Below are 72,089 nucleotides of genomic sequence, written 5' to 3'. Positions count from 1 at the left end.
ATTGTTGTTAATAACAAAGAAAAAACCATTTATGACTCTAATCACACCAAGACAACTGGGGCTGATAGAAAAAAGTGCTTAAATGGGGACGTGCTTTATATCCAATCGAGAAAAATGATGCAGAAATAGCTCTTGTCTTCAACCAAGTTCTTTGTCTAAAAACCACCAAGAAACAGCTCACAGATTTTTCTCTCACATTGTTTCAGTGTGCCTTTTGTCTCTTATTTCTAAGAATTAAAGCCTGCTCTTTCCTCTAGGTCAATACTGGCGAATAAGATATGTATCTAGATACCTCAGCTATTTCTAAAGCTATTAACAAGAGGCATTCAACACTGCAAACATCGAAATTCGTCTCTCTCATCTCATAGAAAGAGCTTGTGATCTAACTGTTATCAATTCTAGGAAGCAGAGAAGAAAACCTTATGTTTACATTGTGGTGTTTGTGCATTCATTTGCAGAAAGTGCATCACGTTACCATGAAGATATCTCTAAGAGCTTTAAAAACAAGACACGGTAGTGTATTTTAAATGGATTGTTTGGGAGGAATATCTCTCTGCCATGAGAATGCCTTAAATGAGGCAGGAGAGGTGAATCTCATATACATTCTGTATATGAACCATCAATGTCAAGTATTGTTCTACAGACAGTATTCACTGCAGGGCTGGAAGACTCTATTGCATACAAGCCTCTTGTATTTGGTGCTTGTCGTGGTTTTTGGACTGAGGGTCGAGACCAGAACCGAAAGGGAGCACCCACCAACCATGGTCCCGGGCAAAACATGACTCAGGCTTTCTTCATAAAACAAAACAATTTATTAACAGTTACTTAACAGGAGACATAAGGGAACGAAACCGGTTACTTGAGAGGGGAAAAGAGAAAACAAGGCCAGACCTTAAAACAACACCTCCCCACCCCGTTTCCTTTCGTTCCTGGCTCAACCTCCCCCCCCGGCGGCGCAGGGGGACAGGGAATGGGGAGTGCAGGTCAGTTCATCCATGTTGTTAACTGCCGCGCCTTTCTTAAAGGAGGAGGAGTCTTTACACCATTTTTTCCCTTGCTTCGGTGGATTCCCTACTCATGAAGAAAAAAAGTCCCCAAACTTTTCCAACGTGAGTCCTGCCCACAGGATTGCAATCCTTCCCCATGGATTGTACCAGTTTGGGCTTTACCAGTCTCGGCCTCTCAGGGAGCTGCTGCCACTCACGTCGGCGTGGGTCGTCCCACGGACTCCAGATGCCTCCACGACCTCGTTGTGCATCCCATGCCCATTATTAACAGTACCTGGTCGCGCATCCCCTGCTCCACGACCTCTCCTGGGCTCAGGCATCTCTTCCCCAACGTGGGTTTCTCCACGGGCCACGAGTGGGTCTCTGCTCCACCGAGTACACCCGGGCTGCAGGGGGGCCGCCTGCCATCTTCACACCGATTGCAAGGGAAACCTCAGCTCCAGCACACCTCCTCCTGCTCCATCTTGACTGACCTGGTCGTTGTGGTTGTTTTCTCTTAGATCTTAATCCCCTCTAGAGGAGCTCGGCCCGGCAGGCACCCCGGGAGCGAGGTGCTTTCCGAGCCCCCCATGAGGCTCCCCCGGCGCCATCTTGAGCACATGGCGCCGGCCCGGGCAGTCACCCGGCCGGGAGCCGGGAGCGAGGGCAGCGCCCTCCTGCTCTCTACTCGCTCCTGAGCAAAAAGCCCCTTTCCCGCCCCTTTGTCCCAACTTAAATAGGGCAATTCGCAGAGGCGCCAATTTGGCTCAACCTCCCCCGGGGGGGATGGGACTCAGATCTGGTGGCACAGGGAGCAAATCCCCTCCCCTGCCACCAGAACACCTCCCCCCCACATCAAACTATCACAGTGCTTGAACTGAAGAGCAACCATCAACCAGAGTTGCTCTAACCATGCCATTGCAGACTGGGCTAACAGAAAGACAGCACCAACAAAAAGTACTTAAACAGACTCACAGTGAGGAACAGGACTAGGCAGAGCATTTCTTCCGCTGTTACCCCGGACGACCAACAAGGAGATGTCTGCATTGACAGTGATCAGCTTGCTGGCCAAGTGCAGTTCATATTTACGCCAGATTTATGCCAGCCAAAGAGGATAATATGGCTCATATTTCCAAGCAATAATCACAGCCCCCAAGTTGGAACAGGTTCACATCCACTCTTGATGGAAACTCTATCTGTGTACTCATACCGATGTAACCAATTATAAAATTAGACTTCCAATCCAAGGTTTCATTGAACAATTTTGGAGTGCTTAGTTGACAGACTGTGGTACCCCTAGTAGCTCTGTGTATTCGAACAGATCATAAAATCATGGAATGGTTTGGGTTGGAAGGGACCTTAAAGATCATCTATTTCCGGACCTTAAAGATCATCTAGTTCCAACCCCTTGCCGTGGGCAGGGACACCTTCCACTAGATCAGGTTGCTCAAAGCCTCATCCAATCTGGCCTTGAACACTTCCAGGGATGGAGTATCCATAGCTTCTCCATGCAACCTGTTCCAGTGCTTCACCACCCTCAGAGTGAAGAACATCTTCCTTAGATCTAACCTAAATCTGCCCTTTTTCAGTTTAAAGCCTATTGCCCCTTCTCCAATTACTACACACCCTTGTCAAAAGTCCCTCTCCAGCTTTCTTGTAGGCCCTCTTTAGGTGCCAGAAGGCTGTTCTGAGGTCTTCACGGAGCCTTTTCTTCTCCAGATAAAAGAAATAAAGAAATAAAAAGGATATCACAGTAAGTCTCATAATAAAGAGATTACTGAAATCCTATTTCAGCAAATAGAAAAAGAGTGTCCCTTCATACAGGTATCTTGTGTTCTTCTAATCTAGAAGATTAGTGAGCAAATCAAATTAACGTAGAGTGAGTCTTCAGATGAACAAGTAAGAATTTAATTTCATTATGTTCCCATTAAATCTCTGGATCTCCAGATCTCTGGAAAAAGTCTTAACAATTTGGCTCTAGGTGAGTCACATATCTTTGATTAAAAATTTAATCTGGCTTCTTGTATGCAGAAGCAGAATTCATTTTAGATTTTTTTCAGCTGTCTCCAAGGAAAGGACAACATAGGATCATGATTTTTTTTCAGATTGCCTGCAATAAGGATGTTTTAGTTGTGGCCAGTCTCAGCAGAAACAGCTTATTGTTGAGGCTACAATGTCTTCTATCAGACCTCACAGCAGCCTCTCTTTCCACACCTGTAGAAATGCACATCCCATTAGAGACAGAGAGCTCTCCAGCTACAGTTCCACACTCCTGCAGGTCCCTCTGGTCTTCCCACTGATTTGCAGGACCAAGGTCCTAGGTTTTGCTTAGGTCCAAGGTACCAGTGGTACCAAAGTAGCTCCCTTATTGAATGATACAAGAGACATAACATCAGCTATTGGACTTAGGGAGCTAAGAAGAAATTAGCTGCTTAACAAAATTCATGTTTGAGAAGACACCATGTTTAGACCAGGATTGACCTGGAGATCTTCACTACATCCTCCATTCTGCACTACAAAGTTTGGAATCTAAGGTGCCTCAGACTACCAGCAGTGAGGATCGCTTATGAACATGTCAGTCAAGCATTAATTTAACAACAATGCTGCTTGCCCTTTCGTAACATTGTGTAGGACAAGGCAGTATCATATCACTCTACCAAAGTACTGCACTGCAGATAAATTTTGTCCCAGCTTGACATCCTGCTAACACTTTGATCTTCCAAAAACATAACTTTCTGAATTCCTGAACTATGAAATTTCACAATCAAGAGATTAACAATTTGTGACTGTATTTCCAGAAATAATAAAATTAATGAAAACAAAACGATGCATCTCATTTCTGGTTTTTTTTTGAGTTTGGGTATTTTTTAAACAACGTGCAGAGCAAAAACTTCAGTTAGACAGAAAACAGCCACAGAAATTTCTAGATTATCTGAAAGTTGGAATCTAAACAACAGCAAATAAACTCATTTATTTCCAATCATTTTCTTTCAACAGCTAGTAGTAGACTGATTTAATGACAAAAGCAGTTATTTTTCCCCACAGCCTGATACAAAATAAATTAGTTACCTCTGCAATAGAATTTAATATAATGCTACTGAGGCAGAGGGCACCTGCAAATGAACCAGATGTTGTTACCTCATGAAGATGACTGAGCAATACACTTTTGCGCAGTTCTCATTTAACTGTTAGCAGTTGGACAGAACATCTGGTGCTGGGAATTCATCAGCTCTTCTTCATCAACACGCTTTCTAACAGTCTGGTCTAGGGGTGACTATGAATGCTGATCGGTTTTCCCTAGATTCCAGGGAAATCACAACATGTATGAGGAATATAAAAAAGGTTGAGAAATAAGGCAGGGCCATGAACAACGTAAAAAGAAAATAAACAAAAAAGGGATTGTTGGAGGAGGGAAGAGCCAGGTAACAGAAATCATTCTCCTGTGTTTTAACATCAGAAACCCTACTGATATTAGAATATTCAAACTCACTTATTAGCTGCTTTTAGCAAATTAAAGCTCCACAAGCAGTAGGATAGAAGCATCTACATTATAGAAGACTTGGGATATGCATGTATATTTACCTCTGCAAAACTTTTAGTACTGCAGTCTATTCTGGCAGCCTTGCAATCAGTATCTTAGCAAAAAGGCCAGCACCACTTGCACCTCTGCAAAATATGCATAAAAAGCAAGAGACAACTCTCATGCTGAGTGTGCTTATATTCTTGAGCAAGGAATTCATAGAATCATAGAGTCATAGAAGGGTTAGAGTTGGAAGGGACCTCAAAGATCATCTAGTTCCAACCCTCCTGCCATGGGCAGGGACACCCTCCACTATACCAGGTTGCTCAAAGCCTCATCCAACCTGGCCTTGAACACTTCCAGGGATGGGGCATCCACAACTTCTTTGGGCAACCTGTTCCAGTGCCTCACCACCCTCAATGTAAAAGATTTCTTCCTTATATCCTTTCTTTTCTACTTAAGCCTTAAAGAAGACATCGGAGTTACCACACTTTTGTCTACCCCCACTTTTCACTGGAAGAGCAGCATTACAGTTTCTTCAACCATTTGGCAAATCACCCTGCAAAATTCTAAAGATTTGCTACAGGGCTTCCACTCACAAGGCTCTTCCCACACAACTGGTGATTGAAAAGTTCATTTCTAATCGTTCATCATCTCTAGGAATTCATCAGCCTGGTTCAGTGCTCCCTCTTACAGAAATTTAGACTTTTAATGTTGCAAGTCATTTCTTTGTTTAATAATTTATATTCCTGCATCAAGACTTCCCCCCAAATTAACAGCATTTGTACTGCCTAACATGAAAAGGTTTTTTAAATACAGCTAGCCCAGAACAAAAACAACAAAATCACATACCCCAAACCTGAAAATGCTACATAACATCAGGTCAGTTACTGCATAGATTTGCTCAGTCCATGCAGTACTGTAGTAATAACAACAAAACTGCCAAAAATAAAAAAGCCTTCAAAAGTCCAAACTTTAATAGGAGAGCTATAAAATTCTGATGTTGTAAGCTTATGGAGGGCTGTGCTCCATGCAACCTTAAATTTCTTTGCTAGCAAAAGTATCTTCCTTCCTCCTGACTCTGGACCCAATTTTTTTTTGGATTCTAGTTCACATTGTTGGCTTTCAACTCCACACACTGCCAATCTACAAATACACCAACTTTTATCCCAAAGTTTTATACTGTTCTAGGATTAAACATCTTGGGGAAACAGGACATGTGGATTAACCCTTCCATTTTTAGCAGTGAAGTACTGTCTTTAGTGATCTGTGGTGTGTTGAGTCAAAGGGCACTCCACTGATTTCTGAAAGGCTTGCAGTAAAATTATGCACACACAGGAGATCAGATAAGTCAGATCTTTTCAGGCCTATCAATGTTAGTAGATCTGGAAGAGGCCAACAGCCCACCAGAGTATGACTACGAAGCCTCAGATCAGACAGGTGTACGGCCCCAAACTCATCTCTAAGTTATCTGCTATGAAAACAATTGTTGTCCAATATCTTTGAGATCTTCTTACACTTCCTGATGCTGTATTTTAACATTGTGTGTCAGACATCAGGATGACCTGCTATATCGTCCACGGTATCATCTATTTTAGAGTCAAGAAGTGTTTAAATTCTGTGCAGAGTCTGGTACTCCTGTCCTTTTTCTTAACCGGAACTATGGACTAAAACCTCATCAAAATCTTCATGGTATTTTCTTAAGTGAATTACAATTCCTCATTCCTACCAATAAAATCACTGAGTCTGTTTAATGAGTTGAGATATCCAGTATCAATTTTATGTTGGACCAGAGGTATTGACACAGACCCTTGAGACAAAACTATAATTCCCAAACAGAAATTCTGATGGCTTTGCTGCCCTTCATTTAGTCATATGGCTTTGCACAAAAATCAAATTCCCTGCAGACCTTTAGACCTTTATCTTCTTCCTCTTCTCCTTCCTATATTCCTCTCTTCTGATGTTCAGCAGATGTATAGATGTTTCCAAAATCTGTATCCTATAAACAGATTTTTTTCCTATCTGTTGTTTCTCAAACATTCAGCCAGAGAACTATGACTTCACACTATTTCATCACTTCTACATCTTTGACTCCTTTTTTTCTTTTACTGAAGAAAACTTACAGAATGTAGTGGTTCTCATAATGACTTTCCCCTAAGTAGATTAGCTCCTGAAAGTCAACTGCCCACAAACCATTGCTTCAACCTGTGCCAGATTTTCAACAAACAACTTCAGCAGACCAAATTTGCAGATACTTGCCATAGGACTGACTCTCAAGTTATTAGCCATGCTAAACGCAGGTCAGTTTTTCCATGACTCAGACTTCTTTCTTGGATTTTAGAGCAGTCATATCCCATTTTTGGATGACTGCATGTTCCCAGATCACAAACTTGATTTACAGCAGTTCTGCTTTGAACACGCCCCTTCCCACATTTTACTGTTATTCAACTGCAGACCTAATGAATTCCTTGCACTCCCAGATCTGTCCACTTAGTTAGGTGGTGTTTCAATCCAGGAAAGAGATTTTCTATGGAGATGTGTGATGCTCTCTGCTAACCAGTCTTGCACCTATAACAGTGCTTTTATAAACAGGTGTTTTTACACTGCCAGCACATAATGGAACTGCTTCCCTCAATTTTTGCATTAATGCCAATTTCCTTTGTGTTCAATAATTGTATGACCCAGGATAGAATCTTCTTTTCCCTGGACATGGAGCTGTACTTACGATCAGCTTTCACTTTCTGTCATTCTCATGTTTAGCACCATAGCAAATCTCTTTCTTTCTGTGTATCACAGAATCACAGAAACACAGAATCACACAATGGTAGAGGTTGGAAGGGACCTCTGGAGGTCATCTGGTCCAACATCCCTGCTCAAGCAGGGCCAACTAGACATGGTTGCCCAGAACCAAGTCCAAACAATTTCTGAATATCTCAAGGATGGAGACCTCATAACGTCCCTGGGCAACCTGTGCCAGTGGTCAGTCACCCTCACAGTAAAAATGCGTTTCCTGATGTTCAGAGGGAACCTCCTGTGTTTCAGTTTGTACCTATCACCCCTTGTCCAGTCACTGAGCACCACTGAAAAAAGCCTGGCTCCATTTTCTTTGTACCCTCCCTTCAGGTATTTATAGACATTGATAAGATCTCCCTGAGTCTTCTCTTCTCTAGGCTGAAAAGTCCCATCTCTCTCAGCCTTTCCTGATAGGAGAGATCCTCCAGTCCCTTCACCATCTTCGTGGTCCTTCACTGGACTTTCTCCAGTATGCCTGTGTCTTTCTTGTACTAAGAACAGGACACAATACTCCAGGTGTGGCCTCACCAGTGCTGCATAAAGGGGAAGGATCACGTCCCTTGACCTGCTGGCAATACTTTGTCTAATGCAGCCCAGGATACCATTAGCTGCCTTTGCCGCAGGGCATGTTGCTGGCTCATGTCCTTGGCATTCTTTAGATTTTAAGTCCAGCTGAACGTTCATAAACTATTTTATTGTCAGTTTAGCTTTACAGCCCTTGGTATGCCTGCAGCACAGATCTCCACAAGTCCTCCATCAGCTCATAGACAGCTGATTCTTTCCTCAATATTTATCTTTTGGCATGCTTTAGCATGCCATGACTTTCTACTGTAGGTCCAGGACCTACATCATTTCTAGACCAATCTGTTTTCTGAGAGCAAATTCTCTCAAAGTTTTATTTGACTTGGGTGACTTAGCTCGGCCATTAAGACATGCCTTCACACCTAGTCATTTATTTGTGCTACAATGCTGAACTAAGAAAATAAGCTATCCTTGTATATTTGTATGTCAGCTGCAACATCCTGACCTCTGGCCAAATGATCCTCTGTCTAAGCTTTCTTACCATCACAGAAGAGACTTTTGTAACTGTGTGTTTCAGCCTGACTAGACATTTTGCATTTCTTGTTCTAACAAAAGTATTCAACTAAATGCCTTTTTCTCCTGCTTTTTATGGTAATAAAAATATAATAGTCTTTGGATTGCATGAAGTTCTTCCACTATTTGTTCCACATTTTTACAGGTGGGTACTAGCTCGCAGCATATTTTCTTGATTATTTAGGTTACCTTCCTGACCAGAAATAAAAGCTAAATTGGCTTCTTTTAAACCAGGTAGAATAGGAAACTGTGAACAGGCTAGGTGACAGCATATGTTTGATGTGACTGGTGGTTTATAAGTGTCTGAACTCTCCTGAACACAAGGGGCAAGGACAAACAAAGGCAGTTGACTAGCTTAACAGCAAGCATCTTCCCAGCAGTCTTCTAACCCATTCTCCATGTTTCTAAATTTAGATTGATTCTTTCTTTCAATGTCAGTTCCAACCTCTCCTTCCTCCATCTTCGTCTGCATCATACACACCAAATATCCTTCACAGAGGTTCTGCTAACTACTGTGTGCCATTACACTTTCTTCTCTTTTGGGCAAAATATGTGTTTAACTGTCTTCTATAGGTATTTCACATTAAAAGCAATGATTTAGTAAAGTTTGCTGCAGCCATTTAATCTTATGTACTTCATTGTTTATATAGCAAAAGACTCTAATATAGAAAAGTTAATAGACACAGTTCTAACTCCTCTGTCTTGTCAAATTAACATGATTTTTTGACTGAATGATATTCCTCAAGCACAACATCATATTATCCTTTTTTTTCTGCAAACTTACAAGCAAACGCCAGATGTTTCTAGGAGGTTTCAGGTAAAGCTTTTACTTTCCAGCAGAACCCTATGCTGTAGAACTCAAAGTAAGTGTTGTGTTTTCTGCAAAATATCAGATGTGAGGGAACCAAAGAATGCAAGTACCCAATGATAAAATTGGTATATCACCAACCACTCCACCTGGGTTATCTGGCAGTTAGAATGGGTACTTCAGTCAAGTGCACCAAAGCACAGTAATCCAGCCGATTGATGCAAACAGCCTGTTCGAAAGAAACGACAGCTACTTTGTCCTTCATACCTTCTAAAGCACAGAAGTCTCAGCTTCACAAGGGTGTGGTGCAGCAAAACCTGACTCCAGATATATTGAATTCATAATGCAATTGCTATATCATCTGGGAATGTCTGACAACCTTATCTGGGGCATTGGATTTTGATGAAGTTCAATGACAGTTGGTTTGACTGATTAAGCACAGCTTCGTCTGTGCCTGTATTTCAGTTTTCCGTGTGCATGAATCTGGGAGCATTCCATTCTGGCAGACTAAAGACTATCGTCTACCATCTGCATGGCTTCCAGGATACCTCTTTACATGTCTGGTACGTAAAGTCACTTAATTTTCCACATGACAATCCAGAAAGGATCTGAATCAACTGGAGAACAGGGGAACTGTCCAGGGAACAGGGCTAGTAAAAAGACAACCAACATTTACTAGAAGAAAAATTTGAGCTGTTTTCTTTAGAAAGGGACACTAGGGAGATGTGCATTGACTTTTCAAATATCTAAGGTAGCCATAAAAAGATAAACAGAATAAACTTCTTTCTATGTCTACTATGAGTAAAACCAGTACTAGTGTTTTAAATTACAACAGTCAAGATTCTGTTCAACATTGCAGAAGAAAAGCTGGCTAGTAATGAGGACAACAAAGCACAGGAATAAGTTGTCAATCAAAGTTGATGGAACCTCCACCATAGAAGATTTTAAGGATTTGTTGGATAGGCACCTTTCAGAGATTCAATCCATTTCATGTACACCTGCTTCATGCATACCTTTATGTATACTGTCCTTTTTTTCATCTGTGCTCCTTTGCAACTGTATTTTCTATGATCAAGTCCTCCCTTTAAGTCAGGTTCAGAGAGGTTGTTCAGGCAGCCCTATCCACTTCAGAAGGCATTTAGACATCTGTCTATGACTTTTGATGTACTTCCAACTTTAGTATTTTCAGATAACACAAAGAAGCATTCAGTTGAAGATTCATTGTTTGATCTTTAAGTCAAGGATTTTTCTGTGGCTCTGAAATGCAATTGCAGTCTCTCCAATGCACAGCATTTTTTCTCTCTAGACATTTCCATTGATTGGGTAGAAAAAGATAGCTATGGAGTTGCAGATAATGACTCTATTTTGCTACATAGATACCAAATCTAGGAGGGCTTGTGTGGTAAGTGGATTTTAGCACTCTTTATTAGTGTCAAGCCACAGAATTTTGATTATGACCATTTTACTTATCTTGCTTGCCAGATTTTTTGCTGCACAAGATTCAAATATATCGCTGCTGAAAGTCTTATGAGAGACAATACTGATAGAAAATTAAATAACTGTTTATGGATTTTTCTGATATGAAAATCCCAAGCTGCCAAGATTCACCTGAACCAGTTCTGTGAAAAAAGCAAGGCTGCAATAATATTATATTTTTCTAGTTCAGTTGGAGATTTATTTAATTAACATAACGATTTGCTTTAGATCCTCGAATGATGAGTGTAAAGTACAGCCAGCCATCAGCTCTGTCAACGTAAGTCAAACTGCATTTCTGCTGAAGGGCAGAAGAATACTGCATTACAGAAGAGAAAGTATTCTGCAATACCTTACTTAGCCTATGAAAATGATTCAGTCCATATACAGTTTAAAAATTGATCTAATGCTCAGCTTCTCTCTTCACCACTGGAAGCCATCCGCAATTGCCTGCTCCTCATGGTATGGTGGAGGTACAGTGCAAGTTTACCTACTTAAGCTCTGTTTTCTTCCCATCTCTGAGAAGATCTGAGAAACTTAGAAGATCTAATGTCACTAAAGATCTAAAAAAAGGGTGTTAGTACAATTTTTTGACACTAAACAGTGAACTGAGGAAAAATACTTAAGCATCCTCTATAAAAAACATCACAAGAGACCCAGACGAAAAGTCCAGAATGCAAAATGCAAGTCATTTAAGACTTATTGTAGATTCTGCTTCTACAAAATGCACCAATTAGTCAGGAATTGATTTTCCAGGGCAAGCAGATCTACAGGAGATGTTTCCTGAATGATCAATATATTATTGCTTATTCAGTGAGTGGTGAAGCTTGCCTGCCTGAAAGAGCGTTATGGGCTCGCCTGGAAACACATCTTCCCTGTTCTCTAATATGGAGAAGGGCCATGAGCAGTGGACGTCTGTGACACAAATGCAATCCACAATGGCATTCCTATTATCACAATATTTCTGGTGTCTGGATTATTCATATATGTCACTAGCACAAATGACTGGAAAAAAAACAAACTTCAGTTTATGCTCTTTTCTATTAGCACAAACTTCCCTTTTCCTGGCATGTTTCCCTGACTTTTGACATTGTAATCATGAAGTACAATTGAAGGATAGAGCCCATCTCTCTGCTTAGTCATTCCCTCTCCCCTCAAAAGTCACATAAATTTATGTCATCTGCCCTTAAAAGTCTCCAAAAAAGATTATGCCCCTACTGTGGGTAGTCTTTTCCTATTTTTCATTCATGAGGGAATTAATTAGACTGCCTAAGAACAACTACACCAGGTCAACTAAAGGGTTCTTGTAGTCCAGAATTTTAATTCCAACAGCTATAAACAGAAGAGTGTAAGAACAGGACAAACACATAGTGGCACTTCTTCAGACTACACTCACTTGCTGTACTGAATTCTGGTTTAAGAAATCACTGAGCTAGAGTCGCTCAATGATTTTTCATAATACAAAACCTAAAACTCACTTGCAAAGGGTAGATTGTATGTGGCATAAGGAAAGCCTTGAAGAAGAATTATACAGCCTCAGACTTAATTCAAGATTCAGTGTTGTAATTTGTATTGTAGCGAATATCACTTGAAATGCTTCAAAGGTATTCAATTAAGTTTCAGATTTCTTATCTCATTTCACCTGTCTCCACCACTATCAACTGCTGCCACAGCTCTTAATAGACTTCAGTGTGCTCTGAATTGGGCTTAGGAAAACATTCAAGTCCTAAATGTTGGAAATTGCTCCCTAGAGTAAACCAAGACTCAATTAAAAGTTTTTACAATAGGATTCCTTTCTCTCCTCTGCTTGAAAAAGATTCTATTCCTCTTCATTTTTTCCCAAATGGTTATTTAAAACTAGTGACTTTGTTTCAAGAATATTTTTATTTTCAAATAGGCAAAAAGGATTTTGTAAAAAAAAAATAATTGGAAAATGATGATTTCAATAAAGAAAGTCTGCAAAAAAATGTGTCTTTTTTCTAATCTTTTGAAAGAAAAGCATTTTTCTTTTTTTTTAGGAATTTTCCTCTTCCTGTCCACTTTCTTTCATACATTGTTTTCTGCTTCCAACAATATACAAAGGAAAAAAGCCAACAGTGTTTGACATGTGTAGGATGACAAGCATTGTTAATGAAAGAAATTTACATAAATATAACAAGTGTTAAAGATAAGAAAAAACATGCTGCATTTATTAAAATTATTGCTTATATGCCTTTTAAAAATTATTATCTAATTAACATTGATCCAAAATCCTCATTTTGTAGATGCACCTCATCATACTTGTGATTTTCCTCTTTATTTTGATTTGCCTGATTAATCTCTGCCTCTTGTGAAGATTAATCGCTTTAGATGGCTATATTCTGCAGCAAATGCGAAGCCAGAAATATCTCAGATAGGTTAGATGATGTAGCAGTCTGATACTCCCTCTAACTTCAATATAAAGATTCTTGCATGCTAAGAAGGATTCTCAGACTTTGGAGCATCTCTGCAGCATACTCTGAATGTATTAAATTGGTATCACAGAGTTTTGCTTGTCAGCTAATGGACAGCCAGCTGAAGCAACTAAGGAGGTAGTAACATGGAATGATGTCTATTTAGTACAACTGGCCTGTTGTTAATCTACCAGGCACATTTCCTTGACAGGAAAATTGTTAGATACAATGGAGACAATATAGATATTCATTCGTTATCAGATGTGGGTTTATGATGTCTGAAGACCTTTGAGCAGTGACGTACTTCAGATAGGCAGCTGCATAAATTACCGGTTCACTTAGACTGCCAAAAGACAAAATTGATAAAACCCTCAAGTTCCCCACTTTGTAAAATACCCAATTGAATGAAACACCAGCATAAATTTTGGAATGCTCTGGGCTGAGAGCTGATAACCAAGCCAAGTTACTAGAGGTGATTTCAGCAAAGTTATTTGGAGGTTTTCTGTTTCTTACTCTTCTAGCATTCCTCCCCTTGGATCGCTTCAGTTAACAAACTGAGATTTTAGATTTTAAGGAAAAAATGAGAAAAGGGAAAATAATAAGAAAATTTTAGTTTTGTTGCTTAAGAAAGTCCTTGCAAGTATTTGAAGAAAAGGAATACTGGGAGGTAACTTAATTCCTTAGGACTCCTTTGCTTAGATGTAGATGTATAGCTCTGAACAACCAACTTAGGAGGTTTCTTTTTATTGCTGTTTCATTAATTAAGAACATGGAAAAATAGGTTATCTTTTCGTATTGGATACACAAGCGTAGAACATACATAAGATAGGTAAATATCATCATAATTTACATTATTTATAAAAAATAAATAGAAATTGTGAAAAAGCCTTTGAATTACACAGGAACCTATGCCAAATTAAAAACCTGACTGAAAGTCTTCCCTGAAATCAGTGTTCTTAAAGGGTGAAGACAAAAATACTATGTTTAACTAGAGCTACAGAGAACAGCTTTAGAATATGAACCTGCTCAGCTTTCTCGTCCTGGAATATCCAAGGACTTCATTAGCTCTAAGGTGGCATATCCAGAGAAAAAAAAGCTTACATTTTTAGGGCTCCAGAGAGGAAATAAAGGGCACATGCCTTTGCAAAGATTCAGTAATGCTATTTGATTAGAGGAAGGTTTCTTTCTATGGAAGCTATTAACTACAGGAGTTTGAAAATGCTATTTTAGGATACAGGAGTAAAGCAGTTGCACTTCAGTGAGCGCTGGCAAACGATTTCTGGCTGCTTTTAAAGGGGTGCACAGAGATTAATTGGCTTTCTGCAAAAATGCAGAAGGATATGCTGACAGACACAAGCATTATTTTGAAGACAAGATAAAGAAATACGCAGGCACACAGAGTTTGAGGAAGTACTGTCAGAAAAACTGACAAGCATTGCAAGTTGTACATTCACAAGGTGTCTAAAATACTGTAAAAACACCATACAAACCTCAGAGGAGGAAAAGACAGCCTGATGACGGTGGCTTGCTCATTTTATGGGTACATTGAAGGGAGAACTGGGATCTTGCTCCAAAGAAAGCTTGGAAGAGTGCGAAAGGTTTCTTCTGACCAACTCCAAGAGCAATGTAAAGAGAAAAATGATGACTTCATGCACTTTTACAGGTTTGCCATTTTGCAGCAAATACTGGGATGGGGGCTTCTGAGCTCCAGTGACTATTGAGCTTTTTCAGTCAGCCTGGATGCTTTGGCATACAAGATTTAGTAAGTCTGTCAGTGCTATTTCAGTCATGGATCATGACAGTCATAGACCCATCATGTGAAAGGGCCCCAGCACAAAATAGCCCTAACAGCAGCTGTGTAAGACCTACCAAGTGGACAGTGGATACGCAGCAAGTCTGGTGTCTTCCTGTGCACACAAGATTTCTGCATCAGGCTCTAAAAGCCTCGCTGATAGTGTTGGCTACACCAACAGGGTTTTTTTTGCAGAGGGAGATTCACCCAGATATACACACACTAAGGGTATGACGCCTGCTCCTTTTGCCACATTGAGAGGAAAAAAGGACAATGTCAATGATGGATTATCTTTCCCACAAGAACAGACAGACCAAGACAGCATCCTTGGCATTCCAGTAACAGAAAGAGCACACAGCGTATCACATGCTGATACTCCAATCCAATAAAAATCTCTTTCTTGGGTTTATCTAAGTTCATTGTCAGTTCTGCTCTCTGCACTTCTGTAAGCTCACCACTTTCATACTGGCACCGTTTTTATATCCACTGAATCTGATGTCACCAGTCAAACATGCAGCAGAGACTCCTTTTGTTTTGAAGTCTTTCCCTTACACCCATTTTAAGCCCAGGAAGAGATGGCCAAGCCTCAGGATTCCTGCTTCAAATTATACAGCTTACTTTAAATAAGCTGGCAGTAAAGTCCTGGACAAGCCCTTCAGCGACAGACATTGCTTGCTGCAGAAAGAACTGTGTCCATTCCAAACTGTGAGTGAAAACAGATCTCAGGTACTTGGCCTCTCATGAACAAAATCATCATCACTTATTGTCTCCTGGCACTGTCGAGTCAATGCGCATAGCTGAACATTAGAGATTCATGAGGCCAGATAACGGCATTGATGAGGGTTACAGAAATGTGACCCAACCATCTGATGCCAAGGTGGGCTTAAGAGATTTGTAAACAAAAAAATAATACATTTAGTTAGACTGCTGAGAGAAAAATGCTACAGAATGAAGATGCTGGTTGAAATGGCCTAAGATTCAAGCACTGAGTCAACCCTCAATTTCTACTTAGTTTTCATAGAAATTGTGTGGAATAGTGAACAGAAACTACTTTAAAAGAGGCATAAAAAAGCAGTAGTTTAGTGTGACACCCAAGGCAGAAAAAAAGAAAATAACAGAAGAAAGCAGCAGTACAAACAGGTAAATACAGAGTGTGACTCTCTTAGGTAAGGCGTTTGATATTTTTCATCTGTTTTGGCAGGAAAAAGGTCTTTTCAGTATACATGGCAACACTGGCACTTTACTTTCCCTAAATTCTTACCAGTCAGTGTGCCACACCACTCAGAGAAGAAAAAACACTAATTAAAAAACAAACTCAGTCCAGTAAGAATTTCTTTCCACTCTTGTTGCCCTTTCTAAAAAGAGGGAATTACCACCACGTCTTTGCAAAGTTCACAAAGGACTGATATCACTGCTGCTATTCATTTCAGACAGCTACTGTAATGACATGTATAAATGTCCTGCAAGAAAAGGATGTTGGCAGCATGATATATTATATCCAAAAATATTTTTGAGATTGACCTGGCTTTCAGTTAGTGACAGCTTTAATCATAATGGAGACTTTGTGACAGGGTCTTCAAACTTTAACTACTCATGAGACACACACATTAATCCTGGAGAGTAAAGGCCATTAGTCCTGCTTTTCAAAAAAGCTATCAAATCTGATTAAACTCTGATTTAACTAAGAAAAAGAAAATCTTAGTAAACCCTAATAATGGGAAGGATAACCTCACGCAGACTCCAATTTACAGGAAAACATGTGAATTTCCTAATGTAGAGCTCTAATCCCACAAGAAATCCCATCTTCTGAGTTTGTCAAGAGCAAACTGATTTCACTCCAATTTTGGAATTCTACATTTGAAGCAGTATTGCTGTTACAAATGTGTTGCTCATTTGTTCCTGAGTAGTTTCATTTTCTGGCTCTCATCCTAACACAGAACTGCAATTTGCAGGCTACAAACACTGCACAGGGAAGTTTCATTCTAAACGCAACAAACTGTTTCACTATTAATATTTAAAAACACCCAAGAAAATGTATGCGAGTGATATATAACAAAATTTAAAACCTGAATTTATACTCTGGCATCAGACCACACCAGCTTAAGATTTCTTCACATCATCTGTGGGCTTTGGCAGCTATCCTAAAAATAAGTCCTAAACAAAGAGGTGTAGCTTTACTTTCATTACAGTTTGAGATTTGTCACTGACTTTAATAAAAGCAGGGCTCAAACCTATAAACACTGTTCAAACAGGATGCAAGAAGACAGACATCTAACTATGTAACTGACTCATCTCAAATAAATGGTACATGATTTAGAAACTAAGCATCATCTGTTTTCACACCCTTCCTTGAAAATATTGCAATTCCAAGGGTTTTTATCCAAATATCACTGCTCTGGAAATCATCATGAAAAGTCTTCTGAAAGCATGACATCAGAATATGTGTCCAATGGTCAACAGAAATTTTCTATGGAAGATACACCAAGCAGCAGGTTTGAGGACAGGTTTATCATTTCATAGTTGCATAGTTAAATGTAAAGGACCAGATCCAGAAAAGAATGCTGGCAAAAAAAAAAAAAAAGTAAAAATGGTTTTAATGCAACAATGCTCCAATAGTACTAGACATTACCAAGGCAGTTTGTGAAGAAAGACTAAATTCAGGAATACTATTGCTGCCCTAATGGTCCAGTGGATAGGATACACAATTGTAAATTCCTCCAAGGAGAAAAACAGGGAGTCTCACAGACGTCAGGCTTTAGTTTTATTTTTAACTAAAAGGAGTTCAGACACTGTGGGGACAAGAATAGCACATGAATAAACACAAAACGAAAAGTCAAATCTTGAGTTATTTTGCCTGAATCGTTTGAAAAATGAATAAGACTATTCAAAGCTCTTATAAATATTATGGCACAAATTTTGGCCAGGAAGGGAGTGAATTCTCATCCTCCTGATGTAAAGTTTTATGACAGTTAACTTTTACAGGAGCAATGAGCAACTGGAAAGCAATCACCACAGCCCAGGTAGATTTGCTGACCTAAAATAGAGTAGAATCTCGTTTATAAAATAGAGAGACGTCTGAGTACCTGTCAACAATGTGCAGAAACAACTAAGTCACATTGATGTATATTGCTGAATGATGGGTAAAAAGAAAAAAAAAGAGTGAAGGTAGAGGGAGCTTCATTGTCTGAGTGAGATGGTGGTGGAGATGGGACAGGGTGGGCTGTGTAGTAGAAGGAAAGGATGCCATGTCACAGAATAGTGGGCAATAATCTGGTTTGAGACTCCTTCACCTTCTGCTGAATTCTCTTGTCTTTCATGCACAGAGGAGTCTATGGGTCATAGTACCCTAGGGCATGTCAGAAACCAAACACACACATTAGTTAGAAAACAGGGATACGCAACATTACAACATTCCTTGACCTAATGTGATCACAGTGCTCATCTCTGACCTCACAGCACCATTCACATCCTCCAGACCATTGGCCTGGAACATTGCAATGCTTTATTTATAGTATCACATACAGAGAACACTTCAGTCCTTCCACAAAACTACCCTCCAAATTATTTTGGGGTGAAATTCAAGGCAGTGAATCTGATGAGCCAATCTGTTGTAGATCTAGGCTATTCAACAGGCCCTGTCAGCTATGCCCATCTCATTTTCTGCCTCCTTCCTTTGTTCCAATGTATACTTCAGTTATTCAGTTAGAATTTTGTAGGTACAATTGCTATGCTATGGCTATGATTGCAGAAGCAGTCTTTCCTTTCTAGCTTAATCACTTTCTCCTTTTGCTTTACCGTCCTCTACACAGTTGTAAGAGTACAAATGAATAAAAAAACAAGACTGTTTTACTGTTTCACTGTAATGACTTTCATTTGAGGACTGCTTTATATGTTTATGTGAATGAAACTGAAAATTGAATGAAATTGAGTGTGTTTTGTTCTATAGAAGAATGAGTCTCCAGAATAACACAGGATGTCATTTTCCAATTGACATAGCAAGTCAGAACCAGAGCAAAGACAGATCTCAGGTGCAAACCGTCACACAACTCAGAGAGACTGATCTTCCAAAAGCAGATTCTCACACCTGTCTGCAAAATCAAATAAACAACAGCAACAAAAAGGTAAGGTCTTTTGCTTTCTCTCAAATTGAATTCTTGCAAAAACTAGCCATTTTTGGAAGTCTTAACACAGGTTTCTATTGCAGTTGTTAGGTAATGCTTCCCAGCAACACGCATTCCAGTGTGGCATATGAGAAGCAGGTAAAGATATAAGAGCCTATATTGTAAAGGACACATTTGATGGGGATGTAAAGGCAGAGGCTTTTTCATGTCATCTCAGGAGCAGTACCAACATTGCTCACTGGAATATAAACAGATAACTTCTGTAATAATAATAAAAGTTCAAGATGTTTCTATTCCCAAAAAACAAATATGCAAGATGGAATTTCCTCATGTATAACATCTGGTAAAAATAACCACTGAGCTCTGCTGTTGCTGTGCAGCACAGAAGACAACAAAAAGGTCCAAGAGAACAGTCCTTGCACAACCAGTTCCTGAAGCAGTAGGATCAAGGCAAGGACCAACAGTCAAACTGAGCTCCACAAACATTTCTCCTGTTAAAAGCAGTTGGCTGGTTAAGCACCATAGCATCATCCTTACTAATGACTCCACTCACAAAATGATGGATTATCTCAACAGCCCAGCAAAATACTAGACGAAGAAATTTGAAAGAGTACTCTATCTAACATAAAAAAAATATCTCCCACCACCAACCAAAGCACTTACCAACCTCAAGGATCTTTCATGATGTAAATATTCCATAGACAGTATCATTGCAAATTCATTCTTAAAGAATAATATCACTCTGGTTTTGCAGCAAAGAGAACTCTGGCAAGTAATTTATAGTTCCTGCAGTGCTCCATAGTCCATGTCCCTCTTAAGTAACAGCGATATAACATGTTTGTTCTTTCCTGTGTACCTGTCTACTGAAAGTGAAGAAGTCTGTAATATAGCAGCTATTAGAGATCTATAAATAATACAACATATATTCTAGGAGGTCAGGTTTTACTGCTGCTCAAGTGCAATACTAAGTTGAATAAAATCAATTTTTTTATTGAATCATGGTATTGTTTCACAGCAGTGAGGGTCAGTTTTATGCTCTCAGCATGTGAAATTGCTTTTTTTTGTTGGTTTTGTAGGGTTTTTTAAAGACACGAGGAAGTCTCAAGAGCTGTAATAGAAATGAACAGTAGCTTAGCTATCCAAGACTGACCACCTGATCTTCAAGGCTGGAAACAGAAAGGCACCAACAGCTCTGTGTATCCATGTTGGACTCAAAACATCCTGAAGATATAAGGATGTAGCATCTTTTATTTTAATGAAGGACTGGCAGTTAACAGTCAAAGAAAAAGCTCCAATAGGCATGTTCATTCACATTACCTAAACTGAAGGCAAATGATGACCTTGCTTTAGGACATGAGTAACATTCTATTTTTTCTAACAAGAAAACAAAAACAGCATTGCCAGCTTTTCTTTCCAGAAGAGAATGAGCAGCAACTGCTGAAATCCTTCCTGATCTACACATGTGAAATAAAGTAGGTCAGGAAGCAGTCAATGGTAAAGCCTTTCAGAAAAGCTACCAGCAAATGAAATATGTGGGAAGGAAAGAAGTGGGTCTGTGATTTCTCATCTGTGCAGCATTCCAAATGTGTAGGCTGCTGTTTAAGGTAGAACGGAGATGAGCAGCTACTTAGGAATCATCTTCACAGCCACGTCACTTTTGAAGACCAGTCCTCAGATCAAAACCAAGGATAAGAAAACAGAAATAGCTGCTCATAGAACCAAGACCTCACTCTGCTTCAGCCTCTTGTGCCCTCCTTCAGCTAAAGTGTAAGAGAGATGGCATAAGTATGAGGAACCCATGCAAGTGGCTCTCACTTTGTGCTCCCTTCCAGGTACGTTAATGTACCTCATCACAGCTTCCTTTCTGCTGACTGATTTAATATGTTGACTGCAACTAGCTGACCTGAGCTGCATCCCACCACCATGCTGCACCTTTCCATCAGGTAATCAGAGCAAGAGAAGAGCCTGTTGCACTGCACTTCAGCTACAGATACACAATCCAACAGGATCCTGTTAAAGGGCACACTGTCCTACTACAAGATTCTGTGATCCCAGTAGTCTAATAGTTTTCTATTTGAGCTGGTACATGACTGATTTCCATCATCTCGGAGTAACCTCAGAGTGGCACTAGGGTCTGCTGAGCCAGGAGCTCGCTGATGGCCAGGATGTTGTGCTGGAGAGTGATCAGACTCATCTGCAGCAAGGAGGAAACCCTCCCTTCAGTGACTGAAGAAAATAAAGTTATGTTGCTTGGCTTGTCACTTCCTCAGCCTACACAAGTGCAAGAGTCCCCAGTCATTACCACATCCTAAATCCCCAACTGTGCAAAAAGAGTTTGTTTTGTTTTGTTTTGTTTTGTTTTGTTTTGTTTTGTTTTGTTTTGTTTTGTTTTCCCATAGAGAAAAGACACAAACACACACACATCCCCTACCCTGCACCATCCTATGTTACAAAGCAGTTCTGGGGAAGTTCTAGCATCCTTTCTTGTCATCTACTCATCTATGCAAGTTTTTCTTTTGGATTTAAACTTCCTTTGAAGTCTGTTTTTTTCTTCTTTTAAGGAAAAAAGGTATTAAAGAACAAAATAAAAATCTCACAGTCCTTTTAGATCGATACTCTCAAGGCTGGCCAAGGTCTAATTAGATTTAGAGAGCCGTTTGCTGCCCTTCTTTGCATCCAGGAAAAACAGAGAAACTCCACTAATATCAAGAGGTTTCTTCTGGAAATAAACAAATGTCATTTAGCCACTGGGCCTCATTTTGTTTCATGCACGTCTTTGTTATGTATGGCCCCTCCCAGGCTGCCTGACCAAATTATCCGTTGGAGCAGCAAAAGTATTAAAATGCTGGCATTTTGTATGTTCCTCAAATCCTGTTAGCTCAGAAAAACTCGCTGCACACAGGCAAAATAAAAGCCAGATACAAAGCACATATCTGGCAGCTCACAAGAAAACCCAGCTTCTTGTGTTGCTATTCCTGTGTCCTCCTTGGACAGTAATTTCTAAATCAAGTAAACTCTACACTGAAATTAAAACCAGTTCTAAGTGCTCAGGAAAACAATAGGCTTAAGTGATATTGTTTGTTCAGCAAACACCGCAGTGTTAGTAGCCTGGAATAGCTGGGATCTCTCTTGGTTCTGTCTTGATAAACCCCGTGATCTTGGATGTGTCCCTAATCATTGTGGTGATAACTCCTCCAAACTATTTAGACTGTAAGTCCTTCTCTAAGAAGGTCTCATCCCATGACAAAGTTGGACAGGGTCCAGTCTAGCAGAACTCCATCTCTGCAAAATGCTGACATCATCTCTCTGACCAAAGAATACAAAAATCTGCTTTCAGGGTACGTAAGTCAGGCTTCAAGTTTCATGCTACTGATGGTGTCAGAGTGGAAGAACAGAGGTATTTTTTTAACATTAGTATACACAAGTGGAAGGCTGGGCTGAAAGAAGCAGATGAAATCCTAGCAGGCTCCCCATAGGAGGTATACCCCAAGTAAGTTATAGTACTGCTGTATTTCCCACTCAGTAGGCGTGATGGAGGATGAAAGAAGGCATAAGAAGGCAGGAAAGAATGAATGGGGGTAAAGAAAGTTGAACAGAGTCTCTCATGTTGAACGGATGAGATTTAACCAGTGTCAGCGTAGTTGGTAGGTTGCATGACACCGGACGCTATAAAACCAGAACTACTGTTTTCAGTGGCTTAGGCCAGTATAACTCAGTTGAACGTGTATCACAAGCTGAGGACCTGACCTGACCTTCCCTAACCAGAGCAGAAAAAGAGCTGTGAGAAGAATGTAAATCTCAGTGTTGAGAATGAATTTATTTGATGGATTTGAATGCGTGACACAGGCACATCTTTGCACATAGACAAACTCAGCAGGCTGATTCCTCTCTTTCCCAAATTGTAAATGCTGTAGCTGCACTTACATAAGGCAGGTACAAGTGGAAATCAGAAGAACCAAACCCGTGATGCTCATTTTACAGCTGTATCTCTTTTTGCTGACTTCCTTGAAAGCAAAGCGGCTCTGTCGGACTATGGTCTCGGGTCATAGAAGTTAAATAGGAGGTGAAGAGGCGCAGGTCGGTGGGCAGTCTGTGGTTGCCATCTGGTGGCTAAAAGTAAACAGTACAGGAAAATGAGGAAATGTTCCCATCTCTGGATTATGCTTTCTTAACAGCATTTTTAAAGAACGTGCTTTATCGCTGTTTTCTTTTGTTTCAGGGTTAGTATAAGATATTCCAAGATTCATTACTTATATAAGCAAGTTCTCAGAAATTTAATTCTTCTCTTTTACTTTTTGCTTCCAGAAATCTTCAATTATTGCATTTGCCTTCACTCTCCCTCATGTAACTTACTCTCTGCAGAATAGCGCTAAAAAGACTTCAGGTAACCGCCTGTAGAAGAGCAAGAGGTTCTCATGTGGTCCTCATCCTTTGTCTAGTAGAACACCAACCCTACAGACACTGCCACCCTCACTGAGCCTGTAAAATCTAGACAATATTGTTACACAATAACAGATGGTGTTGATTGACTGTGATGTCCAGGAAGCTGATATTGACGTGGCCAAGAGCATCAGAAGAAGGACTGATGCAATTTAAGGATGTTTCATTTATATTTTCAAAATACCAATACACAAGCTTTCCATTCCTTCTCCCCAGCTTCCCTATTTCCATGCCGTCCTTTCAAATACCTTTGGCTTGTTCCAACAGAAGAACAAGTTGCCATTGGCAACAGTTCTTTTTTAAACCCCCCTCTGCAGGACTGTCTAAAAGATTCACCCTGTGGGTTCAGAATGTAGAGCACAATTTCTCCAAGGACTAAATGAAATGCTATAGTAAGTCAGACTGTCTTTATTTAAGCTCTTTAGGTGAGGCAGAACGGATGACATCTTTTGATAAAATACTCACATAAAATCTTCAGTCAGGTATGTGTGGTTACAGTGCCATATTTCATCCCTACGTACACACAGCACCAGTCCCATCTGAGGCTGTAACACAGATTAATAGTATAGCATATGAAATGTCACATCCATGCTACAGAAAACAAATGTAATTTTATTCAGATGATCACATTTACAGCTTTGGATGTAGAATACAGCCAACCTTTGCAGCTCCTTCTTAGCTGAAAGATCCTGTAAGTTCTCATCAATGGGTTTGTTTTAGTAGCCTTTTAGCAACAAAGCCTAAGTCTACATCAATTCCACCGACCATCAGCAGCCACTGAAGGGCAAGAACCTGCAAGTTAAATGCTGTAACACTAAATACTTTGATGGAGCTGAATTCTGTGTCACCAAGTAAGATTCAGGCAGAACATACTCAACTGATCTCCATAGGAACCTGCTGCCATACAGCTTTTCCCTTCAGTTTTCTGCAACGGAGGTGCAGGAAGTGTGTTTGGTTTGCACTTCTCGCACAGTGACTGAAGCACGTGTGAGGAGATCTTTTTTTGTCATAATGATATTCAGTAACAAAAACAGACTAAGCCATGAATGGGACCTGCCCTCTCGTGCCTGCCATTCACATACAGAGAAAGAAAAAGAAAGGCATAGCAGGTCTCCTCAGAGTCCCTAATTTCATTGACCTTATTATACTTGAAGGTTGAGAGGCAGATGGTAATTTTAACTGAACCACAGAGGTGTTGCAATTATTGAGGTATCTCTTAACAAGAGAAGAAGGAAAGGTGTTTACAACTACAGTAATTAATCCTGTAGCGACTGAGGGAAGAAGTGGATCCCACAGATCCAATGTTATTCACCTTGCAGTCTGCCAGACTCTCATTTCCATCAGTTTAGTTTAGTGCTTGTTTCAAACTCTGCTGGAACGATGCGTTTTCAACACAAAAAGCCTCAGCAGAAGAAGGCTTTCCTTACACTGCCGGGTAGGACAGCCAACGTGACTGAATTCTTGAAGTGAATTTCTTTCTACAAGCAATATCAAATTCACTGACTGAACACGGGGAAACAGATGTTAGCACTTCCTTTTCACACAGAGTTTCAGAGCACTGACGACTTCTCTTTAGAGGTCAGGGCAGGAGAAAGCATTTTTCCCCTTACACTGCAGGACTTTCACAAGAGTTATTTTAAAGAGTTGTTTATTTCTTGCTTTGCCTATCTTCAGCTTCTGTCTTTAATCTGAACTCTGTCCTTTGCTCATATTTTTTTCTACAGCTGCATATGCTTTAATTGCTCTCAATTGCCTTTTTTTTTTTTTTTTATCAGGAGATTGAGTGTACTTCTATTTGTCCTTCGCAGGGTGATCACACAAAGTTCAGGAGTCTGATTTACTTGTATATCATTCCAGTTTCACACCGGTGCAGTTTCTTTTTAAAGAGACTAGAGAGTAAGGCTGCTGTGATTCAGGATAACACTGCAGACTTGTATGCAGTACTGAAAATCAGTGAAACATTTAGGTGTCTGTTTAGGGGACAGTTCATTTGAGCCACTGGGATTTTTTCAAGGAAAGATAATGCATGAAATACTCAGACAAATAAGGGGGAAAAAAACTCTCCCCACTTTTTACTGACAGAAGAAATTATGATACAGTAAGTGGAACTTTCCCTGGCAGCATTTTTTTCTACATGGACACAGTGCACAACTATTTTTGTCAAAACAACTTGCCTTTGCAGGAACAGCAGTTGCAAAGACCAACGACTAGTTAGCTCATCATCTGAAAGTCAAATGTTTCTTAAGGAATAGTACAGGCTTTGGGTTCAGGGAAGTTATTGTAGTCTTGTGGTCAGGACACAGGGCTGGGAAATCAGAGACCTTCCTGTCTACTACAGTGACCTCAGACAAATCAGAAAGACTCTGCACTTCAGACTGAGGATTAAAAGAAGCACCCTGCATAAAGTTCTTCAAAGTACTCAGGAGAAATGGTGCTAGCTAAGTTCAAGTATTTTAATTTCTCCATATAATAAAAGAAATATAAAGAAATAAAAGAGCATGAAATCTCCAACCACAGAATTATCCTGAATAGGATAAAAATTAAAAGAAACATTGTAAACTTCTGGAGAAAATATTTATTTCTTACATCTGACCACAAAAAATCCCACTGAGAATTATTAGCCTCTCATTTATGAGAAAATGAAATTCACAACAGGAAACTATTAAAAAAATAAGCTTCATACTTTGCATTATGATGCAATCACACAACAAACACAAATGTCCATAACAATGATGCCTATTTTTAACTTGTTTTTTAAATTTAAAGCTGCTATGTCTTGTTCACCAGAAGAATTGAAATAGATCCCTGCTTCTGACTGCATATATTAAATCTCTTCCAGCTGCAACAGAAGATCCTAAAGAATAAACAGCTAGGAGCAGACAAAATTGCCAAAACACGTATGACAATGATAAGCACAGCAACACCACAATTCTGTAATATTCAAAGAATACATGTTGGCTGTGACTAACCCTCCGTAAAGAGGTATTTAACAGGCAATGCAACTTATGTCTGTGTAGGTAAGTGTGGTGATGTGCTCCCCCTGCCCCCTTCTTGAGTGATAACCATCAGTGTCTGGTGGTGGTGGCTGCATCTGGCTCAAGGTGGATGCGGGGGAGACAGGTAACACCACAATGGCCAAGGGCTAATTCGTGGTAACACGCCCACCCCACCACAGCGATGGTCGATGGTCAGTGTCCAGCTTGAGTCAAATTTGGAAGAAACTGGCATCCACATTCAGTATGGAAATACGACTATATGTCAATCAGCTTGCTCCATAAACGGTGAGCAGCCCAAGAGTCCTTGGAGCTTGACAGTGGGCTGCACGCCAGGATCCCCCCTTGAGTAGGGACAGCTCTCAAGGTTACTCCTCAAGGTGCAGAGATTCCTTGCCACGACAGACTCTTGGTAAGTGACTAATAGCTGGCTAAACTTGAAGCTTCACTAAGATTATATTTTAGATGGATTGTGCACATATAATCCTCTAGACATAAACTGTTGACCAAATCTGGGACCAGGACTGGATCCAGCCGCACCTAGACTCCTCTCTGAGAAGGAGATCAGAAAGCAACGGGGTCGTCTCTGAACCTCGTGACTCAACAAGAGGGTCCCCCTGACATTTTTGTCTGACCCTGTCCTCCATGCAGTAAACAATCCAGTGTACCTTGCCACCGAGTCTTGTTAAACCGCTGTCACATTTACCATTGAACCTTGTTAGCTCACTGTCTTATATCAATAAAACACATCTCTGCGTCTCTCTTGTGAGTGAAGTGCATCGCTCCATCCGCGGCAGTAAGCACAGAGAAAACTCACCCTCTTATCCTTTGCTCCTGTAGCATTCAAAAACTAGGATATTAGCAGGCTTCAGAGCACTCCAGTGCAGCTATGAGGAAAGCAAAAATGTCAGGATGCTCATCTGAAGGCAGTTGCAACATGACTAAATTGCACTTTATTGATTTCTCAGAGCAGAAGGGCACATATTTTTATATCAGCTATGCCTTAATACCTGAGAGGATTTTCATGTGTATATTATTAATTCTGCTCCATTCTCCTTGTTTTCCACATTAGTATCCCAGTCTTGCTAGAAGAACCACCAGAAGAATCTGTATTTGCCATACGTGAAAGATCAATGCCCTGGGAAGGCAAAAGCTGAAAATAAGCACAGAAGATAATGCTTTTCTGCAAAAATTTGTTCTCAATCCATAGAAAGATTCAAGGCAGTTCAGCCACGGCTGAGTTAATTCTCCAGTAATAACAGGCCATTTATTGTGACATTAACACAGGGCAGTTTGAGCTGATTTAACATTCTGCTCCCACAAAAGGGGCAGATAGTAGCTGGATCACCTTTTGCCACGTCTGCGGCTTGTCTGACTCCTCCACGGGCCAATTCAAGACCACAATCCAGAAGCAAACTGAAGTAGAGGGAAGTAAATACTCTTCTGTTCTACACTGATGAAGCGTAATGAACCAGTTCATGAGCTGTCCAGTGAGCACCACAACTGGGAGAGAACTAACTTGTGAAGTCAGGGGCAGGAGTAACAACAAAAGCTCCCTCATTCAGTATGGCAAGCTGTTAAATCAGTGCAGGCACTTATACTTAGCTTTATCCTCCTGCATCTTGCAACACTGGGGCCAAGTGTCACAACTGTTACAAATCAGAATCACCTCAGGTCTTTCCAGGTGTTGCACAGATCCTTAGGGGATCCTTCACACGAGTTCACAGTACCTTCCTCTTCCCTCTTTTCCAATGTACTTCCCCAAAATGCTGTACCATTTGAATAACCAGACTCCCTTCTGCAAATAGATAGATATTCTCTTCTACGACTTCTGTAGAAGCTAAAGTTTTCTGGTATTTCCTCAGCAAGCCCCAGAAGATGCGAGCACAATTATTTCTGACAAAGTCCCTAATGTCACCATTCAAGACAGAAGGGAGTTGATGGAAGAGCACACCTGAGCAGGTAGTTACCATGGCCAATTCATTACCACTTTCACTAGGGCACTAGAATGGTTTCCCTTGCAGAGTTTTAGGAGCTGGGAGAGGAGGAAAGAGGATACAAAAGGAACTCAGAGGAGAGAAGGAGGACAAGATGAGTGAGCCATTACAGTAGGAAAGCAGCCCTGCCCCTGCTGCTTGATGTGATAGTCGCCAGAGCCTCAGAAAGAATGTTATCACAGCAATGTAAATACTTCACAGATCTCGAAGCACACATCAAAGGGACAGGGCACAAACGCAACAAGGAAAGCTAATAAACTCGACCACCAAAAATTAAAACTGGGGAGGTGTTGTCTACATTTACTTTTGTCATTGCTCAGTGCTTCCTGTAGGCACAGAGGCAGCATTTGGACTTCTTTATCCACAGACCTACAGGGAGAAAGATATTAAGGAAGCTCAAGTTTTGTTTCCAGTATACAGGCATATGTGGCACCTTGTAGGATGGGATGTTTCAGAAGCACTGCAGTGACTCATGAGAATCAAAAGCAGCACAGTTTCTAGGCACCTGAGAAAGTTTTATCCATGCAATTTCTACTGCAAATACAAGGAATATATAGAAGGGAAAAGGAAAACACAAGTTATGAACCTACTTATTATTTGCATGCCTTATATTATATGAGTGAGAAGTGTGAAGCTGGTATTTTGAATAGTTTGAAAAAATGAAGCTAGAAAAAAGGGTAAGAAAAGTTTTCTAGGTGAAAAGTCTTCTAAGTTTCATTTCCTGCTCTTCTATTGACATTTTACAACAATACATCTAATTTAATTCACTCATGAAGCATGTAACAATCACTCCTATCAGAAACACTTCAGATTTAATTAGTGAGTGGTTCTATAGCATAATAGAGAATTGGAACTCATGAATTTCTTTACTTTCTTTCAAAATAAATGATTTAATCCTACAGAACCCTTGGGAACTAGGCAAGTCTTTTCAGTTTACTATCTGTATTGCAAATTTGTAACATGGAAACGCAGACTTTAATAAGCAGACCGCATATTAATCCACAAGCAGCTCTCCCTTAAAATCACAGAATCACAGAAAAATGTTGGAAGGGACGCCAGGAGGTCCATTCAGACCAACTCCTGTTTGAAACAGCAAACGTGCGAGTTAGATCATGTTGCACAGGGCTTTGTTCAGGTGTTTTGAAAAGCTCCGAGAATTTATATGACGCAGCTTTAGGCAGCCTGTTCTAGTGCTTGCCCGATCCTATTCTGAAGGACCTGTAATCATGAGACTTCTTCTAGTTGTTTAAAGAAGGCTTCTTCCTTTTTCTCATTTTGAGAGAGCAGCCAGTAACAGATGACCCACATGATGTCCCCTGGCTGGTCTCCCCTTAAACCCTGACACATAAGCTCTCAGCCAGCCCGTCACCAATTCCACAGCAGAGCTCCATGCATTTGAGCATCTCCTTCCCATCCGCTTCTCACAGTTAAAACTGTAACAAAGACTGGCAGCTATGAACAAATACACCTTTATCTGACAAGCTATAAAAGCTGTCCTTCAGACACTACAGTAGTGTTACCTCCACATTAAACTGGCTGTTCCTCCAGTGGTTTTTTAGTGACATAACTGGTTTCACCTTCTTCACCGTATGCTCTAACCAAAAGAGTTTGGAAGCTTCTGTCCCAATCACCCATCAACCTAGCTTTGTGACTCAGAGGAATGAAAGGCTACTGCAAAAACTGCCACTGAGACAACTTTTCCCTGCCCTTCCCCAAATCTCAAACCTAAGTAAACTCACAGCATGCATTTAGTAGGTACGTCAAGAACCCTCCCCATAAATATTTGTAACTCTTATTTGCAGTAAATTAATGTGACAACATTTTCCCATGCTGAAGAGCCAGCAAAGAATAAAGTAGTAATCCTGCAGGTATAGCAAAAGAAAGTAGTACAGAAGCTGAATTATTGTATCTGTGTTTGAACAGCACCTTAGCATACAACCAGGGTCCTCAACACCTTGCAAGTACAGGTGCTACCTAACGTAGTCACGTGAGATTGGTTTCAACTGGATCTAAGGAAAACTGTGTCACGATAAATTATATGCAAAAGGATAATACCAACCAAAACATTGCCTGAGCTCTGCATCTCAAAAAACAATAAGCTTGTTTCTTCAGGTGGATAAATTTAAAAAAAAAATAATTCATACATTCCTCATAGCTCTGAGATAAGAAAAATAACTTCTTTGAGTAGAAGATTTTCCACTAAAGCATAGAGAGAGCAGAACCATTTACTTTTCCTACTTTTGGTTTACTGAACATTTTTGGTTTAGTGAAATGGCTTTGCCTGCAAAGTGGCCTGTATGATTCTGTATAGGAACAAGCATAACATTTTATACATTGATCGTAACTGTAATTTGTTCTTGAATAAAGCTTTCCTATGCCCTTCGGCTGCTCCTATTGTGTATTTAAGCGTCATAATGTCCTGCCCAAGACGCAGGCACACTGAAAGACTATATATAAGATGTCTCAAAGCAGTAAGGAAGGACTTCAAGAAGGACAAGGAACTGCTTGAGAGAGTCCAGCACAGGGCCACAAAGATGATGAAGGGAGTGGAGCATCTCCCTTATGAGGAAAGGCTGAGGGAGCTGGGTCTCTTTAGCTTGGAGAAGAGGAGACTGAGGGGGGACCTCATTAATGTTTATAAATACGTAAAGGGTGACTGCCATGAGGATGGAGCCAGGCTCTTCTCACTGGCATCTAATGATAGGACAAGGGGAAATGGATGTAAGCTGGAACATAGGAGGTTCCATTTAAACATGAGGAAGAACTTCTTCACAGTAAGGGTAACAGAACACTGGAACAGGCTGCCCAGAAAGGTTGTGGAGTCTCCTTCTCTGGAAATGTTCAAAACCCTCCTGGACGCGTTCTTGTGTGATCTGATCTATGTGGTCCTGCTCCGGCAGCGGGATTGGACTAAATGATCCTTTAAGGTCCCTTCCAGTCCCTAACATTTTGTGATTCTGTGTAATTCAGAGCTTCTGAGTGGTGTGGGCAGGTCAATTAGTTTCAGAGTACTGAACAGTACCAAACTTTTGACAATATTCCCATCTCAGTTTCCTCAAGGTTCCTTTCCATCTTATTTTACTTGAATAAATGCAGCCATAAGCCATTGGGATTGATTAAATCCCACCGGAATATTAATTGAGAGATAAGATATGATTTTGCTCAGCATCTAATCCAATGGTGCTTCATTAACTTAACTTCCAAGTCCTTCAAACATAAATTAGCTGATCCAGGAGCTCTTCCAAGTTCCTATGCCTAAAGGTGCCCTGGCCATATTAATTATTTTAGGAATACCAGAAGATGTGTCCATTGTTCAGCCCACTTAAACACCACATTGATTTCAGCTTCCATCAATGAGCAGTGGTGGAGTAGTGAACACGGGCACATTATGTCCCTCCAGGTACAGAATGGGAAAGGAAAAAAGACTACTGGGTAGGGATACAACCTTCCACCGTGCTCATTTCCAAACTTAGGTTCCCTGTATAGTATAGGAAAGAGCTGGGCATTCCAGAATGGTATCTAGAACAGCCTGAGCATGCTGAGGGCAACTTGGCAGGCATCTGGGTCGACTTAGCAATGTGGCAGAGTACCCTGCTCAGAGTATCATTAAAAGCAGGGCTTTTGCACAACAGGGCCAGACTGCATAGCATAGTATAAAGCAGGAGACAGGACTAATATCACAAATACTGGCATTATTTTTAGTATCTATTTGGTCATTTGCTGGTTTTGTCTCTTACAAAATTTCAAAGTATGCCACTGCTGTGTCATTGGTGTATCGCTCTTTGCAACCAACAACTTTGCTTTTCACAGGTCCATCTAGTCGTCTTGTACTAAGATTTCCTAAGTGCAATGGGCTCTGCAGATGCGGTCAAAGTCCAGTGTTTGGAATTCATCCTAGGCTTAAGTTTTTTTTGCCTCAGCAAGTAGTGTGATGCAATAGGAGCAGTCCTGTAGACCACTTGCACCTGCTATTGAGAACAGGCTGTCCATACTATATGTGGACATGGGCACAACATAATCATAGTATCATAGAATCATGGAATGTTTCAGGTTGGAAGGGACCTTAAAAATCATCTCGTTCCAACCCCCCTGCCATGGGCAGGGACACCTTCCACTAGGTCAGGTTGTTCAAAGCCTCATTGAACCTGACCTTGAACACTTCCAGGCATAGGGCATAACCACAGGCTTTGTGTCTTAAACATCAGCAGTCTCTCTAGCTGGCACCTGAGCAAGGGTTCTGAGGATGAAAATCCGTGCAGAGCCCAGGAAGTCTCCTCTGCATCCAAAGTTCCTCTCTCTTCACGGAACAAAAGGTACAGCCTCATCCCAAACGCAATGACCGTACTGAATGGAGAGGTTTTTCCAAAACCATACAGTGGAGATTTCAAGAGGTGTAAAAAAAGACTCCAGCAAAGTCAAGTGTGTACAAAGTTTCAGGCTTGTCCTCAAACAGGGGGTGCACCCACACTCTCTGGGGCTGCACCTCCATAAACTGGAAAGCAGCACAGAGATGGGTGGTAGCCAACCCACCTTCGCACGGGGCACATGTCTCTGAAGAGTCTCTATAGCTTCGGAGAGAGTGGTGGGTATTGGGGTACAATATTTCTGAAAACAGATGACTTAAAATAATGGCTTTTACCTTTTTTTTTCCCCTCACGTTTGCACTGCCGGTGTTGCCCACCCTGGCATGTGCCCTGCGGGGGACAGGACAGCCCTTTGTGGAAGGGCCACGGTGAAACAGGAATCAAAACCTTCGCTTTATCTTCTCGCAGCACTTTGCAGCTAGTTAAAAGGAATCCGGCGTGGCAGGATACCCAGGGCATGCCAGGGGAGGGGGGAAGGCAGAGCGGAGGGGGACACGTCTGGACCGACTGACAGACTGCAGCGAGAGCGCCGCGACCGCCCGGGCAGCGGCTCCGGCACCCGCGATGGGCTCCAGCACCTCCAGCCTCGCCCGGGCGTGATGGCGGGAGAGCCTTATTCCCGCGTGGTGCGGAGGGAGCGCAGCCTTCCCGGGCGGCGAGTGAGGCGGCCGGGGTGCGGGAGGAGCCGCGCAGGGAGCCCGACGGGCGGTGCCCGCCCTCCCGCTGCCGCCCCCGGGGCGGGCCGGGCCGGGCCGCGGCGGGACCGGGGCTGGCGAGGGCAGCGCTGCCGGGAGCGGCGCGGGGAGGCCGGGAGCGGGATGTGGACGTCGCTCGGCGCCGTAGCGGAGCCGGCCGGCCCCAGAGCAGCCAGCGGCCGCTTCTGGGCTGTCGTCCTGGGAGGAGCGGCGGGGCTCTGCCTCCTCGGGTTCCTCATCGGTACAGTGCAGATTAACCCCGCTTCGGATCCAGGTGCTCTCCCGGCCACCTCCGGCCCTTCCGGCCGCGGGGGGTGGCTCGGAGCCGGGCCGAGGAAGGGCCGGGTGGGGGGAAGGAGCGGGCGGGCTCCCGGCGCCCGGGACTTTGTGCCGGCGGTGCCCGGAGGGAGCCCGTGCTCGGCCCGTCCGACACCGCCCGGCCGCAGCGGTCACCGGGCGCTCCTGGGATTTCTAGCTCCTCCGCAGGAGAAGGGTTTTTTTGCTGAGAGCATCTCTTCGACTTGTTTTTCGATTTCCTTTTAAATAAAGTAGTCATGCCATGGGCAAGAGAAGAGGCGCCGGGTTTGTGAGGAGAGGACAGGAGAGGCGCCGCGGGGTTGGAACCGCACCAGCCCCAACCAGGAAGGCGGGAGGATAAACACGAGGCTGGAGGAGCGCTGGCTGGAGAGGTGGGATGGTCTTTAACCGAGTGTCCCACCTGCCCCTCGGCACAGGCAGGCGGGCCTGTGGGTCGCTGCCATGAGATTTCCCCTCCCTGCCACGCCTTTGGTTCACAGATGGATCAGAATCAGTTTGGGGGAGGAAGGAAAAACAAAAGAGCCACTTGTGTTTTGAAATGCCTTTTGGTACGCGCTTGAGGTTTGTGCCATTGGGAAGCGCTGACTGAATGACTCTCGTGTTGTGTGGAGAGCCTTTAGCTGTGCCAGTGACCAGTGCCTCGCCAGTGCCGCCTTGTTACCGGCTCCCTGCTGCCTACCCGTGCTCTCCTTTGCACTGCCCGTGTAACTGCTGCTGCATTTGCACTGAGCGTGTCCAGTCGCCAACTTAAAAATAAAAGCAGGTGTCAGAAACCCTTTCTAGCCAGGCGTTCCTCTCATCACTTACTCTGGTAACGCGGGCACAGCAAGGGAAGGACTCCAGAATAAGAGCCAGACAGACCAGAGAGTGAGAAAGGAGTTACAAGACATCTGTTCCTTACAAAGGGTGTCTGTGTTTCTGTGCATTTTTGTAAAGCTGCTGCCTTGTTACTGAGGTGACTGATACGACTGACATGACTGACAGCATGATGTTCTAGTGCTAAAGGAAGATAGATGAGTCTCCTTAGCATCTACAGTAAAATAAATGTCATGAATAAATATAATATAGTATTTTATTCCCCTCACTATCAACCTAGGTAAGTAAGTTCTCCTACTGTGTGTGGGACTGCCACTGCCATCACTGTGCAGCCTGCACAGACAGCCTGCATTAGGTCGTGGCTGCTTGTCTGTGCTAAGAACAGTTGTAAAATATACAGTGAAAATTTTGTGGTGATACCAAAGAGAAATGGTGTATGTCATGGGAATATTGCTCTAGTGTTTTCACTGTTGTATTTTGCTGTGTTGTACAGGCTGGTTTGCAAAACCTACAGAAAAGAAGACATCTGTGAGTCCTCATGAGGACATGAAGGCGGCATTTATGACTGAAATGAAAGCTGAAAACATCAAGCGGTTTCTTTAGTAAGCAATGTTAATAAGCAATTTCGGACTAAGCGGTCAGAAAAAGAAAAAAAAAATGCGGGAACCAGCCCAAGGATGCCACTGGACAGAGGATAGTGTGCAGGTTCTTGGCCATAGGTTTTGTTTAGTGTGACCCAGTGAGCTGTGGTTGACAAAACAGCTCCTTTCAGCTCCTCTCGTTCTTGTTTGTGCTAGAAACAGTTGAGAAGTTGTCAGTAATCTCAGTACTTAAATTAATTAAATATTGGCCAAGATCTTGCTCAGCCTTGGGTGAACGCTTGTACAATGATGTAGAGGTTTGGCCTTTCTCTATGTGTCCTTCTTTAGTATACAACAATGTTTATCTTACATTGTTTTTTATGGAAAAACCATTCACCTCAAATTAGGCTGTGTGAATGAACTGAAATCAGGAGACATTAAATGGAAAATAAGTACATCAATTTAAAAGAGAAGAAAATCATACCAGTGTTCAAATCTTTAGTTCTTCCTACAGCTTAGGCCTTAATACCTTATTGTTGCTCTCCCTTCACACTTTGTCATGCTGTGACCAAATTTATGTGTTCATCTGTCACCATTCCAACCTGTACTCACTTTCATTAAGAAAGATGTTTCCAAACTCTCCTCCTCTGCATAGTGAATAGCTAGAACAGACAGTAGATACCAGCTAGTCAGCTGATGGTACAGAACACTGCTTATAACACATCTAATAGTCTTAAAGCTTTAGAGTGCTTTTTAAGACCACGTTTTTTTTTCCCCAATAATTTTTTTCATCTCATCTAGACTTTAGCACTTAAATTAATTGATTTTAAGTGTACTCTTATTTCTTTTATTAAATCCTAAAAGCAAAGCTGCTAACATTTTCCCCTGAAAATTCTAACAATGGAAGATGACAAAATAGATTTTTTTTATCTATAACAGTTTAATAACTGTAATTAATTTCTTAATTTCTGTAACAGCATATTTAACTACAAGAAAGCTGCTGCACTATTATTTGTTTATTTTAGAGATTTTGTAAACAGATTATTTTTCTCTTAGGAGAGTGTAGTATTTGTTAAAACTGTATTTATTCCAGTCAGTAATAGACCAGAAGTCATAATTTATTGATAGAAATTTATCTTCTGTGTAAATAAAGTGTTAGAGTATCATTTATTTTAGGTGTAATCAACAAATTCAGGTTTGCCTTAAGCTCCCAGCCTGATTAAATAGCACAGACTTGTGTCTTGCTACAAAACTAAATTACTAAAACAAACATTTTTGGTTTATAAGATTGTAGCAATCCTGCTCATTTAAGTGCGTTTCCCACAAACTATTGCAAATAAATTAGCCGGAAAGTATGTTCTCTTTGCTACATAACATATCCTGGACTATACAAACGTTGAAAACTGAAGACTGAGGATTTTTCACATTCTTAACCTGTGATTTGGCTCCTACAAAGTCAGCTGTTGTTAAACAGCTCTGTGAAAGGACTGCTTTCTGCCCTCTAAAATCCCTGTCTCTGTGCCACCAGGAAACATTCTACCTCATTTACTGGCATGCAGCCAGTTCTGTGGTGAAACATGGCAGATACTTAGTCACTACTCAGGACTACCAGTACAGGAAGTCAACAGATTAGAAGAGGAAATGAAGAAAAACACAACACTCAGTTAAATGGGAATATAATATGGGAGAATGTTATTGCGTAAGGCAAATTTTAATGAAAACATGGGACTGAAGCGTTCCTAACTTAACAGAAAACAGCTGTTGGCTCTAATAATAGCACATAACTGTCCTCTTGGTTCCGTATGTCATCCAGAAAATGGTACTGTCACTGTAACAGGGACTTTTTGTACAGTGTTGGTGCTAGGTGATGACATTATCAGAGGAACATGGTTTTATCTAGCAGCATTTGGCTGCTAAGGACTTTGGGTTTGTCTAGTTTGGAGAAAAGGAGGCTGAGGGGTGACCTCATTGCTATCTACACCTTCCTGAGGAGGGGGAGTGGAGAGGGGGTGCTGATCTCCTCTCCTTGGTATCCAGTGACAGGACTTGTGGAAATGGTTCAAAGCTGTGCCAGGGGAGGTTCAAACTGGACATCAGGAAGCATTTCTTTATCAAGAGGGTGGTCAAACGTTGGAAAAGGCTTCCTAGAGTTGGTCGATGCCCCAAGCCTGTCAGTGTCTAAGAGGCATTTGGACAATGCCCTTAACAACATGCTTTAACTTTTGGTCAGCCCGGAACTGGTCAGGCAGTTGGGATAGGTGATCCTTGTAGGTCCCTTCCAACTGAAATATTCTAGTCTAGACTAGTCTAGTCTAAGTGTATAGTTCTTTCACAGTTCTTTGATGGCTTTGTTCTCACTCAAACTCAAGAATTAAAATTTTTCTCAATCTTATACCCCTTCCTTGTTGAAGATCCAGTCTCCTTCATTAACACCAGCTGGTGCGACTCATGCTTCTGTGGCATGTTGATGGCACGGTCATATGACAGAATGAGGACATCATTATAACAACCTCATTCAGCTGGGAGTTTCTTCAGCTCACTTCACCAGTGGGCGTTCTCAGTGGTCTGGACAATTGTTTTTTCAAATAACAGGTTGCTCGCTATTTATGGTGTCTTTCACTGTTTGTTGCTCACAGTGCGTGACTTTTCAAGTTACAAGCTGTTGAGTTTTTCTGTTCCTTGTTTGTAAGCTACTGTGAACTCACTCTCTTATTTGCCAACAAAACAGACTCAGAGCGAAATTTTAGCTAAATCAGTGTTTGTGCCAAAATTAATTAAAATAGTGAGATCCAAGGAGAATATCCAGTTAATTAAAAGTAGAGATCAGAGTAGTTATGCACATTTCTAGATTGAATCCACAAAGATAATTATAGTCAATTCTTTTATCACTTCACAAGGGAAGTGTCACGTTAAGAGGTCAGAAAGACCAGTCTATCAGTGTCCCAAGTCAGGCAAGACCCTTGTGTCCAACTACCCCTGCCTTTCCTTGGCAGCCCATGAAATTGGAGAGTGTTCATCTAACTTATCTAGGGACCAACACCAGTAGTACTATGGGCCAAATTCCTTATATTAATTCAGAAGTTTCTGGAAACTTATATATATAATTTTATTTCATGTGTTCGTGACAGAATACAGATTTGAAGATAGCCAGTGATGGTGACTGACTACGAAAACAACTTTGATTTAGGGGACATAGTAGTAGGGGTCTGCTACAGACAACCTGACCAGGAGGACCGGGTGGATGAGGCCCTCTACAGACAGATAGGAGCTGCCTCATGTTCATCAGCCCTGGTCCTCATGGGGGACTTCAACCACCCCGATATCTGTTGGAAGGACAACACAGCAGGGTATAGGCAATCCAGGAGGTTCCTGGAATGCATGGACGATAACTTCCTTCTCCAAGTGGTAGAGGAACCAACAAGGAGAGGTGCTTTGCTGGACCTTGTTCTTACCAACAAAGAAGGGCTGGTGGGGAATGTGACGCTTAAGGACAGCCTTGGTTGGCTGCAGTGATCATGAAATGGTGGAATTCAAGATTCTTAGGGAAGCAAGGAGGGTGCACAGCAGGCTCACTACCCTAGATTTCAGGAGAGCAGACTTTGGCCTCTTCAGGGATCTCCTCGGTAGAGTACAATGGGATGAAGCTCTGGAGGGAAAGAGGGGCCCAAGAAAGCTGGTTAATATTCAAGGATCATCTCCTCCAAGCTCAGGAGCGGTGCATCCCAACAAAGAGAAAGTCAGGTAGGAACACCAGGAGGCCTGCATGAATGAACAAGGAGCTCCTGGACCAATTCGAACACAAAAAGAAGGCCTACAGAGGGTGGAAACAAGGACAGGTAGCCTGGGAAGAATACAGAGCAATTGTCCGAGCAACCAGAGATCAGGTTAGGAAAGCTAAAGCCCTGATAGAGTTAAATCTGGCCAGGGATATCAAGGGCAACAAGAAAAACTTCTATAGATGTGTCAGTGATAAAAAGAGATCTAGGGAAAATGTAGGCCCTCTCCGGAAGGAAACAGGGGACCTGGCTACCTGGGATATGGAGAAGGCTGAGGTTGTTAATGACTTCTTTGCCTCAGTCTTCACTGGCAAGAGCTCCAGCTGCACAGCCCAAGTCACAGAAGGCAAAGGCAGGGACTGGGAGAATGAAGAACCGCCCACTGTTGGAGAAGATCAGGTTCGAGACCATCTAAAGAACCTGGAGGTAGACAAGTCCATGGGACCAGACGAGGTGCATCCGCGGGTCCTGAGGGAACTGGCAGATGAAGTTGCTAAGCCACTATCCATCATATTTCAGAAGTCGTGGCAACCTGGTGAAGTTCCCAATGACTGGAAAAGGGGAAACATAGCCCCCATTTTTAAAAAGGGAAAAAAAGTAGACCCAGGGAACTACAGGCCAGTCAGTCTCACCTCTGTGCCTGGCAAGATCATGGAGCAGATCCTCCTGGTGACTATGCTAAGGCACATAGAAAATAAGGAGGTGATTGGTGACAGTCAACGTGGCTTCACTAAGGGCAAATCCTGCCTGACTAATTTGGTGGCCTTCTATGATGAGGTTACAGAATTGATGGATAGGGGAAGAGCAACTGACATCATCTAGCTGGACTTATCTGAAGCATTTGATACTGTCCCACACTACATCCTTGTCTCTAAACTGGAAAGACATGGTTTTGATGGATAGCCCACTCGGTGGATAAGGAATTGGCTGGATGGTCGCTCTCAAAGAGTTGTGGTCAAGGGTTCAATGTCCACGTGGAGGCCAGTGACGAGTGGTGTTCCTCAGGGGTCAGTACTGGGACCAGTGCTGTTTAACATCTTTGTTGGTGACATGGACAGTGGGATCAAGTGCACCCTCAGCAAGTTTGCAGATGACACCAAGTTGTGGGGTGCTGTGGACACGCTGGCGGGAAGGGATGCCATCCAGAGGGACCTTGACAGGCTGGAGAGATGGGCCTGTGAGAACCTCATGAAGTTCAACAAGGCCAAGTGCAAGGTCCTGCACATGGGTCGGGACAATCCCAAGCACAAGTACAGGCTGGGCGGAGAATGGATTGAGAGCAGCCCTGAGGAAAAGGACTTGGGAGTGCTGGTGGATGAGAAGCTCAACATGAGCCGGCAATGTGTGCTGGCAGCCCAGAAAGCCAACTGTATTCTGGGCTGCATCCAAAGAAGCGTGGCCAGCAGGTCGAGGGAGGTGATTCTGCCCCTCTACTCTGCTCTCGTGAGACCCCACCTGCAATACTGTGTTCAGCTCTGGAGTCCCCAACACAAGGACATGGAGCTACTGGAATGAGTCCAGAGGAGGGCCACGAAGATGATCCGAGGACTGGAACACCTCTGCTATAAAGACAGGCTGAGAGAGTTGGGGCTGTTCAGCCTGGAGAAGAGAAGGCTCCGGGGTGATCTTATAGCAGCTTTCCAGTACCTAAAGGGGGCCTACAGGAAAGCTGGAGAGGGACTTTTTGCAAGGGCGTGTAGTGATAGGACAAGGGGCAATGGATTTAAATTGAAATAGGGCAGATTTAGATTAGATATAAGGAAGAAATTTTTCACTCTGAGGGTGGTGAGGTACTGGAACAGGTTGCCCAGAGAAGTTGTAGATGCTTCATCCCTGGAAGTGTTCAAGGCCAGGCTGGATGAGGCTTTGGGCAACCTGGTGTAGTGGAGGATTTCCCTGCCCATGACAGGTTGGTTGGAACTAGATGATCTTTGAGGTCCCTTCCAACCCAAACCATTCTATGATTCTGTGATAAAAGTAGAACTTATCAGTGATAACACTAAGTAGCTGCAAGATGTTAGTAACTAAACATGCATAACACAGAGCTCTTACCCAATAGGTGTCCCTGTGTGGGGGGAAGAGAGGTTCAGCCCATCGACTGATCCCAGACATTCCGATGGAGGTCTTCGCCCCTAAAATCCCCCTTCTCTTTTACCATTTTATACTATTTCATTACTTTTAGGTGGAGCTTGAGTGACTCTAGTCATACATATCTTTATCAGGATTGGTGTAAATTTTCCTCGCTTTGATTTAAAGGTACAGGCAAAAAGAAATTCAGAGCGCCTGCTCAGTTAAGGGTGGTTGCAGCCCAGAGGCGGGTAGCTTTTGGGATGGAGGTGTGTTTTGGTATTATAATGATATTATAATGAGCAAAGTTCACCCAAGGCCTAGCCGTTTGGCCACTTTTTAAATATTAACAGGCCCAAATGGCCTAGGTGAATGCTTGGCTACGTTCACCATTGTTGAGGCGAGGATCGCGATCCGTCTTCCTCGACAGTTGTGCGGTTCCCTTTGCCAGCCATTCTTCTATCCCAGAGAACAGGGACAAGCCGTGATACCTTCGTACCACTCTGCTCCCCACTTCAAGGACATTGGACGTTCTGTTCGCTGGGGCAGGCCTTGGCCATGCCAACCGCTTTGTGTTCCTGGGAGCAGCAGCCGCACCTTGCCTCAAACTACCTTTAATATTGCAGCTTTTGAGCTGAACTTTGTGAAACAGTATTTTTCCATTTTCTCAATTTGGGTTATTTTCCCACAGAAAGTCAGTCTCTTATGCAGAGGATTGGTTGGCCTAAGGTTACGTGGAAGACAAGGAGTAAAGCAAGACCCCCACGGCTGATGTCATCATGCCATTCTTACTAAGCCACACTGTGAGGAAGATACAAGCACCTGTGATAGCTCAGGACAGGCTGAAGCCCGTTACCTCAGCTTATGTAGAAGACAGGCAAAAACTCAGGTGCAGAGTAGTCTGGGTCCTTATTTACCCTGGATACATCTGGTCATCTCTAGGGAGTTTATTTCCAGGTAGGCTGATAAGAGTTCTGATTATGAACTGCAATGCCTGATCCTGACTCATTGCTTCTTTTTCTTTAGCAATTTTACGCGGCTTCCTCACCTAGCAGGAACAAAGGAGAATCTACATCTGGCACAGCAAGTTCAAGATGAGTGGAAAGAGTTCGGTTTGGATTCTGTTCAGTTGGTTCATTATGATGTCTTGCTCTCTTACCCTGATGACACTAAGCCCAACTACATCTCAATAATTGATGAGCATGGAAATGAGGTACAGAAAACAACAGTTTTTCAACCAGGGAACAAAATCACTTTCATACACCTGGGAGAACTGGGAGCAAAAGCTATCCTTTGCTCTGTTAGTGGTGTTGGGCCTGATCCAAAGCTCACAGAAATGAAGGGTTCTACTTTGCTTTTATATTTTGTATCTTTGTTTCTTAATGTATACGCTAGGAATCATAGAATAGTTTGAGTTGGAAGGGACCTTAAAGATCACTTCCCTGGAAGTGTTCAAGGCCAGGTTGGATTAGGCTTTGAGCAACCTGGTGTAGTGGAGGGGAGGTTGGAACTAGATGATCTTTGAGGTCCCTTCCAACCCTATTCTATGATCATATATATAGTTCCAACCCCCCTGCCGGGGGACCTTCCACTAGATCAGGTTGCTCAAAGCCTCATCCAGCCTGGCCTTGAACACTTCCAGGGATGGGGCATCCACAACTCCTCTGGGCAACTTGTTCCAGTGCCTCACCACCCTCATTGTAAAAAATTTCTTCCTTATATGTAATCTAAATAATTACCCAGATTCATATAGCATACTGACATATATAGATTAAAGGAGAGTTATGTAAGATAATTACTGTATATAATTCAGTTGGTTTAATATTGTTCTATTATTTAGAAAGAGGAAAGGAACCATGATCATCATTATTTGCACTGATTCTTTATGCAGTATTGGCGATCGTGCTAAGTTCAGTTTCCTGAAGATTAGAGTTTAGACCTTGGAATGTGCTATCACACGTAACATCAGCTCATTACAGAGCCGCTCTAGTGCTCGTAGAAGCTCCAGAGATGAGCAGAATGCAAGTATTTTTTACCATTATCATCTAACCTGCTCTTATCTGCTGTACTGAGACCCCTGTGTTCATTTAAGCAGAATTCTGTGAGAAGAGTGGAGATGGGATTTGCAAGATCACATATTGAACCTGGATACTGAAAGGGATACCCAGTGCTTGCTAAAGTTTTGGCTGCTCCTCAGTTAGAGTTCTAAAACTACAGTCCTTTAAACTGCAAACACATGTGAAATGGGCCTGAATAGACAGTACTTCTTTTATATATTGTATATATTGCCTGGTTTATTTTTTTTTTCCCTTTCCCACTAGATTTTCAACACATCGTTATCAGAGCCTTCTCCTCCTGGATATGAGACTGTTAGAGATGTGGTGCCACCATACAGTGCGTTTTCAGCCCAAGGAATGCCAGAGGTAAAAAGCAGAATAGTAAAAGAAATAGAAAAAAGAAATAGAAGTGGAAGCAGAAATAGCAATCAATCTCGAAATAGAAAGAGAAATAAACAGAAAAGAATGGAATACCGTAGCGTAGTGTAGCATAGCATAGGATAGCAAAGAATGGTAAAGAATAATGTGAAATTCCTGAGTCTTAGGCTTTATTTGTTCAAAACTTGACATATTACCAATAGGAAACATGTCCTAGCAATGATGTTCTTGGGCATTTTGCAATGGAGCAATGTTCAAATTGACCACTCATACATACATGTTTAATTTTGGCCTCTAGTTTGAGTCAGAATTGGATTTTTTTTTTTACCTTTTGTATGTAGAAATAAATCTTTGGTATCATCAGCTGCTCTAAGCGTCTCCAGATATTTCTGTGGCTATGCACCATTGTTTCCCATCTTGGTGAACAAATAAAGACTTTTACATTTACATAGCCAAATGAACAAGCTAATTTTCAAAATGCTGCTTGCCCAGGGCTTACACTGAGAGCTATAACTGCACAGTCTGCTGGAAAATCATAGAATCATAGAATCATAGAATCATAGAATGGTTAGGGTTGGAAGGGACCTCAAAGATCATCTAGTTCCAACCAACCTGCCGTGGGCAGGGAAATCCTCCACTACACCAGGTTGCCCAAACCTCATCCAACCTGGCCTTGAACACTGCCAGAGATGAGGCATCTACAACTTCTCTGGGCAACCTGTTCCAGTACCTCACCACCCTCAATGTAAAGAATTTCTTTCTTATATCTAACCTAAATCTGCCCTCTTTCAGTTTAAATCCGTTGCCCCTTGTCCTATCACTACACACCCTTGTAAAAAGTCCCTCTCCAGCTTTCCTGTAGGCCCCCTTTAGGTACTGGAAAGCTGCTATAAGATCACCCCAGAGCCTCCTCTTCTCCAGGCTGAACAGCCCCAACTCTCTCAGTCTGTCTGCATAGCAGAGGTGCTCCAGCCCTCGCATCATCTTCGTGGCCCTCCTCTGGACTCGTTCCAGTAGCTCCGTGTCCTTCTTGTGTTGGGGACTCCAGAGCTGAACACAGTATTGCAGGTGGGGTCTCACGAGAGCAGAGTAGAGGGGCAGAATCACTTCCCTCGACCTGCTGGCCACGCTGCTTTTGATACAGCCCAGGATATGGTTGGCTTTCTGGGCTGCCAGCGCACATTGCCGGCTCATGTTGAGCTTCTCATCCACCAGCACTCCCAAGTCCTTTTCCTCAGGGCTGCTCTCAATCCATTCTCCGCCCAGCCTGTACTTGTGCTTGGGATTGTCCCGACCCATGTGCAGGACCTTGCACTTGGCCTTGTTGAACTTCATGAGGTTCTCACAGGCCCATCTCTCCAGCCTGTCAAGGTCCCTCTGGATGGCATCCCTTTCCTCCAGCATGTCCACAACACCACACAACTTGGTGTCATCTGCAAACTTGCTGAGGGTGCACTTGATCCCACTGTCCATGTCACCAACAAAGATGTTAAACAGCACTGGTCCCAGTACTGACCCCTGAGGAACACCACTCGTCACTGGCTTCCACGTGGACATTGAACCCTTGACCACAACTCTTTGAGAGCGACCATCCAGCCAATTCCTTATCCACCGAGTGGTCCATCCATCAAGACCATGTCGTTCCAGTTTAGAGACAAGGATGTCGTGTGGAACAGTATCAAATGCTTTGGATAAGTCCAGGTAGATGATGTCAGTCGCTCTTCCGCTATCCATCAATTCTGTAACCTCATCGTAGAAGGCCACCAAATTAGTCAGGCAGGATTTGACTGGTTCTTGCTACCGTTTCTAGCTGGCAGTAGAAGTGTTACTGTGATCTGAGCTTAACAGTAATCCTTTCTATCTTGTACAGATGGTACCAGCTGACAGGCTTTCTTTTATAAAGCTGGCCTGTGTGACAGGAGTTTTCTATCCTATGATCGTTAGTGGTTACAATTAATAATTTGTAAGATTAGAACTTTTTTTTTTTCTTCTCAGTGTCTTTCCTGTTTATACATAGAATAAAGTAGGTTGGCAGGGCCCTCTGGAGGTCATCTGGTCCAATCTCTACTTTAAAGTTGGATCTGACTTTGAAACCTGCCAGTGATGCTTTTACTCACATAGCTCAGTGTTAGAGTCGTGTACTTTCTGAATTTTGTTGATAAGCTGTGCAAGTTCAGAAAACAAAAGGTATCCTGTGTTCATTTGCCTCACATACTCAAAGGAAGCTGGAGAACCAGGCAGATAGCCTGTACCCTAGGATATGACAGCTTTGAGTGTTTCAGGAATTGCAGTGGGAATTTTGGAACATAATGTAAGGTAAAATTAATGGATTCTGACTTTCTGTTGTAACATAATATTTCCAAAGACAGATGGAATAACTTCACCACTTTATTTGTTTTCTGGAGAGCTACAGTAAGGAAAGGGATATGGGAAATAATAAAAACAAGTTCTAAAAGCTGCAGTTTCCTTATTTAGAAAATTATTTTATTTTAATTAAATATAAGAACATTGTTTCTGAAAAAAAATGAAATAGAAGTCAAATTGTATTTTCAAAATATGGTGCTTATGTTCATCTTATTATGTAATACCTTGACAAAAGCTGGTACCCAGCTAATGCTGTTAGCAATAACATTCTCCAGTGAGCAGTTGTCTGCACCTGTACTGCAAACAGGGAGCATGTATATAGCTCAGCAGTGGGAATACTCCATGGGTTCAGTGCTCTTCTGAGTTCTCCCAGGCCTGTTTATGTGTTTTATGTTAAAAGCCATTGTATTAAAAACCAGAACTGAGAGAGATATTTGGAACTTGCCAAGTGCAATCGTCACTCATAGGTTCTCTTTCAGCTCATTAATTCTGTGAATGATTCCTGCATAAAACTCCAAGTTCAATGAAGGGAGAAGGCTGTAAAGTTCTTGCCTCTCAGGCTAGCTGTAGTCTCACAAGTAGTCCACCTTCCTGGAAAGTTAGGCAAATGGATCAAAGCTGGTCAGTGTGAGAGAAGCCGAGAACGCAGCTCTCACATTTTCTGAGTGAGTGCTCTAGTCAGGGAGTTGTGGAAATAACAGTTCAGCCCTGCTAGCACTCTTACTTTTTCCTGCAGCTGCTTTGTAAAAATGAGTGACAGTGACTGTTTTGAAGGCTAAATACTGTCAGAGTGGGATAGTAGCTACTTGCCTGCTAGCATGAGACCCTGCAGAGATTTAAAAGTACTTCCTACTCATTTCAGGTTCTCACTGGATGGAGGATGGAATATATCCTGGTCACTCATACAGGTTGTCAAAAAATGCATGTTACTTCTGTGTGGTGTGTTTTAACTAAATCCCAATAAACAGTCAGATGAAAAAAAGTTAAGTTTTGAGCACAGGCTTCTTTTAACAGAAATATTTAGCAGGAAGCAGACCAAGTAGTGAAGTCGCATTCTGTCAGACAGAAGTAGTAGTTTGGAACATGAGCATCGTAAGTGATGGTAAAATTCTGCTCTCCACTTCCTTTTTAAGTGACTGCAAAAGTGCTCCCATCTGGTTAATGATGGTCACAAGTAAGAGGTTTGCTTGAGATCTCTAACTACGCTAAAAGAGCCCAGACAGGACATTTTCTGAGTCCACACTACGTTCTCAAAGCTTGTATTTTGTAATAGTTCTATAAACATGAGAGATTTTGTCACATCACCAGGAGACTATGACACAAAACTGTCACAGTGCTCTGAGGAGAAATTTGTCGCATTGATGTAGTTCTTAGTCTTGTTAATGAAAGTTAAAGACAAAGAATTTTCAGAGATGCTAAAAGAATTCAATTAAGGAAGCCTGATTTACTCTGCAATACATCAAATATTGCCAGAATCTTCAAATAAGTACCTTTTAAAGTAGTTTCAGAAATCTAGAGATTGAAGAAATATGAATTATTCTGCAACACCAGGAAAAATGCTATGAATACGGATTATATACTTTATATCAGATATAGTTATGAGAGCCTCTTCTAAACATCAGAACTGTTCTTTTCTTTATGTGATGGCATCTACTTAATCAAAGACTTTATTTTAAAAAACCCGGTAAAGTGTGAACAGGTTTTCATCATAAAATGTTTCTCTTGTGTTAACTTGTTTTGCACTTCATTGCAGAACAGGGGTCCTGTATGTGAGAACCCAGCAGGTCGCTGTTTATTATGATTACAGCTCTGCAATTATGTAAACCAAACTACTGAAATCAACATTTTTGTATTTGTCATTAAAAATACAGTAGCCTACAGACGTGGATTTTCTGTACAAGATACTCTCAAGAAATTATGTTAAAATGGAGGACCAAATTCCCCTTTTGCTTAATCTAAATAGACTGGAAGAACTGTCTCGACTTCAGTAGAGTTACACTTGATTTTACTGAGAGGAAAAACTACTCCACAAATTCAGAAAAGCCTCCCCAAGAATAATCCTTGTGTTGATGAACTATTCTCTGAACAGACAGGACCAGAATCTTACCAGGTGTGAAACTGTTTGCCTTATTTAAACACAGTCCCCTTAACGAATTTTTCCTAACTGAGTTCATTTTGCTTAATTTAAGAAGAAATCACGACTTGAGGAGATTACCAATGAAACCAGTATAATCAAAATGACTGTTCTGCAGTCTTATCAGGACATGCTGTATGCTGTTACATGAGACCACCTGGATCTCTAGTCAGGGATTTTTGTCAGTGTAAGAGATTTAAGCTTATACCTTTTTGAATTCAAATTGAAGATCTCTCTGGAGGTGTCTGACAATATGGAGAAATGCACAAAGTAAGAGTTTCCTGTGACCTAATTTTAGTTGTCTGAACTTCCCTGAACCAGTCTTTGACACTTTTTATAGGCATTTACTCTAAAACAGTCTTTGAAGTATAATCAGTGAGAGATCTATTCAGAAGGCAATTTATTCCTTCCTTAAATAGGTGTTTAAAACAGGTTTGGAGTGAATTCTCCTGGAAACAGTGAATTCTCAGAGAGCTTCCCAGCTCTTTGCTGATTATGGAGCGCAGTACAGGACCTTCTTAGACAATGCACATAACTTTTAGGTAGTTGACATTAAGGGAGATGAATCACACACTGAGTATTGAATAACATGGTTGAAACACTATCATGAAGAATACTTTATTCATGTGCCAGGTGTATTTATTTTGACAGTCAACCACCTGTAGCTTTTACTTTATCGAATAAGAACCGAGTCCTGAGAATTTAATAGGATATTGGCATCATTCAGTCTGCTCTACAGCATAAAATGAAATTGATATTTACTGTGGTGTCTGGGTCCAAAATACCTCCAGCTGTCCAAGACTGACTACTGCTTAAACAGACTACGAAGAGAAGTAAACGCCATACTCTGAGCATTTCCTCTAAGTTTTTGATTCGCAAGTCATATCTTAACATCCTGCATTGAGGATAAAGTCTGGCACCTTTGGATGACAGGAATCTAAATTCGTTGGAAGTCACTTGCCTACCTAACTGTCTCATGATCAAAGAAGAATTCATACCAGAGCCTGTCCTGGAGCTCATTGTTCCCAGTTTATTCTCTTACTAGATTGCATCCTCCTTTTGACGTGCTCATTGACATTCTTGTTTCAAATTCTGTGTCTTTGTATCAGGGTGAGTTGGTGTATGTGAATTATGGCCGCACCGAAGATTTTTTTAAGCTGGAACGTGAAATGGGAATTAACTGTACAGGAAAGATTGTTATTGCCAGATATGGGAAGATTTTCAGAGGAAATAAGGTAATGCCTCCATGTAAAAATGTTACTTGTGCTGTCCTTCAGTTGATTTCAAGAGACTGAAACACTTACCTGAAGTGTTCTGGAGATATTAGTGTAACTGAGTTTTTCATAGAGCTGTGTTCAAAGGTGATTCTCTAGTAGAATCACAGACTGGTTTGGGTTGGAAGGGACCTCAAAGATCATCTAGTTCCAACCCCCCTGCCATGGGCAGGGACACCTTCCACTGCACCAGGTTGCTCAAAGCCTCATATATAACTATATGGAGGTTATTTTAAATTCTGCATTTGTTTATTCAATGTCCCTATCATCTAAATATTTTTAAACTATGGATTTCTACATATTTCCATGACCTGACAGGATATTACATAATCATGTGCATACTTCAGGCATACACTCAAGTTATTTCCTCAATAGGGATGTAAGAGTACAGGCTATTTTAAGTGTGTTTGGCTCTTGTACAAAAATTAGTTTGGCTGTAATTTGGGCAAGACTATAATTTGTATTCTTAGTTACCTAAGGGTGTCAAACACTGAATCTCATCACTGGAATGCCAACTCTTACTATATGGTGTTGCCTAATCTTTTGTGAGCTTTTAAGTGGGTAACTCATCGTTCACGTACATACCATTTTCACCAGCGAAAAGTGACATGTAACTCATAGGCTGGGTCAGATAATATTTTCGGTAATTTGTTTACCCCTCTTAAAGATACTATATGAATGGAAAAGACTTAAAATTAAACCAGGTATTGCTGTGTATGAATCTTTTATTAAAATTAAATACAAACACCTCTGAGTTACTAGTATCTAGAGGGGCGACTGTCCTGTGGTTTGGAAATTACATGCCCTCCTTAAAACAAAGGGATGATATCTTCACTCTTACAGTAGTATTTCTAATGACTGTTTATATACTGAAGAATTTGGTAGCCTGGATGAAATCTGGAGAACTGTACTGTGATTTTCCAACTTCCTAATGGTATGCAAGAATAGGATAGAGGATGAAGAGAAAAAGGCTATGATATTTCCTAAATATTTTATTTTCCTAAAAAAAAAAAGACTATGATATTTCTGAATTAAAATACTCAAATTTAAAACTGTTGAGGATTAGTTGTCACTCAATCACTACACATCACTGTCTTATCTAGTGCAAAACAGATTGGGATGTCAGAATGACATATATTCTCTCTCTCACTCTCCACCAACCAGGATTATAGAATAATAAAGTCACAAGAGCATTTTTTTAATCAATACAGCATGCAGGTCAGTCCTTCTGCCGTAATAAGCCTAAGCCTTGTGAACAAGCCTCTTTGGAGTTAGGCTTGCTCACAGCCAAAGACACTTGCAAGCTCTTCAGTTAATTTTCTGTGTAATCTGAACCCTTTGTTATGTTAGGAGATCATTCAGGTAAATAAGGTAAATACGTATAAATGACTAACTGAAAGATAAGATTGCATCAATGTGATACAGTTTTTTTCATCCATGACGTGTACATTTCAATAGTCAGTTGATTGTGTTGATCTGGATGACAGAATGCAAACTCAGGTGATGTAGTAATACTGTGAAAGATGTTTTTTCCATGTTACTGCAGCTATCTCCTAACTAAAATTCAAAGCATCAGCAAACCTTACTTTCATGTGGAACCTGATATCTGCATATATATATATTCAGGAAATTTTATTATGTGAGACAGTTATGGGCCCTTTACTCAACTCAAGCGCTGTAAAAGGCCCTGAGGAATAATCACTGTAATTTATAATACTTTCTTTTGCCCCTTGAACTCTTCTGTCAACTATAAAGGACTGGATAGGGAACGGAGATGTGCTTTGCAGGTGAAGAATGCCGAATTGGCAGGTGCCAAGGGAGTTATTCTGTACTCTGACCCTGCTGACTACTGTGCCCCAGGAGTAGATCCCTATCCAAATGGCTGGAATCTTCCGGGTGGAGGAGCCCAGCGTGGGAATGTATTGAACCTGAATGGGGCAGGGGATCCTCTGACACCAGGTTATCCTGCAAAAGGTGAGTGACACTGGAGGAATCATGCTCTGAGGGTCTGGTTTTGGGAAGGGAGGGAAAAGTAATGGTGATGTTCGTTCCCTTGGAACAAAACACATTTTTTCTTGGTCTTTCTGTTGCTCAAAAAAGGCAGGTTTGGGCTTCACGTCAGGAGACCACTTCTGCAAATGGTGCATGCGAGAAAGTGAGGGGATGTTAAGGGAGCCGCACAGCGCAGTGCTGGGCTGCTTAACTTCACAGGCATACCCAAGTTAGCCCAGAGATGGTCAGCCAAGTATTTGACATCTGAAGCGCTAGTCTTTTCTTTCTGCTTCCCATCAGTAAGTAAGCAAGGAGCCGTCCTGCACAGCTCACAGGTTTCTCTGCTTTTGCAGTTCTCCTTTCTGCAGGATTTGGGCTGCTTTCTCCCACAAAAGCCACTACTGGCAATGCAGAGATCTTTCATGCTGGAACTCCTGTCACCATTCCCCACTGGTTCATCACCTTCACCTCATACTTCCTCAGTGGTTTATTTTAGCTCTGCCTGAGCTGTTTCATTTAGAACCTACCCAGATCATTTTGGCTGAAATGCATTAAGAACCATTCATGCCAGCACTTGAGCCAGCATATCCGAGGGAGGTGGTCACCTCAAGAAGAGCAGTCCCTAAGTGATGGGGAAAGTTGCCTCTAGCCAGCACAGCTTGAGCTGGAAGGGAATGCATGTTCACAATGGCAGCATGGCAGGAGCAGACCATGAAGAAGATTTCTGGTTTCTCACGCTAAAGTCAGTGACCTCATAGATGAGTCCTTGTCTGCTTCCCTCAACAAGGGTTCCTGTGAATGTTGTATTAAGGAGGAGATTATTCTTTTCCATACCTGCTGGCTTCCAAACATCAAATTTTGTCCACATTGTGAAAATGAAGATTCTCATTTATAAAAAACACATTGTTTGTGTTTGAGCTTTGTCAGAACAAAACCTAGACTTTGTTTTGTTCATGAAAACAGCAAACAGAATATTCAGTAGCCCAGTGTATAAGATTTTATCTGCATCTCTTCTTAACTGGCAAAATTTTTTTAGTTCTCAGCTGAATGTTCCAAGCATCAGGCTATGGGCTATCTCTTTGCTCTTGTTACTTATCTGTGGCTTAGTCTGAAATTCTTTCCTATGGAGAGAAATATTTCTGCCTAAAAGCATTTCAACACAAAAAAAAATAAAAATAATTTTTAAATGTTCTGCCAGCTTTAAATGCATGACTGCAGACGCTATGGGAGAGCCTTTGTTAGTGTCTCTCTGAAAACATGTTGATAAAGCATAAAGAATGAAATCACTGAAGAAATGTCAGCCTGATTTCAAGGAAAGTGAAATAATTATCCCTGACTCCAGTGCTGGGACTGTGCTATGAACTGCACAAATTTCTTTTGAGAGTTGTAAATATTTAAATATCTGTCTTTTGCTTTCAGAATACACCTACCGATTAGATAAAGCCAGTGGTGTAGGTCTGCCAAGAATTCCAGTTCATCCCATTGGCTATCATGATGCTGAGTCGTTACTGCGGTAAGTGTATGGGAGACATGAGAAATTTTAAGCAGACTGTTTTTTGAAAGTTACGAGAGTATATGAAAAGAAAGGGAAAAGACTTTTGCACCGTGCTTCTGCTGTAGCTGTTGAAATAGCGTATGTTTGTCATTAGGTTCTCTGGAGGTGGTAAATATTGTCCATTGTTCCATATCAGATATGTGCAGAGTGATCTGGACATGATCATTGGTAGTGTGTGATGATCAGTCAAGTATACTGAAGTTATAAAGTGCCTCCCAGTTTGAATAAAGGCAAAAATTTTTGAGAATGACATGCTACCTGTCTTGTGAAAAAGACCACAAATTAAATCATTCGTTTGTCCAGGGAAATACTCGTCATGCGTGTTTGGTGGGACAGTATCTGTACTGTCTTTTGGTAAATGAAGGCGTTTACTTTCTCTCATCAGGCGTATTGTATTGCATAAATATGAAATTATGCTAGCAAACTAACGTAAGGACACTGGGGAAACTGCAGAGTTGTAGGGGATTTAGTAGACATCTATGTGTGAGTAAGCGTGCTTACTAAATGTGCAAGTGACAGGAAGACAAGCTACCAGCTTGCCAGAGGACAGCATTAAAATTCATAATTATCGAATTCGAATATCGAATATCGAATAGGTCGAGAGAGGTGATTCTCCCCCTCTACTCTGCCCTCGTGAGACCTCACCTGGAGTACTGCGTCCAGTTCTGGAGCCCCCAACATAAGAAGGACATGGACCAGTTGGAGAGGGTCCAGAGGAGGGCCACGAAGATGATAAGAGGGCTGGAGCACCTTTCCTATGAGGACAGGCTGAAAGAGTTGGGGCTGTTCAGCCTGGAGAAGAGGAGGCTCCGGGGTGACCTTATAGCGGTCTTCCAGTACCTCAAGGGGGCCTACAAGAAAGATGGGGAGAGGCTGTTCAGGAGGGCCTGTTGTGATAGGACAAGGGGTAATGGTTTTAAAATAGAGGGAGGTAGATTCAGATTGGATATTAGGAAAAAATTTTTACCATGAGAGTGGTAGAACACTGGAACAGGTTGCCCAGAGAGGTGGTGGATGCTCCATCCCTGGAGACGTTCAAGGCCAGGTTGGACGAGGCCCTGAGCAACCTGATCTAGTTGGAGATATCCCTGTTCCTTGCAGGGGGGTTGGACTAGATGACCTTTGAAGGTCCCTTCCAGCCCTAACGATTCTATGATTCTATGATTCTATGATTATCTTAACAAACCAAATAAGTTCTCTTAAAAAACTAAGATGTGATTGAGTTGGCAAGTGTATCATTCCCCTGAAGATGTCGCAGTAATTGTCTGTATCAGCTGTGGAGATACAGAGCAGGATATACCAGGGTGGGCAACGGTACCACCGTTAAGTGTTTAGGGCAATAAGTGAACGTAATCTTGGCTGTGCATTTGTGTAGGAATTTTACATCTAAATCACTTGAGCAATCATTCTGCTCTGATGCCTCTGCTTGAATATTGAGTCCAAAAAAAAAAAAAGTCTGTCTCGTTTCTCTATTACCTCTGAGGCATTGAAGCTATTTATTTTTTATATGAGGCAGATTTTTACTGCCTTTGGTGTCTTTGCACGCCCGATGTTCATTAACACTGCTCTTTTCCTATTTTGTCCCAAACTTTTATGGTCTAACATATCTCCAAACTGTCTTTAAAACTTTACAGTTTTATCTTCATCACTGTTATGAAGATAACTGCTCATAATGATAAAGGTGTAGATTAAAAAACCCTCTTTTTTTCCACTACCAACTCGTAGTGGTAGAGCAGACTAAGATGTATAAATATGATGTAGCTAGGTATTTCTTCTCAATAAGTTGTAAATAATTATAGAACTTGATTTTAATAATTACGAATGAAATCTAAATCCTCGAAAAATACTAGATCCTTGTTTTCACTTTTGTCTTGAGAAGTCATAACTTCTAGTTTTTCCTGGTATTGTATTTTTATATAAAAAATATACCAAGGACTTCAAGACATGCTGAAGTGTTCCGTGGAATAAAGCTTAGCTGAAGTATGCATTTACAGTAAAGGACGTGCTTGCATTTACAATAAATATATTTTGCCTAATAAGAACCAGAACATCCAGTGTACTTTTTAATATATTTTTAATGTTTCTCACAAGTTCACGTCAAAAACATAAATCCTTTAGAATAGGTGAATAAGTATAGACATTTGCAATCCACTGAATTACTGCATTTCCAGTTGTGTTAGCTGAGAAAAAAATCTCACCTTTCACAATGGAACAAGAAAAGGTGACTTGGACTCATCATGTTTCTCCTATTTTAGACATCTTTGAAATACATCAACTCTGTCTATGCTGCCAGATTGAACAGTGCCCGGGGCAGGCACTGAAAGACAACTGCCCATGCTATTAAAACTGTTAAATGGTGAAAGTTACTCTCTGCTGATTCAAATGCAAATGGAGTTCAAGGCAGTAGAAAGTTCCAGGGACCATTTACAACAGGCAGATTATATGCAAAACCTGTGGAGGCCAACAATTTTTTCCAGGGTAGCTGGAGGCCATTCCAAGCTGATCTCAAGGCCCAGGATTATTCTTCCATGTTAATTTACTAGTATTAATGTAGCTACAAAACCCAGATTATTCTCCTGTGGAAGCTTGTAGTATAAATTGTCTAAGACAAAGACCACCACTATGGTCTATGTGTGCATGAGACCTTACAAAGTGTGGTTCCTGGTTCCTCATTCGTGTTTGGTGCTATTGTAAGATGTCTGTACCTAATAATGATATTTTTTTTCCATAATAGTAATATGGGAGGATATGCACCACCGCATAGTAGCTGGAAAGGAAATTTGAGTGTGTCTTACAACATTGGTCCTGGTTTCACAACAAATTATACTACAAGGTCAGTTTTGTTTCATAAGGAAAGCATGCTTGGGATCAGAGAAAAACAGGTACAGCAATAGAATTTGACCAAAAGTAGAGTAGTTGGGGTTATTTGCATCATTCCTTTGATTATGATCATTTCCTGGGCTGAAATACATTCAGTGCAAAGCTTCAGAGATTTGCATCTTGATTGGATGGAGATGACTATATTGCTTTAGTTTCCAGCTATGCTTGAACCAGTTTCATTTGAAAAGCACCTAGCCTTTGACAAAATATTTCACGAGACTGATTATTTTTGAGAACTGAATTTGTGTGTTGTCTTTATTAAATTCATGTGGGTCCAGCTTCTGGTCCCACCTATTGCCTCATACAAAATAATATTAACCTACAAGTCAAGTTTTCCAGAAAAAAAGCTTTAAATACAATGTCATTTTTATTGTTTTGTATTGGTTTTAAACTTACTTAGTAAGGTTTTTTTCACATTTTAGGACTAAAGTCCAGGTGTTTCAATATTGACTGAGCTATTGTACTGACTTCGTATGAACTATTTGGCCTTTTCCCTGTGTCTTAGTCATATCACATGACAATTTTTTTTTCTGAAAAACATAAAGGCAACCCGTGAGGATGAGTTGTTGCACCTTCAGCTGTGTTGTAGACAAACAAACAAAAACTCTTGATGCAACTCAGGTTGTCTGATTTACTGCTGCCTGAGCTGCCACAACAGTATTGACTGTGCTGGAGTCATTTCTGATTTGTGCCAACTTCTGGATGATTAGAACTATTTACCTTTTTAACATTAGATCCTTTTCATTTTTCTTTCACTCTTCCAAATTTAAAAACTAGCTGCTAGTAAAAAATCTTTGAATTTGGAGTACTGAGCCTGTTATCCCTATAAATCTTACTGTATCAATCAATACAGTACAGAGCTTTCAAGGGCTAAATACTGTTCTCAGTTGCACAAGTGTAAATCCAGAAAAACTACACAGACATCTTTTCAGATTTACTTTGGTTTAATGGAAGGTAAATTTGGCCGAAATGCTTTCCTTACAATTTATATTGTACACTTGTGAAAGGTGTCAAGATGTTTTATTATCTAATTTGGTGGATTTTCTCTTTGGATTTTCTTCCCTGTACACTAGAAAGGTGAAAATGCACATTCATAGCCACAACAAAATAACGAGGATTTACAATGTGATTGGTACCATCAGAGGCACAGTGGAACCAGGTAAAGTTATTCATCTCCAGTGTCACGTGAGCACGCAGTGACCTCTGTGTGCACTCCATAGTTACAAGGGGGAAATGAGGAATATAGTTTTCTCTGAAATACTGCACAACATGATCGTTAGTGTTGAAATATTTATTGCACCAGCTTTCATATGGTTCAGGGTATGTCAGCACTTTCACTGTAAATGCTGATTTTCAAGGGGGAGTCATAACCACGACAGACATACTTGTCTTCAAGCCAGTAGCTTTGCAACTGAAAGAATATTCATAAGTGAATATTCTTCCCTGCTAACGTGGGAGTGGATTTTGCATTCCATTTGAAGGCATCATGTCCACCACTATTGACTTTTTGGCTGTATTATGGTCTCTTGTAACCAGTGTGATTTTACACTCTAAAAAAACAAATATAAAGACATCCCTAGGACTATGATAATATCATTTAACTTGTAGCTGCAGCACTTCCCTGTTGCCTGAAACACAACTGTTAACAATATTATAGTAGCACAGGGATCTAGTCTGACTTTGATCTTATTAATTACATTTTTGTCATGATTTGGACAACCCTTTTTATGACAGACTATATACATATTCAGAGAAATACTGCATCCAGCACACCTCAATGTTGGCGTGCTGTACCAGTATAATTAGTGGATCAGCTTTACCATGAAACATTAGAATCCTAGAATCCTAGAATCCTAGAATGGTTTGGGTTGGAAGGGACCTCAAAGATCATCTAGTTCCAACCCCATACTATTGTAAAATACAGAAAGATGTTTCTAGCTTCAGAGGAAGGCTGCAGCATTTCTAATAATAGAAGTAACATTATGGAATTTAGAAGGTTTTAAGTCTTATGGGTTAAAGTTATTGTTTGACAAATTCTTCAGCACTGCCTGAAAGTGCAGAAAAATGTCTTTGGAGATTTTAAATATCTTTTGCCTTTCTATCATGTATATTACAAACTATTAAGCTTTATTGCCTGACACCTATGTGGAAGATTAGATATTATTTCCAATTAACAGCTTTATGGCAGGAAAAGAGTTTTTCTAAGTAAACCTCTATAATTAATTTCTCTAGACAGATATGTCATCCTGGGAGGCCACCGTGACTCATGGGTATTTGGTGGCATTGATCCTCAGAGTGGGGCAGCTGTCGTTCACGAGATTGTGAGGAGCTTTGGAAAACTGAAAAGGAAAGGTAATGTAATGGAAGAATAAAGCACACCAAAATCACTGCTTTCAGCAGTGCCCATTGCTTTCTCTGAGATTTAAGCATATGCTTAAAATTAAACACGTGTATCTCACTGATCTCTCAAATAAGCATGCTGCTCTGCAGCTGTTAATTAGTTCCAGCTGCAACACTGGTGTATGTGAGGTACTTCTACTCAAGAGAAAGGACACCTAAAAGAAAACAAAGCACAAAATGGGGGATACTGAAATAAATATGATAAGTACAATTGGTTACTGTGTATTTGAGGCTGGTCAGACTCGATGGTTTCAATGGTCTTATAAAGTTGATACAGTGGTGGACTGATCAAAGCTTCATCAAGGCAACACCAAGAACCTTCTCAGGACTTGACTGTAGTTTGGAGACAGACCCAAGAATAAACAAAGCACATCCATGTAATGCAGAGAATGAGCTGTGCAAACATAGCAGGAGGGAATGGTTAAAAATACCTCATGCCTAGTTGCTTTAGAATAGGAACGAATGCCAACTGTGCCAAGTTTCTGCTGCTATCAGAGCAGATGCTATCTCCCTATCTGACAGCCCATGGAAAGAAGCTCTGCAATAACTCACATACTGTGCTGGAGGAGCTTTCTTTGCCCACCCATTACACTTAAGACCTATTAACATTTAGTTTTCTTTCCATTCCCTCTCAGTTATTGGATATCAGGGGAAACTGTCTTTGGAATGCAAGCTGATGAAAAAAAAAAAAAAAAGGTAAAAAGGAAAGGGAGCAAAAGAAGAAAAGGTTCCAGTAGCCCCAAAGAAAACTTTGGGCAAAGATACAGAGGCAGGGCAATAGAGCCTGTTCCATTTGAACCTGCTTCAAATTGAATGCAGAACTTACTTAAGTAAAAGATCTTTGTTTTGAAGGTGATCTGCCAAAGTTACAGGGAATTTCCTAGGTTTTGAAATCTAGCATTTAGGAGACAGGTCAAAGAAATTCGACAATAGATATGAAAACATGCCAAAGACTTTTCTGTCAAAGTAGACACTACTTTGTCTACTTTGTGTCTACTACACAGTGTGTGCTGAATTGAAGGAGCAAAAAGAGAAGAAAAGCTTCCTTTCAAGAATTTTTACAGAAACACATTATTTTTCCTTGTTCAGAGTTATATATTTTAGAAAAAAATCTTGCAATTAAAGCTGAGAGAAGAAAAAGAATACATAATTTGGCACAATATTGAAGTAAAAGTGAGATTGCTACCCATTATGAGATTAGATTACTGAAGAAGTTGATGTTAAACTTCCTTAAACACCCCTCTTTCCCCACAGATCGGGATAAAAGATGAGTCCCCCCCAAAATGACGTTTGTTTTCACATTAGTTAACATGTAACAAGCAGTCTTTATTTCTGTAATACAATTTTCGTGGTCTTTTATGGCAGGATGGAGGCCAAGGAGAACAGTGATATTTGCAAGCTGGGATGCAGAGGAATTTGGCTTGCTAGGATCAACAGAGTGGGCTGAGGTAAACCAGTAGTGTTCAAAGAGAAACTTTCACAGTGGCAGATCTTTGAAAAATCTATACCAGAAAACACCATTTCTTCCCTCCTTCCCTCTGTCTACCTTATCCACACACACACTCACACACACACTTTCTTAAGTTTCCTTTTGAACTACCAAGAATATCTGGCTCCTTGCAGTATATGATGTCTTTCCCTGAAACAGCTGTTATTTCTGTGGATGGGAAAATAGTTCTCAGGAAAAAAAAAGGTCATCAGCATTTTCTTCCTCTTTTCCTTCTCATAGGAAAATGCCAAAGTATTGCAAGCACGAGGAGTGGCTTATATCAATGCAGATTCCTCCATCGAAGGTACTTAGTTTCGACATGTGTTTTACAGGAGTAGTGATGGTATATACCGATGACTGGGAGGCATTTTGTCTTGGAGATCCACAAAAGCTTCCATGTGGTAATGTTGTTGCATTAGTTTGGGAGTAGATATGGGGGGAAACCATGACCCAGAATCATAAAGTATCCTTCAGATATTCCTGTTGTTTCAGGAAAGAAGTCCATTACTAGCTACACTATTTGGGAAGTTATGGGAAGGGACAAGACGTGTTGTGACCCTGTCAGCAACATATGTGACCCTATGGCAACTCTTCAGAGTCAACTTCTCCTCTTATAACATGCATAATAAACTTAGGGACATAAGAAAAGCTCTTACGGGTTGCTTCAAGAGCTGGGCTGTAATTCATCCTGTCAATAGAAATGCACTGACAGGATCACAGAGGGAGAACTCTTCTACAGGGACAAGCAGCTTGTTCCTTGTAGACAGGGTAGCGCTCTAGTTCCTTTCACGTTAACAAATAATGGCATGAGGTTTCAGCTAAGTAGAACTTGCTGCTTTGGATAAATAGTTTTTCTTGTTTTTCAGGAAACTACACACTACGAGTGGATTGCACACCACTGATGTACAGGCTGGTGTACAGCCTGACTAAAGAGGTAATATCCCTTGAATTTTTTAGCCAGCGAATTCAGTGCTCTCTTACTGGATGGGTTTCTGTGTTTAAAATATGGTGTCAGATGTTTCCTTTATAACTGCAGTGCCGCTTTTCAGTCAATAGCCAAGTATTGGGAGCTTTTTCCCAAGAGTGGCAAAATGAGTTCAACCTTATACCTTTAAATTATTAGCTATTCAGGATTAGGGAATTTTTCCATGCCTCTTGTGAAAGTATTCCTTCTAAGAATAAAAGAATAAAAAAGTGCCATGAGCCTGAGGACGGAAACAAGCACAAACTTGGCTTCCCAATCCAACTACTAAGGTGCCTGTGGTAGTGGGAGACTGACTCCCTTTAGGCAGGGGAAGAAATTAGACTTGCTGCAGTGTAGTTTTTAGCACGATGTGACAGGTTTGGTCAATGTGCTCGGCTTTAGTGTATTCTGTTAGATATTCATTGGCTCTGACCATGATGCTCTCACACATAATTTGTGTGGCACACAAAATTAAAAGGTAGGGACCTTTCTCAGGAAATAGCTTCACCATCTTAGATGTAAAATGTTCCTTGCTTTGAGAGTGGGTCTTAGAGGCTTTTTATTTCTGGTTTGATTTTTTTTTCTGTTCATCTATGTTAAAGCATGAACATTTAATTAGTCTTCTGTGTGTGCATTTTATATACATATATATAATGTACATTCAACTACTTTATATATTCTATGAATCAGCTATATCTGTCTTCATCTGATGTATATATTCAGTCTTCTGTCTTTTCCAGGGTTTGATAATTTGTTATCTCTTGGAGGCTGACATTAGACTGGTACGAAATTAAAGGAAACGTAGTAATTCAGTATAATCATTTTCTGGCAATTGAAAGATAACAAATAAAATCTAACTGTCTTAAAATTCAGTGGCCAGATAAATAAATTTCTGTCCTGAACTGCAGAAGAGCTGATCACCTGCAGTTCCAAAGGTATCCTGTGCCAAGTGCAGGTGTTCAGAATGGTCAGAAAATCAGGTCAGCAGAGTCTCAGTTTGGGCATCGCTGTTAAAACGTTGACCTAAATACCAGTAAACACGGTTGCATAACCCGTCCTCGACCTGGGAAGCAGCGACAAAGGCTGATGAATGCGTGCAACCACAGCTTGTTGGTAGCTGGTGTCTGAAGAGAATGCTGATCAAGAAGCAGGTCCTGTGTGATCTGTGATCTGAGGCAAAAAGTGTTAACACTGTTCCATGAACACTTAGCTTCATGACAAAAAAAAGCATATACATTACTTTTATTTTGATTGCTATTGTGGAGTAATTCTTGGATAGTATATATGGCAGGGAGGTTGGAACTAGATGATCTTTAAGGTCCCTTCCAACCCTAAGCATTCTAGGATTCTATGATTCTATGATTCTTAATAAAGTAGATATTAATTTTCTTTAATAAAAGTAATAAAACCTGAGCAGCCCGTCAATAAAAAGGAAATATGAAAAACTACCCACAGTGTTTAACCTGCTCAGTAATCTGAAAAGAGTGATAGAAATGAACTTTAGGGTGATTATGATTTGTATAGCTCTGTAGCAGCTATGGTTACATAAACGTCAAGTACTTTACACTTTGCCCTTCTAAGGCTGCTGCTGCATCCACGAAAATAAATTTCGTGAACTAAAACAAGGTAGAAACAGTTTTGAGTATAACCAAGACTAAACTGAAATTTCCTGCCAAAGTGAAACAAAACAAAATTTTTTCTTTGAGGGATTTTTGTTTTGAATATTTAAATTAAATGGCTGAAAATCTCATAGAGAAATGTCAGAATGTAAATATTGACTTGAAATGTTTTACTTTCCTTGTGGTTTTTTTTCCATCTAAAATTACCTTTTTTTAGCAAATAAACTATTCCTCTGGAAAGTGCTGTGCATTTGAAATGTTAAAACGGAAATGCAGAAACGTTGAGGGACTTAAGACTGTGACTTATTCATTGCCCTAAGCCATAGGCTTGACGTGGTGACAGACTGTAAATTTGTTGCTTGGTAACATTTAAAATTGTAGCCTTTGTCGTTTTTTAAAATATGCCTTTTTCTAGATACCAAGTCCTGATGAGGGATTTGAAGGAAAATCTCTTTATGAAAGCTGGTATGAAAAAAATCCATCAAGAGAATATAAAGAGGTCCCCAGGTCAGTAACAAAAGAAAATAAACGATATGGCAAAAGTTATCATAACTTGTAGAGTATGGGTTTTAAAGCAATATCCGCTGGAAAAACTGAGTGCCTAAAAGAAATGGTGTACTTCTCAGCTGGTGTAAATTTCAGAGTTTTATGGATTGCAGCTGATACACCAGTGTACAACAGTTTTGTGAACTTGCCTTTGTAGCATGAACAAAAACCTTTGTACATGGAAAGTAAAGTGTTTGTGTAGTTCACAGGGATTTCGACAAATAAAGGTAGCGTGCACAAGCCAGCAGCAGGCACACGAGATGCTAACACAGCAGCTTTCCCTCGCACTTGCTTCCAGTCTCCTGGAAGGCCTCGGTGTGTGGGTGGCTGGGGAGCACACCAGGCAGGATTTTACAACACCGTCGTTCAAATTTACCAGGGTTCCTCAATAGAATCTCAAGGACTGATTCTATTCCATGGAGCCATGCTGGTAGTGTTGTGATTTCTCTGAGTTGAGAGCTCGGGATTGTGGAAGTTCAGCAGGAGGAAGGTCATTGGGTCTTCTCAATGATTAAAAACAGTGAGTTAAATTCTCCTCTTGAGAGTTTGATTTCTCTGACCCTGAGAATGATGACTCTGCTTCTCCAAGAATGCAACTGATGAAGTGCCTGTAACGTAGGGGTCACAGGCGATTCATGGAATATTGACAGAAGGAGCATACCAGGGAAAGACTGTTCGTGATGGCAGCTGCAGAATAAGTAATTGCCACAGTACTTGGAAGCAAACTAAAATTATACTGCAAGTATTGTCACTCAAGGCATTTTCCTCTTTCTTGTTGAAAGAATAAATAAACTGGGTTCTGGCAATGACTTTGAAGTCTTTTTTCAACGTCTTGGCATCGCTTCAGGCAGAGCACGTTACAGTAAAAATTGGGTAAGTCTATGTCTCTGTAATTTTGTCTCTTCTGTAACTGCTTGAATAATGACACCTGTAGACTTAGACTGCCAGCTTTTTGGAGTAGTTCAGCTTAGTGTGTTAGAGTGGAGTCCCAGTTCATTGCTAGAACTCTGTATGCTACTACAACACAAATATTTAATAAATAGGAATAGTCAACTTAATGTCAGTTAGACAAAATAACTCGGGGTAAATGGATGTGCTTAAAATTACCTATGGTTGATTAAGGCTTATGAGTGGCTTATGATGACTTTCAAATGATTTGTAATAACTTAGGAAGCTTTGCCTTCAAAATGGTTCATGTTCTATGGAAAATATGGGTTTTGACTCTGGAGCATACTGTGAAATGAGACTAATTGAGAAATGTTCGAGAAGCAGTCTGTTCAGTGTGGTCTTTTCCTCTGAAAAGACATATCCAAAGGCACAGACAGAAATGACTGTTGAGATCCCAGCAAACAGAGGAAGGGCAATCTTTCCTTAATTTAGTCAAATAAAAATTATGCGTCTGTTCTTAGCTACCTTCTTTAGGCTCTGTACATGGTCAGTGGAGAGAGATATCTCCAAATGACAGTTCATCACATCATAAGTTGATGTCTAAGAGAGCCACCACTGAGCAGGTCTTCTCATTCAACTATCTGTAGTGGCTACGTAGGATTAGTGTGACCTGGACACTTAACTTTACAGAGCCTTGAATACCACAGCAAAGGTTTTCAAGTGAAGTGGAAGTATCCACGACTGAATAATGGTTTTGTTTGCGTTGGTTTGTTTCAGAATGTAGAAAAATATAGCAGCTATCCAGTTTACCACAGTGTCTATGAAACCTATGAAATTGTGGAGAGGTTTTATGATCCCACTTTCAAGAATCATCTGACAGTAGCTCAGGTACGGGGAGGGCTGGTGTTTGAATTGGCCAACTCCGTCGTGCTTCCTTTCGACAGCAGAGATTATGCATCAGCTGTGAGCAACTATGCTCACGTCATCTATAACTTGTCAAGGAGTCATGAAGAGGACCTGGCAACATACAATGTGTCCTTTGGTATGTACAGTCTTTCATTGCACTCCTCCTCCCTTAATGCCAGCAGTGCCTTATCTTAATGTATGTCTTAGTCATGGCCTGGTATTTACCTTGTGCTGTATGAACAGTAAATAAAAGAAGAGCCACACCCTCCAATAATTTGAAATTTGAATATTTGGTCACTAGTATGCCTGCGTAGAGACTATGCCACTTTCAAGTGGAGCCAACACTTACAGTTGCATGTTCTTTTACTCATGAATGGTTCACTGATGATGGCAACAAGGTATCTTTGTCTTGGTCCCTAAAAAAAAAATCACACTGCTTTGCACCTTAATGATGTTGGATTAATTCTCTGTCCAACACTGATCATAGGATAATTCAGGTTAGAAGGAACCTAAAGAGGTCTTTAGGTCAACCTGCCCAAGGCAGGGTCAGCTCTGAGGTCAGACCAGGTTGCTCAGAGCGTTATCCCATCTGGTCTTGAAAACCTCCAAGGACAGAGACTACAGAACCTCTCTGGACCACAGTGCTTGACTACCCTCAAGGTAAAAAGATTCTCCTTATATGCAGCCAGAATTTCTCTTGTTTCAGTTTATGGGCACATGATGGCAAGTGGAAGCACCATAAGAAGCTTGCCTCGGGGCTTGGTCAAGCAGGAATGGTTCATCCCAATGCCACAATAGGGATCTTATGCTGGCATGTGAAACTTTATTTCATGTTATAGGGATTAACAATATGCCTCCTGCCTGAGAAGCCTTTATTTTATTGACAACGTTACATAGTATTCAGTTTAGGACTTTCCTGCTAATGACCAATATGGGGTATGTGTGTGCGTGCGTATGCACACCAATATGAGGTATGTGTGTGCGTGCGTGTGCACACACAAACACACACACATATACTCTCAGCCTTTCTCAAAACTCTGTATGTGTTCAGCCTGGAGGAGAGAAGGCTCCGGGGTGATCTTATAGCAGCCTTCCAGTACCTAAAGGGGGCCTACAGGAAAGCTGGAGAGGGGCTTTTTACAAGGGCACGTAGTGATAGGAGAAGGGGCAATGGCTTTAAACTGAAAGAGGGGAGATTTAGATTCGATATAAGGAAGAAATTTTTCACTCAGAGGGTGGTGAGGCACTGGAACAGGTTGCCCAAAGATGTTGTGGATGCCCCATCCCTGGAAGTGTTCAAGGCCAGGTTGGATGAGGCTTTGAGCAACCTGGTGCAGTGGAGGGTGTCCCTGCCCATGGCAGGGGGGCTGGAACTAGATGATCTTTGAGGTCGCTTCCAGCCCAAACACTCTATGATTCTATGTGTGGAGGGACATACCAGTAAAACACAAGTTGTTGGGACTTATCAAATCCCAGATGTACCTGAACAGTCTGGATCTGGAAATCCATGCTTTAGTTTTTGGTATTTCTGTACATTCCTCAAGTAGCAAATAACAAATGGTATTCAGAGAAATACTGATTTCTGTTGTCTCCAAGGCAAGTTTTCACACAGAATTACATAGTTTTTAATGTAGGAATATGGAGTCATCTGATTTTCATTCAATGAGAACTGACAGATCATGGTCACAGTGAAAGATAAAGCTTTAATTTGAATTTGGTTTATTAAACGATTCATTCAGAATTTGAAGTTAAATACCTGCTTCCTGCTCTCTCCAGATGCTCTTTTTTCAGCTGTGAAGAATTTTACAGAAGTTGCTGCTAGCTTTCATGAAAGACTGCAACAAATTGATATCAATAAGTAAGTTTAACACTTTTTTTCTTTCAGACGAATACTCTGGGCTCAGAGGCCATAGACTTCACTTGCATTTAGTCCCCTGAATAACCTTGGTGACAAATGACTGACATTTTAAGTCCTTATGGACTGTTGTCTTTAAAGATCTGGTTACTCTAGGAAACCAAGTATAGAAATTTTGAATTAGTGGACATCAGAGACACTGCAGAGCCTGGGAGTCTAGCCATGCTAGCTTCGAGAAGTGTCCAAGCTAATTAATGTCAATTCTTGATGAGTTTTAATTGAGGAGCAGTGCCAGGGTGATACGTAGATGTGACTAGAATGCTGGTTAGCATGAGCAGAGCCAGCTCAGGTGTGTAACTCCCTCTGAATAGAGACACATCCTGAGATTCTGTTACTAGATTATCATCAAAGAACAAACATTCACTTGTGCTCTTCATTTGACAGCACTCTATTTTCAAGATACTGGTACCACTCAGTGAAAAAAACAAATAGCTGTACTGTGATTGTAGTTGTGGCCAGTTTTTGATGAGATTTCAAAAAATTCTATGCACCACCTATGCCAAAAGGCCTAATTTGCACTTGACTTAATTCTTAATTTATTCTTTGTAGGCCATGCCCAGAATGAGAAACCAAGCTTCCTTTTATATATACATATGCGTACGTTACGTTTCTTGGGAAGAATCTCATTTAGCCATATGCTTACCCTTATGGAAGACTTAAGTGAGAATAAAAGCCATCTTTTTAATGGCAGCAACTTTGAAGATAAATGAGTTAACAATAATTTCTTATGTAAAATATGACATTTATGGCATATGACATGTATTTGACGTTTTCAAAATGGTTTCATTGATGGATGGCCTAAATCTAAGCATTAATTCAACCAACCAGTTTCTGTTTCTGTTTACACCAATGTAAACTTGAAACCGTTTCATCAATGGTGCTAGAGTTACTCCAGGCTTACTGTGATACAAATTTTACCATTTTTATTGCTGAATGCCTTTGAAGCTCTACAGTAAGTTACTTTGGATGTGAACTACCAAACCCACATATATTCAGTGTAATTTTCTTCACAGTTCTTTTATTTGTTAAGCATCAGTACTACGCTCAGAGCTGTTCAAAGCAGACAGACACAGATGGTCTCTGCTCTAGGGAATTTACAATCTTCTGTCAGAAAATCACAATTCTTGGATGATTCAAAGGATGATTCTAACATCACAAGGTTCCTGTTTCTCAGATGTTGTGGTTTTACATAAAAATAAATGTGATTTTATTGAAGTAATTTGCAGCTGGCCGGCTTTGTGGAAAATAGGGTCTTTAGAAAACTCATACGAAAGGAGAAAATGGTCTGCATAAGCATCCTAATGAAAAGGAGATAAAGGAATAAATGCAACATGAAAGAAAATATCTTAAAGTCTTAAGATAAGTCCTGTTAACCAGACTGTCTCACAGTACAGATCAGCATAATTCTGTTGTGCAGGTTAGCTGATGTGGGCTGTCTTGTGGGCTACACTTTAAGTTCAACATCTTGGATCTGCTCTCCTTCATAAATCCAGAGCTGTGTACATTGAGGCATGGGATAAGAGTGGGCCAAACACTCTGTAGCTAACATATTCCTCTGTTTTCTTTTTAGTGTACTTGCTGTCAGATCATTAAATGATCAGCTCATGTTTCTAGAAAGGGCTTTCATCGATCCTCTTGGATTACCTGGCAGGCCATTCTATAGGTAAGAAAGGTTTATTTTGCACTTTCTGCCTAGAGTATCGTATGAGAATTCCTTTAAGATTTACAGGTCTCTAAATGGAATTGTAATTGATTTTATTAGACATGGTAAAAGTAGATTAAACAGGACAAATAAGATTGAAAAGGGAAAACGAGTAGGGAAAACTTCAGTGAGAAACACTACACAGAATGAGAAAGTGTCTTGTTGGAAGCCTATTCAGATCAGTAAACCCATTTCCATTGATTGTCAGCTTCTAATCACATCTAAAAGTTTGGCCTTGGACTCAGTTCAAGTAATTTCGGTGGTAAAGGATCTTTAGGAAGTTACTATGATTTGAAAGTGAAATAGGATATAATTGAAGTATCTGCAATTTGGTGGAGTATAGCAGAACCGTCATGGTAGCAAATATAGTGTAGAGGGCAGTACTTCAACAGCAGGGAAATGGATTCAGTAGTTCCCTCATCCAGTTCAAGAAGTAAGTCGTGTTTGAGAGGCAGAATAATCAAGTCAAGTCTATCTTTTTGGTCCTTCTACCAGTCTGCATAATTCAGAACAGTGAGCATTCCACTAAAAAGTAACTGTAGCAGGAGAACGTAAGATCTACAGTCATTGTACCTCTCATAGCTTCTGATTGCAATTCTGTTGAGAACAGTCTCTTGTTAAAGCATCAGCTTTCCTGCCTCAAAGCATGCCTGTATCTGTTAGAAGTTGTGTATATCTGTGAGAAAAGAAGCTGGTTTTTTATCTTTCAGTTTCATCTAAAATGAGGGAAAGGAAAATACTTTAGTCAACTTTATCTCAAGTCTTCCTAGCTACAAAGTTCTGGAATTCTCATGGAATAATGTAGCTCATGTAATTTTCTTGCTTCAGAGATTATAGGTACTATTGCTGCAATAATCTTACTTATTTACATCTTCAGTGTCAAGAATTTAACACATGATATAGAAACAGATTATTTTTATTCAGAAAATAATGTTTTATTTTCCTAATGCAGAATATTGTTATTTTTTTTTCTCTCAACTTCCCTACAGACATGTTATCTTTGCTCCAAGCAGCCACAACAAGTATGCAGGAGAATCATTCCCAGGGATCTATGATGCCATGTTTGACATTAAAAACAAAGCTGATCAACATGAAGCCTGGGAAGAAGTTAAAAGGCAGATTTCCATTGCAGCCTTCACTGTACAGGCAGCAGCAGAAACACTGAAGGAAGTAGCTTAAATAGCAACAACCTAATTATCCACAAAGACTACGTATGACAGTTTGCAGAAGCCTTAAAAATGGAGCATTTAACAACACTAAGAGGATTATTAGAAAGAACACAGGATCGAAAAAAATCTTGTTCTTTGCAAATAATACACCCAAGTGGGATGCATTTAGCAATGTTAACAAGGTAATGTACTCCATTGAGAGAGCTCAGGCTTTAGATAACTTCTGAAGTGAGAGTGAAAAAGCTTCATGTTTTCTCCCAGTTTCATATTTTGAGAATTGCTAACCACTGAATTTATTTTCAGAGCTTTGAATTTTGCTAGCTTGGTTATTATAGCACTGCTCATGGTGCATTAGAAAACCAGGAGTCATTTCATGTTTCTATCAGTTTCTAATTTTGTAGTTGACTTTTTATTATTTACCTTGGAGTTGCAAAAGTATACTCTCCTTTTACACAAAGAATCACATATGAAGATGGGAAAACTGTCACATACTGTGTGAGGGATGTATAATGATCATAACAAGTTTTGGGCAGCCAGCCCAGAATACTCATCCATGACGTTCTCCTCTTCACATGCTGAGTCGTGCAGCTGTTAACAAATAAAATTAAGCAAGAAGCTTTCTAGTTACTGGAGTAAAAACAAGGCAATACATCTTGTCAGACATATAATCATCGCACAAAACATGTCTTTCAAGATGGAGACCTACTTTTATTCTTTTATCCAAAATCTACCCCTGCTATGCCTTTTCCATATCAAGGTGTTTTTAACATGAAGATAATTAGAAGCAAACATAAATTCATCATGTCCTTAGTTTGAAAAGATACCGAATTATTACTGTCTTTGTAGAGTCTATTTCTGATTTGGGTGTGCAGCTTACTCTTATGACAGACTGCACAAAAGTTTACAGTGGGACAACCAAGATCAAATGGAGAAGACTCAGAAAATCAGGTCTCTTTATCCGACACTCTGCCACTGGAGCATTACTAAGCTCTTGCACAGCAAATAGGTTGTGTAACTTGATCTGCCATTTTAGCTGAGGCCTCCACCATGTCTTAGAAGACTGTCCCATGATCTGGTGGTTTTCAATGTCATGGAAGATTATTTTCTTTTCTGTAAGACCTCATTTATTCACATATATTTATACTCTTCACATTAAAACCCTTTAGGCAAGTTACTATGATTAAGTCATTATTTTACTGAACTGTTGGTCTTATAAAATAATCCAGATAGTGGGAAATGCTTTTACACCCTCAGTTATTGCTCAGTTATTACACCCACAGTTGTTGCTCAGTTATTTTCACATCTTTATGAACGCAATTGGAGTAAACCCATGGGAGACATGTCTTCCCCCAAATCTATTGCTCACAGGAGACGTTGCTGTCTCTAACTGTTTTATCGCTGCTGGCTGCTCCACTGCTCCTTTTGCCAATAGAGGATTCATTATGACGGCCTATAATCCACCTCTGGCAAAATTAGCCACGTTAGTTTAGATCATCAGTAAGGTTAACCTAGAGGATTTTGTCTGGGAATGGTAACGCAAATCCACCATGCAGAGTGGGGCAGCAGTAAACAGCTGCTGTTGACCAGGTGGATACAAAAAGGGTATTTTGCTATTGCTAAGGAGGATGAACTGAATCACCAAACTCCAAAATTGTGGAGGTCTTTCCCTAAATGACCTGTAACCTTCCTCAGCAACTTTTTCTCTCAGCCCAGAAGAAGTTTTTAATCTCTGGCCTAACCATAGCATTGTTTCATTTAAGTTTAATTAAGGACCTTTTTGGCAATAGCTAGTGGATAATATACAATGTCAGGGCCCAGGGCCTCACCAAATAGAGAGTTATACTTTTAATCCATTTAAAAAAAAATAATCTGGGCTGTCCCCTAACCACTGCAGGGAATAAGATACAGGGACAGAAGTTCTCTTTCTCCTATGGACTCATTTCCCCTGCACACAAAAAATTCAATTCTAACTGGTCCAGAGAGAGTAAGCCCCCATAAGGCTGGTTGTAACACAATGGTTTACATGAAGTTTTGGCTAAGGTGGGATTCAAACTGTCCAGTGCTTTCTCCTAGATTTGGGTCCACTTTGTGACCCATCTTCCGTGAAAACCACAACCTATAGCAGTTGAATTTTAAAAGCAAATGGAGCTTTTCATAGTTTTTTGAGAGAAGAAGATCCTCAGATGGACTCAGTGCAGTTGTTTCCCCAAGCCCTAACACAGCCGTTTACCAAAGGGATTTGAGATCAAAGACACGATGCTCAAAGACACAATTGGTGGGGGTGTTTCCCCACCGTCAGCACAAAGCTTTTCTGGTCTCCATTCTGAGAAGCCTAATACTTGATGCTGACTTCTCTTGAGACAACCACTGTGATTCTTATCCTTAGCTTATCCAGCATCATCTTGGATGTTACTGGTCCCACTACAGAAAACCACCACCATTTACAAAATTGTTACGACAAACCAACACTCATTCTATAGAATTTTTCCTCAATATACTGGGTTGCAACTTGTGCCTGTTCAACAGCTTCGTCAAAAGCTGCTAAGACATCTTTGCTTTTTTTATCTGGTATTTGCTGAAAGAGAGGAAGACAGACAGCAGGATAGGTATTCCATGGAAGCTGTCTGCACTTGTAAGTGCATACCTCAGACTCCTTTGTTTCTGTGAGGAAGGAAGCACAGGTGCCTAGTTCTGCAAAGCCTGAGTTAGACATGGTGATGAAAGAATGGTTATGTATGCACTGAGAAATGTTATTTCACATGACTCATTTACTAGGATGATAAAAAGAAG

At 40.9% G+C, this 72,089-nt stretch overlaps 1 protein-coding gene across 2 annotated transcripts; it reads left to right on the top strand.

Moving 5' to 3' along the window:
* The first annotated feature begins 33,632 nt into the window (after positions 1 to 33,632).
* On the top strand, positions 33,633 to 69,309 carry LOC104375829 (glutamate carboxypeptidase 2-like). Of its 2 annotated transcripts, XM_086614233.1 has the most exons (19): positions 33,633 to 33,750; positions 35,137 to 35,245; positions 42,094 to 42,280; positions 43,389 to 43,490; positions 49,110 to 49,235; positions 51,062 to 51,248; positions 52,686 to 52,779; positions 55,556 to 55,654; positions 56,775 to 56,860; positions 57,934 to 58,053; positions 59,467 to 59,549; positions 59,831 to 59,894; positions 60,457 to 60,524; positions 62,589 to 62,680; positions 63,502 to 63,592; positions 64,385 to 64,649; positions 66,290 to 66,371; positions 67,999 to 68,091; positions 69,120 to 69,309. In XM_086614233.1, the coding sequence occupies exons 1-19, from the start codon at positions 33,633 to 33,635 to the stop codon at positions 69,307 to 69,309; spliced, it is 2,256 nt and encodes a 751-aa protein (XP_086470359.1). The 2 variants fall into 2 exon arrangements, with proteins under 2 accessions (XP_086470359.1, XP_086470368.1); XM_086614242.1 differs by lacking the exons at positions 33,633 to 33,750; positions 67,999 to 68,091 and having other exon boundaries at positions 35,142 to 35,245.
* Positions 69,310 to 72,089: the final 2,780 nt, after the last annotated feature.

Source organism: Tauraco erythrolophus, chromosome 1, assembly GCF_009769465.1.
Source record: "Tauraco erythrolophus isolate bTauEry1 chromosome 1, bTauEry1.pri, whole genome shotgun sequence".
Lineage (NCBI taxonomy): Eukaryota > Metazoa > Chordata > Aves > Musophagiformes > Musophagidae > Tauraco > Tauraco erythrolophus.
This window is presented reverse-complemented; position numbering and strand designations above follow the sequence as displayed.

What these genes read in the sequence shown, in the direction of transcription:
- LOC104375829 (XM_086614233.1), top strand. Translation starts at nt 33,633, where the DNA reads ATGTGGACGTCGCTCGGCGCCGTAGCGGAGCCGGCCGGCCCCAGAGCA. An exon ending in GATGCTGAGTCGTTACTGCG is followed by an intron (nt 52,780 to 55,555) that starts GTAAGTGTATGG and finishes TTTCCATAATAG; the next exon opens with TAATATGGGAGGATATGCAC. An exon ending in TGCAGATTCCTCCATCGAAG is followed by an intron (nt 59,895 to 60,456) that starts GTACTTAGTTTC and finishes CTTGTTTTTCAG; the next exon opens with GAAACTACACACTACGAGTG.